The 62,615-nt window shown below is 41.8% G+C and overlaps 5 protein-coding genes across 6 annotated transcripts; 2 read left to right on the top strand and 3 right to left on the bottom strand.

The window, feature by feature from the left end:
• The first annotated feature begins 14,082 nt into the window (after window positions 1-14,082).
• Window positions 14,083-22,263, top strand: LOC116362878 (aquaporin-8-like). The gene is made up of 5 exons (XM_031816874.1): window positions 14,083-14,423; window positions 14,984-15,110; window positions 18,490-18,704; window positions 19,961-20,095; window positions 20,797-22,263. The coding sequence occupies exons 1-5, from the start codon at window positions 14,131-14,133 to the stop codon at window positions 20,837-20,839; spliced, it is 813 nt and encodes a 270-aa protein (XP_031672734.1). The 5' UTR covers window positions 14,083-14,130; the 3' UTR covers window positions 20,840-22,263.
• A 124-nt stretch (window positions 22,264-22,387) lies between these two features.
• LOC116362877 (aquaporin-8) lies at window positions 22,388-27,490 on the top strand. Of its 2 annotated transcripts, XM_031816872.1 has the most exons (6): window positions 22,388-22,405; window positions 22,567-22,819; window positions 23,574-23,700; window positions 23,994-24,208; window positions 25,252-25,386; window positions 27,307-27,490. In XM_031816872.1, exons 2-6 carry the CDS (start codon window positions 22,575-22,577, stop codon window positions 27,347-27,349), a joined length of 765 nt encoding a protein of 254 aa, XP_031672732.1. In that variant the 5' UTR covers window positions 22,388-22,405; window positions 22,567-22,574; the 3' UTR covers window positions 27,350-27,490. The 2 variants fall into 2 exon arrangements, with proteins under 2 accessions (XP_031672732.1, XP_031672733.1); XM_031816873.1 differs by lacking the exon at window positions 22,388-22,405 and having other exon boundaries at window positions 22,412-22,819.
• Window positions 27,491-33,532: 6,042 nt separating this feature from the next.
• On the bottom strand, window positions 33,533-45,760 carry LOC109882834 (meteorin-like protein). The gene is made up of 4 exons (XM_031816869.1): window positions 41,481-45,760; window positions 40,695-41,098; window positions 38,358-38,417; window positions 33,533-36,594 (listed from the first exon to the last, which is right to left on the bottom strand). Exons 1-4 carry the CDS (start codon window positions 41,570-41,572, stop codon window positions 36,257-36,259), a joined length of 894 nt encoding a protein of 297 aa, XP_031672729.1. The 5' UTR covers window positions 41,573-45,760; the 3' UTR covers window positions 33,533-36,256.
• Window positions 45,761-46,022: 262 nt separating this feature from the next.
• LOC109882830 (chromobox protein homolog 8) lies at window positions 46,023-48,685 on the bottom strand. The gene is made up of 5 exons (XM_020474927.2): window positions 48,497-48,685; window positions 48,319-48,362; window positions 47,876-47,941; window positions 47,650-47,716; window positions 46,023-47,095 (listed from the first exon to the last, which is right to left on the bottom strand). The coding sequence occupies exons 1-5, from the start codon at window positions 48,563-48,565 to the stop codon at window positions 46,220-46,222; spliced, it is 1,122 nt and encodes a 373-aa protein (XP_020330516.1). The 5' UTR covers window positions 48,566-48,685; the 3' UTR covers window positions 46,023-46,219.
• Window positions 48,686-58,124: 9,439 nt separating this feature from the next.
• Window positions 58,125-61,073, bottom strand: LOC116362876 (E3 SUMO-protein ligase CBX4-like). The gene is made up of 2 exons (XM_031816871.1): window positions 60,953-61,073; window positions 58,125-59,459 (listed from the first exon to the last, which is right to left on the bottom strand). Exons 1-2 carry the CDS (start codon window positions 60,998-61,000, stop codon window positions 58,125-58,127), a joined length of 1,383 nt encoding a protein of 460 aa, XP_031672731.1. The 5' UTR covers window positions 61,001-61,073.
• Window positions 61,074-62,615: the final 1,542 nt, after the last annotated feature.

The following is a 62,615-nucleotide window of genomic DNA, read 5'->3' as shown; positions in this document are numbered from 1 at the left end:
ACTCTTTACACTGTGGTCTACATATTCAACAACTTTACACTGTGTCTACTATTCAAACTTTACATCTCTACAAACAACTTTACACTGTGGTCTACATATTCAACAAACTTTTACACTGTGGTCTACATATCAACAACTTTACACTTGGTGGTCTACATATTCAACAACTTTACACTGTGGTCTACATATTCACAACAAAACTTTACACTGTGGTCTACATATTCAACAACTTTACACTGTGGTCTACATATTCAACAACCCTTTACACTGTGGTGCTACATATTCAACAACTTTACACTGTGGTCTACACTATTCAACAACTTTACACTGTGGTTCCATATTCAACAACTTTACACTGTGGTTCCATATTCAACAACTTTTACACTGTGGTCTACATATTCAACAACTTTACACTGTGGTCTACATATTCAACAACTTTACACTCTGTGGTCTACATTCAACAACTTTACACTGTGGTCTACATATTCAACACACTTTACATTTGTGGTCTACATATTCAACAACTTTACACTGTGGTCTACATATTCAACAACTTTACACTGTTGTCTACATATTTGGTGATGCAGTACTGTATCTCAGAGCTGCTATGTCCTCAGAGATAATACATAGCAACAGTGTATTATTGCAGTATACTACACATACTTTAAGCTTGGTAACAGAAATGAAGATATGGGAGGAAAGGAATGCAAAACAGACTGACCACATTAGCCAGTAACATACTGCTGCAGTTTGACAAGTGTAGGAAATAACTGCTGATGCTCTTATCACTATGCTAACCTGTAACACATATAGGCTCACCACATACACAGATACATATAAACAGACATGCACTGGTGTACACACACACACACAAACATAGGTACTCACACACATACACAAGTACCAACCCCCCCCCCCCTCCACACACACAACACACACGTGTAGGCCAATCCCCACGCATACACACAAATATATATAAATATAAACACATACACGAGTGTGCTCAAATACACATACAAAAACACATGTAGACTACTCACACGCACACACAAAACACATACAACCCCTTCACGCAAGCACACACACACAGTGACCTCCCATTGACTCAGGTCTGCAACTACATTACAATCTCTGATTTAGTGTATCACAGACATGATGAGTATTCCAGCAGTCTTTCACCAGACCATAGGCACAGTGAGGGAGGTGTTCTACAGCTTCACCACTCTGGTGAAATACAAAAGACCCTAAATCATTCACTGGAAACGACAGAGGGACACTTTAAAAGTCTTTGTTCAGTGTTATGTGAACATATCTACAGTAAAACTAATCAAGCCTAAATTAATACTGGTATACTCATCTATGGGCCGATTCTTTTAACAATCATTTCATACCTTGAATTACATTGAGACCCAATCACATACAGTGGGGAGAACAAGTATTTGATACACAGACGATTTTGCAGGTTTTCCTACTTACAAAGCATGTAGAGGTCTGTCATTTTATCATAGGTACACTTCAACTGTGAGAGACGGAATCTAAAACAAAAAATCCAGAAAATCACATTGTATGATATTTAAGTAATTAATTTGCATTTGGTTTTCCACAGCGGAGATTTGTATAACCTTGCTGTCTTGCTGTTGGACCTAGATTAGCTCATTGTTATGGATGTATCCAAATAAATGTCACTAGAAAACAGTGTAAACAAATGCAAATGCAGCTAATTTGCAATTATTCTGGTTTGCACTGTTTGCCGTGACTGTAAATTAGCCGTAGTTGGTTAGCTAGCAATCAAGGGATAAGAACGTTTGCATTTGGAACATTTAGAATGAATGAATGACTGGGTCGCGTACATAGATACAGTACTAAAAGACTTAGCGACTGGGTCGTGTCTCTGGCAACCAAACCGATAGAACGAACAGACTTAGGTTTGTGTCGGGACTATATCTCGTAGAAGGATGAAATAGTATGAATAAATTCATTAAAAATATTTTGGGGGATGAAAATATGTCCATAATTATTTGAATATGTTCGGTTTGGCACGGTTTGCTAACGTGCCAATATATCCCCCAAACACCGGCTTCGAGGGTATTATCACTTCAATAAACACACTACTATTGAACCTACTAAATCAAATAGACAAGCATTGACTACCAAAAGAGTATTACTGGTACAAACTTTAGCCTTGCTTGGCAGGGTTATGGAGTTACTATGAAGACACAGGGCTGGGAACGAGACGACAGTATGACTAAACCCAAACAGTGGTTCCTTCCTCCTTTTTTATTTACGACAGTGTAGCTCAGTGACGTCCACAGCACCATGCTGTCTCCTGGCTGACCAAGCATGGAAACGCTTACTCGATAAAACCTCCCCGTGCCCCAGCCTGGCCCGCCTGTCCTTTCCGGAGACAGACAGAGAGGCCCTCATCACCAGGGTGGTGACATACAGAGGGAAGATTGATATGAATCATTACACCATTAGAACACCACCCTCCACATTGTCCCCATCGACTCCGGAAAAAGCTTTTTTGTTTTGTGCAAAAAGTTAGGAGTAAAAGTTAGAGGTAAAAGTTAGAGGTAAAAGTTAGAGGTAAAAGTTAGGGGTAAAAGTTAGAGGTAAAAGTTAGGAGTAAAAGTTAGGGGTAAAAGTTAGGAGTAAAAGTTAGGAGTAAAAGTTAGGGGTAAAAGTTAGGGGTAAAAGTTAGGAGTAAAAGTTAGGGGTAAAAGTTAGGGGTAAAAGTTAGGACTAAAAGTTAGGGGTAAAAGTTAGGACTAAAAGTTAGAGGTAAAAGTTAGGAGTAAAAGTTAGGGGTAAAAGTTAGAGGTAAAAGTTAGGAGTAAAAGTTAGGGGTAAAAGTTAGGAGTAAAAGTTAGGGGTAAAAGTTAGGACTAAAAGTTAGAGGTAAAAGTTAGGAGTAAAAGTTAGGAGTAAAAGTTAGGGGTAAAAGTTAGGGGTAAAAGTTAGAGGTAAAAGTTAGAGGTAAAATGTATTCGTATTATTTTGAGTTGTGTTTCCCTGGTCACTATATTACATGTAGGTATGCGTAATACATACTTTTTTGCATTGATCAAACGGTTTCTCTTCACCACTCTCATCAAAACTACTTTTAGCTTGAGATGTTCATTCATATTAGTTTGTGATATTCATAGATTCGCAACAAACCTCTGCATAAATCACACCTCATGCAACTCCTGTGTTCAGCCAACTGTTTGTGTGAAAAGTATTTTGTTTGGTAGGCCTACCAGGCAGTCCCACTGGCAGCAGGCCCACAGGAATGTGAGAGTATAGTAGTTCTGCCAAAAGTGGGTGGCAGCATGCAGGTCAGTCTACACTGTGTGTATCCCAAATTACAGCCTATTCACTTTATGTCTTTTCCAACAGTCTTGAAGGAGTTCCGACATATGCTGAGCACTTGTTGGCTGTTTTTCCTTCACACAGTGGTCCGACTCATCCAAAACCATCTCAATTGGGTTGAGGTCGGGGGATTGTGGATGCCAGGTCATCTGATGCAGCACTCCATCACTCTCCTTCTTGGTCAAATAGATCTTACACAGCCTGAAGGTGTGTTGGGTCATTGTCCTGTTGAAAAACAAATGATAGTCCCACTAAGTGCAAACCAGATGGGATGGCGTATCGCTGCAGAATGCTGTGGTAGCCATGCTGGTTAAGTGTGGCTTGAATTCTAAATAAATCACTGATATTGTCACCAGCAAAGCACCCCCACACCATCACACCTCCTCCTCCATGCTTTACGGTGGGAAATGCACATGCAGAGATCATCCGTTCACCCACACAGTGTCTCACAAAGACACGGAGGTTGGAACAAAAAATCTCAAATCTGGACTCCAGACTAAAGGACAAATTTCCACCTGTCTAATGCCCATTGCTTGTGTTTCTTGGCCCAACCAAGTCTCTTCTTATTATTGGTGTACTAATAGTACTGGTTTCTTTGCAGCAATTTGACCATGGAGGCCTGATTCACACAGTCTCCTCTGAACAGTTGATGTTGAGATGTGTCTGTTAAACTCTGTGAAGCATTTATTTGGGCTGCAATTTCTGAGGCTGGTAACTCTAATGAACTTATCCTCTGCAGCAGAGATAACTCTGGGTCTTCCTTTCCTGTGGTGGTCCTCATGAGAGACTGTTTCATCATAGCGCTTGATGGTTTTTGTGACTGCATTTGAAGAAACTTTCAAAGTTCTTGAAATGTTCCTCTTCCTCTGTTGTTTCTCTTTGCTTATTTGAGCTGTTCTTGCCATAATATGGACTTGGTCTTTTACCAAATAGGGTTATCTTCTGTATACCACAACACAACAAAACTGATTGGCTCAAATGCATTAAGGAAAGAATCTCAAATATGAAATATATTTTTATTTGTTTAACACTTTTTTTGGTTACTACATGATTCCATATGTGTTAATTCATAGTTTTGATGTCTTCACTATTATTATACAATGTAGAAAATAGTACAAATAAAGAAAAATCATTGAATGAGTAGGTGTTCTAAAACTTTTGACCAGTAGTGTGTGTATATGTATGAATGTATATACCTGTGTATGTATGTATGTATGTGTGAATGTATATATGTATATACCTGTGAATGTATGCGTCTCTTTCGGAGGGGTTGGGTTAAAGGCGGAGGTCAAGTTTCGGTTGGACCATGTGGTTAATTGACCAATGAGAGCCCTATAGGGCCTGGTCAAACAGACACTATAAATGGAATAGGATGCCATTTGGAACACATCCTCTCTAGCTGTCAGCCTGCCCAGCTGTGTTTACAGCTATGTCCCAATATATGGAAAAGACTGGATAGGCAATCAAGGCCTCTTACTTAAACTCTAATAACTATTACAGACAGGATAAAGTTATTCTATTCCTAATGATAATAAACAGACTTAATGATAATGGATTGTATTTATATAACACTTTACATTATGAGGGGGAATGTAAACCCCATCATCCACTATAGCAGGGGTGTCAAACTCATTCCATGGAGGGCCTAGTCTCTGCTGGTTGTTGTTTTTCCTTTCAATTAAGCCCTAGATAATCAGGTCAGGCGATTGTCTTACTAACCAGGACCTTAATTCTTCAATCCAGACACTCGGCCCTTCGTAGAATGAGTTTTACACATGTACACTGTAGGCTACCAGTGAGAAGTACTCATCCATTAGAGCTTCAATAGTTATTCCAGAGGATCTACTACTGGAGGATATAGTGTGTAGTACTTATGGTCCATAGAATATCCTAATGTGATAATACTGTTGCTCAGTGGACATCAGCAGAGACTGAGGGACAACAGTGGTGTTAGCTCAGTGGACATCAACAGAGACTGAGGGACAACAGTGGTGTTAGCTCAGTGGACATCAACAAAGACTGAGAGACAACAGTGTTAGCTCAGTGGACATCAGCAGCGACTGAGGGAGAACAGTGGTGTTGAGCGCCTGAGGGCAACCCCTGTAGGGTCAGAGGGAGAACAGTGGTGTTGAGCGCCTGAGGGCAACCCCTGTAGGGTCAGAGGGAGAACAGTGGTGTTGAGCGCCTGAGGGCAACCCCTGTAGGGTCAGAGGGAGAACAGTGGTGTTGAGCGCCTGAGGGCAACCCCTGTAGGGTCAGAGGGAGAACAGTGGTGTTGAGTGTAGGGTCAGAGGGAGAGGGGGCACCATGCGGAAGCAGTGTGGGATGGGGGCTGCACAGTGCCTGGGTGGATGGATGGGGATTCCCCCTTTACATGGGAGTTGGCTATAAACATAACAGTCAGTGTTTTAACATCATAGCACACAAGCTATATACAAATCAAATCAAAATGTATTGATCACATACACATGGTTAGCAGATGTTAATGAGTGTAGCGAAATGCTTGTGCTTCTAGTTCCGACAGTGCAGTAATATCTAACAATTCCACAACAACTACCCAATACACACAAATCCCAGTAAAGGAATGGAATAAGAATATGTACATTTTAATATTTGGATGAACAATGACAGAGCCGCATAGGCAAGATACAATAGATGGTATAACATACAGTATATACATTTGAGATGAGTAATGCAAGATAAGTAAACATTATTAAAGTGGCATTATTAAAGTGAATAGTGATCCATTTATTAAAGTGGCCACTGATTTCAAATCTGTATGTAGGCAGTTAGTGATGGCTGTTTAACAATCTGATGGTCTTGAGATAGAAGCTGTTTTTCAGTCTCTCGGTCCCAGCTTTGATGTACCTGTACTGACCTCGCCTTCTGGATGGTAGCGGGGTGAACAGGCAGTGGCTCGGGTGGTTGTTGTCTTTAATGATCTTTTTGGCCTTCCTGTGACATCAGGTGCTGTATGTGTCCTGGAGAACAGGTAGTTCGCCCCTGGTGGAGCGTTGTGCAGACCACACCACCTTCTGGAGAGCCTTGCGGTTGTGGGCGGTGCAGTTGCTGTACCAGGCGGTGATACAGCCCGACAGGATGCTCTCAATTGTGCATCTGTAAAAGTGTGTGAGGGTTTAGGTGACAAGCCACATGTCTTTAGCCTCCTGAGGTTGAAGAGGCGCTGTTGCGGCTAATCAATCCCACTCCTGTTGTGTCGTCTGCAAACTTGATGATTGAGTTGTAGGCGTGCATGGCCACACAGTCATTGGTGAGCAGCGAGTACAGGAGAGGGCTGAGCACGCACCCTTGTGGGGCCCCAGTGTTGAGGTTCAGCGAAATGGAGATGTTGTTTCCTACCTTTACCACCTGGGGGGCGGCCCGTCAGGAAGTCCAGAACCCAATTGCACAGGGCGGGGTTGTCCACAATACACTAATTACATCATGGTTAGACCAGCATTTGGTTAGACCACTAGTTAGACCACCATGTTTACTTTCTTCCCACACCACGTGTAGGCCTAACAAATCAATCCATATAGGACGCATGTAGCCTACCATTTAGAAGTTAACATTTGTCAGGCAAACTATTCCGACATCATATCCACATCAGGTTGTGACTATAAGCTTTTTAATTACACGTTCATGTATTCATTATAAAAGTTATTCATTGTAAAAGTTATTATGTTAGGCATATCTTTCTTATATTATCACATTTAATTGGTATCAATCCATTCTTGAGCACTCATATGTGGCCCAACACTTCTGACACAGCCCACTGAGATGAGATAAAACTCACAGAGGCTGGCTATGGTCAGGAGAACGATTTGTGATAGAGAGATATGTATCATAACACGGTTAGTGACAGTTTGGTCATGCCATCACAATTACAACTGCCAACCTGTCTCAGCGGCTACACTGTAACTACAAAGTTACAATGTAACTACAATGTAGCCTAACAACAATGCAACATTACTGACAAAATAAATGACAGCAATGACTGCAACACTGCAAAAGAAAATGCCGCCGGAGCCCACTAAATAATAGTAGGCTACACTTGTATTTATCCAAAATACTTTGCCTACCTTCCAACTGTTTGGTTGGCGAGCTGTTTCATGCGATTAAACTGTTTCTTCATGTTTGCGTCCTTGCTCCACCGTATCCAACAAGTTTCAAAAAGTTGCAAGGCCCCCTCTATGATCCTTTTAGAAAGCAAGTCCAGAAGTTGATCTAGGTCGCTGCCATTGTATTTCTGAAAACGTTACGTTGACTCTGCTGCTCGTCGCTGAATAGGTGTTGTTGGAGCGTTCTAATAAGAATCGATTGTCATTCCCCGCAATGTTTTTTCCTCTTACAAAGTGAATAGGCAATTACAGGACACAGCCCCGTTCAGTTTTCGCTCTTTCCATTTTCACTTTGTAGGCTACTCCTATAACCCAAATGCTGTGCTGAACAGTGGTGTGTAAAAGGAGGAAGTGCAATTCACTTCCCTACTGTAGGCTAGCCTGCATGGCCCGCTAGTGAGTGACATGTGATACCTTGGTAAAACAACCCTGTCGAAGTGACACACTTATAATGGACAATTATGAGTACGAAAAAAACGGACAAAACAATGTGTAAAGCGAATGGTTTGAGATGCATTAACGGCTTTCTAACTGTCACGCGGTTTACTATAGGGTTAAAAGGGCTTATCCACCTATGTGATTCAACAGCAGCACACAATAGGCTTTACAATACCTTAGCTACAGTAGAGGTCAGTGAAACTATTTCTCTATGGACATTTTTGCTTTTTGAAATTGGTAATGCCATTATGTCCACCCAGGGATGTGCTCAACATGATGTAAACAATGTTTCTAATCAGTGACTAGGAAGTCAGGCTTACAAAATCGTACTCTCCAGTCATTAAATCAAGAGCACTATGGCCATACAATATGTTATTACAATGTTCTTATAATATAAAATGTTATGTTACAACAAATGTATTATTACAGTTCAGTGATATGAATGCCACATGGTGACTGAACTTTAATTACTGTTAATAGTATGTATGTATAAGTCTAACAGATCTCTTGATGTGAACTTCATGAGGTGTTTCATATGGCCATGGATGGAATCAAAGGAAATTGCCACCCTGTCATTCATCAGTTGTATGGATTGAGGTAGGTATGGTGAGCTGATACTAGATCTATGCTTGGGGGGTAATACCTGGAGCCTTCAATGTCTGCGGTCATTTCCAGTGTTCTGCTGCTCCCTTGTGGCTATTTGCATGACATGCATAACAGGCCTTCTCACAGAATGAGTGTTCAATGTGCATATGTCTTCATTGACTTTGACAAGAAACATAGCATGCCCATATGCATACATGTGTATTTTAAAAGCATTGCTATAGACATAAAATGATATGAATCATGTATTTTCACATTGTGGGGGACGTAGCCCCTTAGGACACTGTCACTAGCCAGCCACCACCAGGTACTCAACCCTACACCTTAGAGCTGCCCTATACTCATAGAGTCATTGAACACTGGTCACTTTAATAATGTTTACATACTATTTTGCCCTTTTATATATATATATATATATATATATTCTGTATTCTAGTCAAGGCTCATCCTATATAACTACTGCTGCACATACCTTTTCTATTCATATACTGTCCATACTGTCTATTCACACCAACTATTTATATTCCGGACTCTCATTGCTCGCTCTGATCTTTCTAAATGTCTTGTTTTCCTCCTTCTTTTTCCTTTTTACATTTGCTTGGCACCAGTGATGTACTGGGCCGTACGCACTACCCTATGTAGCGCCTTACAGTCAGATGCCGAGCAATTGCCATACCAGGCGGTGATGCAACTGGCCAGGATGCTCTTGATGGTGCAGCTGTAGAACGTTTTGGGGATCTGGGGACCCATGCCAAATCTTTTCAGTCTCCTGAGGGGGAAAGATGTTGTGCCCTCTTAACGACTGTCTTGGTGTGTTTGGACTATGATAGTTTGTTGGTAATATGGACACCAAGGAACTTGAAACTCTCGACCCGCTCCACATCGGCCCCGTTGATGTTAATGGGGGCCTGTTCGGCCCGCCTTTTCCTATAGTCCACGATCAGCGCCTTTGTCTTGCTCACAATGAGGGATAGGTTGTTGTCCTGGCACCACACTACCAGGTCTCTGACTTCCTCCCTATAGGCTGTCTCATCGTTGTCGGTGATCAGGCCTACCACTGTTGTGTTGTCAGCAAACTTAATGATGGTGTGGGAGTCGTGTTTGGCCACACTGTCGTGGGTGAACAGGGAGTACAGGAGGGAACTAAGTACACAGCCCTGAGTGGCCCCAGTGTTGAGGATCAGCGTGGCAGACGTGTTGTTGCCTACCATTACCACCTGGGTGCGGCCCTTCAGGAAGTCCAGGATCCAGTTGCAGAGGGAGATGTTTAGTCCCAGGGTCCTTAACTAATGGTAACAGCCATCATTCTATTGATATACCAACATCTTTTAACACTTACATTTGTATTACATGATCTATTAAATACTTTAATTGACTTATTAAATTGACTTAAATTCTGTTAGTTGTCGGTAATCTGCCACTGTGGTCGTGGTCACTGAGTTCAGGTCCATTCTGACATTCAAGGTATTTATTATAACTGACCCTATGTGGTCCTCCCCCCACTCCTCTCTTCATGATGTGGTGTGGGCGTGTGGCGTATCTCATCCTGACCCTATGTGGTCCTCCCCCCACTCCTCTCTTCATGATGTGGTGTGGGCGTGTGGCGTATCTCATCCACAACCTTATCTAGTGAAACAACCTACAGATTGAAACAGCTAGCACGGATAATCCACTGACAGTCCATCATCTATTTGATTTGCATTCCCTTTCAAGATTGTTTGAACAAAATCAGATGTGTAATTGTCTGGTTTAGTCTGACACATGATTGCTGTTTTTGCCTCAGCTCTATAATTAGATGGTCATTTGATGTGTAAGCCTGGGCCTACTTGGCTGATAAAAACCCATCTAGAAAACAGAAACAGTAGTTTAGGTTGATGCATAAAAACAATGAACAGTTCAGTCAATGAAGAGGGTGGTTCGCACATAAGACAAACTCGGAAATATGATGTGGTACTTGGCTCTAATAAAGAGGGTATAGCCTACTAAAAGCTCTAGTCTAAGACTACAGAACAGAGCGTCACCCTTTGGTGGTGTTGAAGGACAGCTAGTGGTACAGTTGGCTTCTTGGTCTTCTAGGCAACCGTCTGTCTACTTCAGATTGGCAAAAAATACCTAGAAATGTCCAGAGAAATACAAAACATCACTCTTCTTTTACTGTTTGGATATGGGTTTTCATTCGCTCAATTACGCCATAATAACAGAGCTAGACTATTCATTTCCAATGGAGCCCAAAGTGCCAGTTTAACTATCAACGTTCCCCTGTCAGACAGGCTCGTGGTGTTTCTGAGCAGGGGTCATGTCCAAGTGGTGGGGCTCTTCAGCCTTATAGTAGTCGATAAGTACTGTTACTATACAAGAGGCACACTCCACAGGTGCTGCTCAGGTAAAGCTATGACAACCACATTTTTATCAATCAACTTACCTGTCAACTTTATTAAAGATTAACTGTCAGATAAATCAATGAAACTGGTAATTTAAGTATGAATCAGAAAATTCAACTCTGGTTCCAAAAGTGAAGAGTTTGAAGGTATTTACTTATTTGTAATTGAATGTCTTCCTTCAATGGGATGGTTTATTTTAAAAGGGAAAGTTCAGCGATGTTACATAATGATATTTGTTTACATACCTTTGTTTTTTGAGTTGTTGAAATGGATCTTTGAAGACGTGCCCACAGTTTCATAGAAATTTGTTTGAATAATGTGACTTTAAATTAAATGCTATTTTTTTTAAATTAAAGCTGTTTCCATTCTTACAGTCTTATTGGAGGACAAAATATACTTCAGGAATTAAAAGACTCCTCAGACTCAAGTCACATTCTTGATGTTTGGTGGAAAACGTTCATCCTATCACGTGAAATTCTCCCTTCTAGGAAGTGAAATATTTGTGCCTAAGATAACATATTTCGTCATTACATTCAATACACTATAACTCCCCCACCAAGACGGAAAGACAAACAAGTATCAGGAAAGATCAACAAGTTATGAGCTTAATATCAATGTCAAATGATTAGACCATTTAACATTGAGCCAACACTACATCCATTGTTTTGGTCCTTGCTGTTTCCCAGAAAATTATGTTTCTCACCTGACCTTTATTTTATTAAGGCATAATATTATAATTTATGGTATGTGGTGGTATAATTTAGAGGTTTATATTTTCTGACCTTGTATTCAAAAGTAGGATGAACATTATTTGATGGCATATGAACAGGGCCAGGAGTTTTTCCTAACCCGGTGACATGACCAGGAAAACCTCCAGATTCTATTTATACATAAGGTGGTCAGGAAAACTCATAGCTCTATATGAAACCTATAACCTTAAGGTATAGTGGCTTATGAAAGTATTCACCCCTCTTGGCATTTTTATTATTTTGTTGCCTTACAACCTGGAATTAAAATAGATTTTTGGGGGGTTTGTATCATTTGATTTACACAACAACTATCACTTTCTTGTGAAACAAGTCAATACTTTGTAGAGTCACCTTTTGCAGCAATTACAGCTGCAAGTCTCTTGGGGTATGTCTCTAGAGGCTTGGCATATCTAGCCACTGGGATGTTTGCCCATTCTTCAAGGCAAACCTGCTCCAGCTCCTTCAAGTTAGATGGGTTCCACTGGTGTACAGCAATGTTTAAGTCATACCACAGATTCTCAATTGGATTGAGGTCTGGACTTTGACTAGGCCTTTCCAAGACATTTAAAACTTTCCCTGTAAACCACTTGAGTGTTGCTTTAGCAGTATGCTTAGTGTCATTGACCTGCTGGAAGGTGAACCTCCATCCCAGTCTCAAATCTCTGGAAGACTGAAACAGGTTTTCCTCAAGAATTTCCCTGTATTTAGTACCATCCATCATTCATTCATTTCAGACCAGTTTCCCAGTCTCTGCCAATGAAAAACATCCCACAGCATGATGCTGCCACCACCATGCTTCACTGTGGGGATGGTGTTCTTGGGGTGATGCGAGGTGTTGGGTTTGTGCCAGACTGTCACGACTTCCACCGAAGTCGGCTCCTCTCCTTGTTCGGGCAGCGTCGGCGATCGACGTCACCGGCTTTCTAGCCACTGCCGCTCCATTTTTCATCTTTACGTTTGTTTTGTCTTGTTCCTTACACACCTGGTTTTCATTCCCTAATCATACTGAATGTATTTAGTCCTCTGTTCCCCTACTTGTCTTTGTGTGTAATTGTTAATTGTTAGATGGTGTTTTGTCTGGCGCTATACTTTATTATTGTTTCCGTGTTATTTTGGCACATTGATTTTTCATGTATGTCATTTGTGGAACTGAATTAAAATGCGACTATTTATTTCACTCTGCCTCCCTTATACACACCTTACCCAGACATAGCATTTTCCTTGATGGCCAAAAAGCTACATTTTAGTCTCATTTTCATTTCACTTCACCAATTTGAACTGTTTTGTGTATGTCCATTACATGAAATCCAAATAAAAATAGATTTTTAACAACAAAATACGAAAAACGCCAAGGGGGATGAATGCTTTTGCAAGGCACTGTATATGTAAAAGATTGTTATCGTAATATGTTATTCTGATTATTATGTAGATATGTTTCAGTCACATTACATATACAACACAGGAGGTTGGTGGTACCTTAACAGGGGAGGATGGGCTCGTGGTAATGGATGGAGTGGAATAAGTGGAATTGTATGAAACACATTGAACACATGGTTTCCATGTGTTTGATGCCATTCCATTTGCGCCGTTCCAACCATTATTATGAGCCGTCCTCCCCTCAGCAGCCTACACTGATATACAAGTGGATTGATGGTAATTCAGTAGTTATGTAGAATGGCAACTTATATAGACAGTCATATAATGAGGCCGCTTGTCCATATGTTCTACAACACACTCATCATTTTGGTATTTTACTAGGATCCCCATTAGCTGTTGCGATAGCAGCAGCTACACTTCCTGGGGTCCACACAAAACATGAAACATGACATAATACAGAACATGAATAGACAAGAACAGCACAAGGACAGAACTACATACATTTAAGACGTGACACAGAGCCTCTATGCTGTACTTCTATTGTATTTTAGGCAATAGCTCTATCTGCAGAAGCAGGGTTTCTGTCCCTGTATTCTAACTGCATAATGTATATTGAAATGTAAGCTATTAATTTCACAACTAGTATTCATAATACTATTCATAATAACAGTCATGGGGAAATCATTTTGATTGATTAATTGCATTTCTTTATCCATACAAAGTCCTGACAAGTATGTTTGAAGTTAAACCAAAAGTATTGCATTTAACGGTAATTACTTAAGCGAATAACATCTGAACATTTCTTGCATTTTGTCTCATTGTTTGATGATCTGGTAGCATTTTTCTGCCTAGCTATCTGGACCATTCCAAGAAAATTACTTATCAACTTCCCCCTCCGCTATCTTCACCCCACCTCCGCCCCTCACCTCCACTTCCCTCCTGGTCTTCGGTCCTCCACCTCCTCCCATTCCTCCACCTCCCTCCTCCTCATCCACCTCACCCCTCCTCCTCCCTTCTTATTCCTTATCAGCACTCTTGCGTAACCTCTAGACTTAAGAGCACTAACGACCCATGGGCTGTTTCCAGTCTTACACAGTCTAACCCAACACCATGGCTCTCTATGAGTCTAAGACCGAGCTCTGGGACCTGGACATCAATGTGATCCAGCCAGAGGGGAAAGGTCCAGATCCAGCCACAGATGGAAACAGCAGTACCGAGCCGTTCAGGGATGCGTTCCAACGTTATATCCAGCCCTGTCTGGCAGAGCTGCTGGGTTCATCTCTGTTTATCTTTGTGGGGTGTCTGTCTGTGATCGAGAACACAGAGGGCACCGGAAGGCTGCAGCCGGCCCTGGCACACGGCCTGGCCCTGGGCATCGTTATCGCCGTGCTGGGGGAGATCAGGTAAGGCTGGGGGCCCCTCTGGGGGTGGGTGGTGAGAGGCTGGAAGGTGATAACCTGGTCCTAGATCTGTTTGTGCTGTATAGACAACTTTTCTGGCCATGACATGGTATAGGTTTTGGGACTAGGCTGGGAAGTTGATGCTCAGGTTTTCAAATGTTAGCAGAGCAACAGAAGAGTCTGTTCCTAGGCTTTCAACATGCAGCATGTTGATGCATAACAGATTGTATAAAAGCATTGCAAAAATGAAGACTTGTAATGTATCTGTTGATCAGCATTGACTTGAAGTTTTATGACTGTGCTTTCAAAGTAGCCTACAATAGATCATTAAAATGCACAACAGGATTTTAAAATCACACTTCATCATTTTGATGAGGCAATCTACATTAGCATTTTTTCTTAATATGGTTTTATTGTTGCTACTTGCCTCTATATTTAAAAGAGTTTGTTTTGTTTTCTAAAGGATGTGCCTCATATAAAAAACTATTGTGAACTGTTTAAAATAAAATAACTTAATTAAAATGTATTAGGGTAATTCAATTGTTCCATGTCTCTCTCTGCAGTGGGGGCCACTTCAACCCAGCAGTGTCTGTGTCTGTGTTTCTGATCGGGGGTCTCAACATCATACTGCTGGTCCCCTACATACTGGCTCAGATGTGTGGAGGGATGATAGGGGCAGGACTAGCCAAGGTGGGTACTCTGTAGCCAACTAAAAGGTGGGTTGCACTTCTACTAGTACTAACTTGGTATTTAATAGGATTTTAATTATAATTGTTCTTATTTATTGACATTGAAGACATGTACATATATTTAACTTAATTATTTGGTAACAATATGTACTTTCTAGTACGAACATTCAAGAATTCAATATACAGCATTTGGTAACTACCTGGCACCAAATGGGTAGGCCTACTGTCACTAAAGACTATGTAAACATCAGGAAAATTTCAGCTAGATCTTTCACACTTTCAGAGGTTTGATCGTCCCATAATACTCAACACTTGTACAATCTGCACTTATCCTAACAGTATGATCATCCTCATCCTGTCAACACTTCAGATATGGATCATGACAATAATCTCTTTCAACACCTACCCTGCTCTTCTCTTGGCTGCTATCAGGACAGTAAAACGATAAAGCAATTGACGTCCATGAGGGTTGAGTGACCAGGCAGTCACCCACTCTACTCTATTGGCAGTCATTTACATGTACAGTACAGTGTCCTTGGAGCTGAACAAGATTAGTTGAGTCTGTGTTTCACCACCTTGTAAAGTCAAGAGCTCATTGGCCATTACCCTGCAAGCACGTTTCGTTCCTTGGAAGTTGTGGGAACATAGGTTTTTAGTTTCCCATTGGTTCTGGGAACGAAGCCATATGTTTCCTGACCGGTAAAATTGTATGTTTTTTAAACGTTCTGAGAACATACGTTTTTTTAAACTGCTTTGTTGGTTAAGGGCTTGTAAGTAAGCATTTCACTGTACGATCTACATCTGTTGTATTCGGTGCATGTGACAAATACAATTAGATTTAATTTCATTTGTTCTGGGAATGTTAATTTTTAGGTTTCAGGGAGGTACTGAGGATGCTTTACTATGGTTCCCAAAAATATTTTCAGACGCCTCACAAGTCCTCAACTGGCAGCTTCATTAAATAACCAGTCTCAACATCAACAGTGAAGAGGTGACTCCAGGATGCTGTCCTTCCAGGCAGAGTTCCTCTGTCCAGTGTCTGTGTTCTTTTGCCCATCTTAATATTTTATTTTTATTGGCCAGTCTGAGATATGTCTTTTTCTTTGCAACTCTGCCTAGAAGGCCAACATCCTGGAGTTGCCTCTTCACTGTTGACGTTGAGACTGGTGTTTTGCAGGTACTATTTAATGAAGCTGCCAATTGAGGACTTGCGAGGAATCTGTTTCTCAAACTAGATACTCTAATGTACTTGTCCTCTTGCTCCTTTGTGCACTGGAGCCTCACACTCCTCTTCCTATTCAGGTTAGAGCCAGTTTGTGCTGTTCTTTGAAGGGATAACACAGTGTTGTGCGAGATCTTCAGTTTCTTGGCAATTTCTCACCTGGAAGAGCCTTCATTTCTCAGAACAAGAATAGACTGACGAGTTTCAGACGAAAATGCTTTGTTTTTGGCCATTTTGAGCCTGTAATCGAACCCACAAATGCTGATGCTCAAGATACTCAACTAGTCTAAAGAAGGCCAGTTTTATTGCTTTTTAATCAGAACAACAGTTTTCAGCTGTGCTAACATAATTGCAAAAGGTTTTTCTAATGATCAATTAGCCTTTTAAAATTATAAACTTGAATTAGCTAACACAACGTGTCATTGGAACACAGGAGTGATGGTTGCTGATAATGGGCCTCTGCACACCTATGTACTGTAGATATTCCATAAAAAATCTGCCGTTTCCAGCTACAGTAGTCATTGACAACATGAACAATGTCTACACTGTATTTCTGATCAATTTGATGTTGTTTTAATGGACAAAAAATGTGATTTTCTTTCTTTTTTGACCCAAAACTTTTGAACGGTAGTGTATATGTTCAAATCAAAATATATTTAACATTTTATATTTTTCAAAGTAGCCACCCTTTGCCTTGATGACAGCTTTGAAAACTAGGGATTCTCTCAACCAGCTTCATGAGGTAGTCACCTGGAATGCATTTCAGGTAACTTGTGTGCCTTGTTTAAAGTTAACTTGTGGAATTCCTTTCCTTCTTAATGCGTTTGAGCCAATCAGTTCTGTTGTGACATGATAGGGTTGGTATACAGAAGATATCCCTATTTGGTAAGTACCAAGTTGATATTATGGCAAGAACAGCTCAAATAAGCAAAGAGAAATGACAATCCATCATTACTTTAAGACATGGAGGTCAGTCAATCCAAAACAGTTCAAGAACTTTAACAGTTTCTTCAAGTGCTGTCGCAAAAACCATTGAGGGCTTAGATGAAACTGGCTCCCATGAGGACCGCTACAGGAAAGGAAGACCCAGTGTTAACTCTGCTGCAGAGGATAAGTTCATTAGAGTTACCAGCCTCAGATTTCAGCCCAAATAAATGCTTCACAGAGTTCAAGTAACACATCTCCACATCAACTGTTCAGAGGAAATGGGGTGAATCAGGCCTTCATGGTCAAATTGCTGCAAAGAAACCACTACTAAAGGACACTTATAAGAAGAAGAGACTTGCTTGGACCAAGAAACACAAGCAATGGACATTAGACTGGTGGAAATCTGTCCTTTGGTCTGATGAGTCCAAATTTGAGATTTTTGGTTCCAACCGCTGTGTCCTTGTGAGACGCAGAGTAGGTGAACGGATGACCTGCATGTGTGGTACCCACTGTGAAGCATGGAGGAGGAGGTGTGATGGTGTGGGGCCACGTTTCTGGTGGTTTGCGCTTAGTGGGACTATCATTTGTTTTTCAACAGGACAATGACTCAACACACCTCCAGGCTGTGTAAGGGCTATTTGACCAAGAAGGAGAGTGATGGAGTGCTGCATCAGATGACCTGGCCTCCACAATCACACGACCTCAACCCAATTGAGATGGTTTGGGATGAGTTGGACCGCTGAGTGAAGGAAAAGCAGCCAGCAAGTGCTCAGCATATGTGGGAACTCCTTCAAGACTGTTGGAAAAGCATTCCAGGTGAAGCTGTTTGAGAGAATGCCAAGAGTGTGCATAGCTGTCATCAAGGCAAAGGGTGGCTACTTAGAAGAAGATAAAATATCAAATGTATTTTGATTTGTTTAACACTTTTTTTATTAGTACACAATACCATGTGTTATTTCATAGTTTGATTGTCTTCACTATTATTTTACAACGTAGAAAATAGTACAAATAAAGACAAACCCTTGAATGAGTAGGTGTGTCCAAAATGTTGTCTCGTACTGTATATTATTTTTTATCACACTTGAAAAGACAAACTCTGAACAGATGTAGAATATGACCAGTGGAAAGTAGCAGTCGATAAGCAAATGTTAAATAATGTTCTTCTGTATCTGGACCTATACTTTTCTCCCTACATATCCTATATTCATATCAGTAATATCTCCTTCTCCAGGTGATTTCCCCATCCATGAACTATGGCAAAGTTTCAGGGGCAGCATTCGACACAGTGCAGGCCGACACCCAGATAGTACCAGCCACGGTGGCAGAGGTGATCATGACTCTGTTCCTGACGATGGTGGTGTGTATGGGGGCCGTGAATGGACGCACGCGCAGCCTGTTGGCACCTCTCTGCATCGGGCTGACCGTGACCGCAGACATCCTGGCTGGGTGAGGACCCATGGGTTAGAAGGTGTGGTGTAAGAGCGGTGGGTGGGGTGGTCGTGGAGTGGATTGATGTAAGGTGTGTGGGTAAGGGATAGGATGGGAGGAGGGCTGGAAAGGTTTGAGAAATTAGCCTGGAGAAAGACTGTACTGTACATTCTGCAGAACAACTTTTCAGATACAAACAAATCAAATCAAATGTTATTAGTCACATCCGCCGAAAACACCAGTGAACCTTACACCTTACACCTTACAGTGAAATGCTTACTTACGAGCCCCTAACCAACAATGAAGTTTTTAAAAAATCATAAGAATAAGAGATAAAAGTAACAAGCAATTAAAGAGCAGCAGTAAAATAACAATAGCGAGACTATATACAGGGGGGTACTGATACAGAGTCAGTGTGCCGGGGAATTTGAGGTAGTATGTACATGTAGGTAGAGTTATTAAAGTGACTATGCATAGATGACAACAGAGAATAGCAGTGGTGTAAAGAGGGCGGGGGGCACTGCAAATAGTCTGGGTAGCCATTTAACTAGATGTTTAGGAGTCTTATGGCTTGAGGGTAAAGCTGTTTAGAAGCCTCTTGGAACAAGAACAAGAGCGCACAAGCCGTGTGGTAGCAGAGAGAACAGTCTATGACTAGATGACTAGGGTGGCTGGAGTCTTTGACCATTTTTAGGGCCTTCCTCTGACACCGCCTGGTATAGAGGTCCTGGATGGCAGGAAGCTTGGTCCCAGTGATGCACTGGGATGTTCGCACTACCCTCTGTAGTGCCGGAGGCCGATCAGTTGCCATACCAGGCAGTGATGCAACAAGTCAGGATGCTCTCGATGGTGCAGCTGTAGAACCTTTTGAGGATCTAAGGACCCACGACAAATCTTTTCAGTCTCCTAAGGGGGAATAGGTTTTGTTGTGACCTCTTCACGACTGTCTTGGTGTGCTTGGACAATGTTAGTTTGTTGGTGAAGTGGACACCAAGGAACTTGAAGCTCTCAACCTGCTCCACTGCAGCCCCGTCGATGAGAATGGGGGCGTGCTCGGTCCTCTTTTTTCTGTTGTCCACAATCATCTCCTTTGTCTTGATGTTTGATGTAATGGCCTACCTTTGTACAGTATAGTTAACTACTACTGAGATAAATACCTGTACACTACCAATAAAACACAATGTACACCACAATACACTCCTTACTGTGTACCGTAAGACACCACATGCTCTATCATTCATTCATGCATCGCTTTTATATCACGTCCTCTACAGGGGAGCAGTGTCTGGGGCATGTATGAACCCAGCTCGTGCCTTTGGCCCGGCCGTGGTGGCCGACTACTGGAGCTATCACTGGATCTACTGGGTGGGACCCATGTCTGGAGCCCTGCTAACCGCCAGCTTCATACGGTACTGTACAGCTCTGATCTTCTGGGGCCTGGATACCTGGCTGTTTACATCATTGTCCTGTTTGGTTTTAAACAGAAACAGACTGGAGCCCAAGCTACTATTGAAACACTTTGGTTGGGAAAGCAACCTTAATCTTTGTCCTTGAAATGACCATTAATACTAAAATAATGACCCAACTGGAGCTCCATAGATTAGAATGGAATATATTTACTATTGAATGGAAGTTGCCTCCACTAGCTGCAAGTGTGGGGTTAGAAGCCTTGTCTGCCCATAAATTCTTGCAAATCAGCAAGAGAATCTACCACCTCCATATCGGGATGTGTTGTCTTGTGCGATAAAGCACTGTATCGTAACATGGCTGTTAGACAGGGCTGTTTGTTCTCAACTTGATAAACATGAACTGTCCCTCTAAAATCAATGGCTAGCTATGTGATGGAAAGTTACTCCTACAATGGGTGCTTTTATACAATTCTTAAGTTTGGGAGAGTCATTAACCTAGTTTTAACAATGTGTGGATTTAACACCTTTTTATCTTGATTTCCCTTGTTAAAGTCTTGTGTTGTAGAGACATATTTTGGGGAATTATTTACATTTATGTTAAAAATAACTAAAGAAACAATGTGTGGAAGCAACAACTTGTCGAGTGATGTTACATTCAACAATTCTGTACTATTTTGATGGTGTGTTTTTTCTATTTTCAGATTACTGCTTGGGGATGAGAAAACCAGAGTTCTCTTGATATGATACAGATGTAGGTTTCCAGTTCAAGTCCATAAAAAAGTCAATTTCCAAAATCCACATAAATTCTAACAGTATTTTCGTGTTACTATTTCCATGTCTCTTAGTTTAAAATAATCTTACCAATGTAACTTTATTCTATGCCGGTATATATAGATTATCTATTGTCCATAAATGCAATCAATTTTATTCAATGCCATTTGTATAAACAAATTTTTGTGCATTAAATATTGCATTGTATATTTCTTTCTATGATTGATCCCTTTTGACATAGTAGAAGTGACTTCTGGCCCAGTCTGTGTTTTATACCGCCACCTTTTGGTTATGTGGTGAACTACAGCCTTGCATTGGTCTGACTCTCACTGTCCTGTGATACAACCTTCCATATGCGTCATGCCTTTTCACTGATTATCTGCACACAGACATCCAAAAACTAGCCACATTAGATAACATTGAATTTGACACTGTAATTGCTATCTTGACTGAAAGTCTCAGCCATAGAAATATAATTACTAGAAAGGCCATAGCCCCTCAGACAACCGGTTCTCCCATTATGGACTCATTGACTTGAACGGGGACCTCTCTTCTAGTAATTATATTTCTATGGCAGACACTCATTTGAGACAGTGGTATGTGAATGTTTAAAAAATGTTGCAGTGAAGATTCAAGAAATTAAGTATAAATGTGTACAGCAGAGGAGTTGTCGTCATGTCCATTTATTGATTTGTACGTTGGAAATATAGAAGATACTGTTTCTTTCATATGCAATTAATACAAATGAATTATTAAATGAATTCATGAATTCCATTAGTGCCCCCTCAAGAATAAGTACATACTGTACATGATGCCTGTATGCACAGTAACAGTCTGATTTTGCCACATTCTACACATTTACAATGTCAATGTATTTATCACCTGTTATTTGCTGATGGATGTGTCTACCATTTAGGACACATAATAAGATATTACAAAGTGTAAAAAGCCAGTTTCATGTTTCACTGGGTTGTCTTTTACTCCCTTCAGAGAATAACAGGAACAGACTTTGCACAGGTGCAGAGACTTCGTCAAACTGTCTAGTTTTAATGCTTTATCTTATCTAGCTGGGACTGGCTAACATCAATGATCTATGCATGATTAATACAAGCAGGTTAACCAAGATTAAACTTGTTTGTTTGGCCTGGAAATCTAGAACATTATGTCTAGTAGTAGGCTGCTGTATTAACAAACTAACAAAACATTTAGTTGATTTAAATAGTAAAAACATATCATAGTCATATTGACATATGCTCTACCCTGAAAATGTTGTTTTCAAATCAGTGCCAACAAAATATCTGTCTGCTGGACAATTACTATACTTTAAAACTGTAAACTGGTTGTCTGTTGTACTGTGTTCACTAGAGTAAACTGACTTGGATTAATCATAACATGGATATCAGTGTCAAAGAGTCCATCGTTGGTCAATGGAGCAATTCAATTTTATGCTCTCTCTCTCGCTCTCTTTCTCTCTCTCCACTCTCTATCTTGCCCTTTCGTTCTTTGAACTTACCAAAGTTCAAGTGATTAGCAACGCAGGTAGATATTTGGACACACACCTGCGGACATTATCGCCAGTGCTGCACTGTATCTCTATATACAAAGACTCCTCTCTCTCATCTATTTTCCCTCCAAACTCCTCCATTCTCTCTCTCCTCTATTCTCACTCTATCTCTCCAAACTCCTTTCCACTATGACAGAAGGGACAATGGAACTGGGTGACATTGGGACATCCCTGATGGCATCAGACTCTAAGAAAGCACCGGTCCAGCCTCCCAACAAGTTTGAGCGCCTGGTCCAGCCGTGTCTGGCTGAGCTGGTGGGGACCATGTTCTTTGTGTTCATCGGCTGTGTGTCGGTCATAGAGAACGTGGAGGCAGCAGGGAGGCTGCAGCCAGCTCTGGTCCATGGTCTGGCTGTGGCAGTCATGGTGGCTTGCATGGCAGAGATCAGGTCTGTGTGTTTATATACAGTGTGTTGATAAACTGTCTCACTGTACTGTGCTGTTTTGGATAAGTGTCTGTAAAATGTCTCCTATTACATCATTACAGTGTTGTACTTTGGTCTCCTTTTGAGATTAACGTTAGTCATTTGTTTTCAATAGAGCATTTATATTTTGCATGAACAGTATGTTGTGTGCTTTAATATGAGTGGAATGAAGGCATTTGAGTGTAATGCATATGGCCCATTATTCCATTATATTTGGAATGTTCTATGTTGCTACAACATTCTATATTGCTACAATTTTGGGGTCAAAATACTGAACACACACGGAGTGGAAACCCAAAAGTCCCTTATTCTTTTTGTGGTGATTATGTGTTTCTTCGTCATGTGCAGAGTTCAAAAACAGTCTTTCACAGATAAAGGTAACAGACCTAAGGTTGTAAAACTATTCTCATTCCAGTGAGTGCCATTCAACTTATAAACAGTGGCCATTATGGTGTAATGTGTTATGATCTCACAGATGCACCTGACACATACATATCCCAAGTTTATAAAGCAACTGTGACCCCATTCATATTGTTATACCTAATAATTGAGTGAACATATTAACAATGTCTAATCAATATCTAAAGCCAATCTCCTTGAACTGATACAAAAGGTACAAGTGTGAAGGTGAGTAATGTTAAACTGTGAAATATACTGTGTAAAACCCAACACTCCTGGGCTATCTGACCATTCTCCTATTTCTCTCTGACCTCCACAGCGGCTCCCATTTTAACCCACCGTTTACCATTGCTATCTACCTGTGTGGAGGCATGAAGCTGAATATGGTGGGGCCCTACCTCGTCAGTCAGCTCATAGGGGGTGTGCTAGGTGCTTCCATGTCAAAGGTGAGGGTTAAACCTGATATCAGTGGTCATTCAATGCACATCTATGACTAACAGTATCTGTGGAGGTAGAATTTTGTCTTGCACCTTGAAATGATTTGAAATGCAGAAAAAAAATATCAGTTGGATTGAATCAAATCAAATCAAAACTATAAAATGAATATTCACAACTACAGTGATTAGATATGCAGACAACTGTCATGACCCCAGTTTAGCTCGTCAGACAATGCATTGGGTTTTGTAGTAGTATAATGACATCACTGCCAGTAAATGAACCTGAATCCATTGTTCCTCAGCTGATGACCACAACAGAGAACTACTCCAAGGCCCAGGGGGCAGCGTTTGCCCTGCTGCAATCACAAGATCAGCTGTGGGGGGCTCTGTTTGGAGAGATAGCCATGACCTGCCTGGTCACCATGGTGGTGCTGCTGGGGGCGGTCAACGCCAAGAGTAGCAGCCCCATGGTTCCCTTCATGGTGGGCTGTACTGTCATCATCAACATCCTGGCTGGGTGAGATACTGAGAGGGCCAAGAGTGGAATGTATCACTTGTACTGTAACTAGGCCCAACATCTTTCCTGGCTACTTGACCTGGTCAGTTCCTGCTATAGGGTTATTAGGGCCTCGAGGTTTTCCTGGCTACTTGACCTGGTCAGTTCTTGCTATAGGGTTATTAGGGCCTCGAGGTTTTCCTGGCTACTTGACCTGGTCAGTTCCTGCTATAGGGTTATTAGTCCCTCAAGGTTTTTCCTGGCTACTTGACCTGGTCAGTTCCTGCTATAGGGTTATTAGGGCCTCGAGGTTTTCCTGGCTACTTGACCTGGTCAGTTCTTGCTATAGGGTTATTAGGGCCTCGAGGTTTTCCTGGCTACTTGACCTGGTCAGTTCTTGCTATAGGGTTACTAGGGCCTAGAGGTTTTCCTGGGCCTGGTACAAGTAATTCTCCAAAAAGACTTTGTTCTCTTAATAATTAGCCTGGATAGATAAGGTTTGGGGAAAGTTTGTTTGAAGGTTTGTTTATGAACTATTTATAAACCACTATTATATCATTTGTTACCTATTAAATAGAGTTTGTTATAAATGATTTACATGGATATAACATTATTATACACTGTTTAAACAAATGATATACTGATTTATGAAATGTTAACTAATAATGAACCAAGAAATAATGGAAGATAAACAAACGTTCAAGTAGAGTTGTCATCAACGATTACATCCACAACTGAAGATATGGAACAGCCATTGCTAAAATGTGCATTATTGTGACATAAAGATTAGATAAACATCTTAGATAGGTAGTTCAGATAACACGCTCATTACATTGCAATTAGGACCTTCTGGGCATTTCTAAGTAACGTATTTACTGTTCCCACACGACACCATGATCATGGCAAAACATGAAATACTTATCTCAACATTTAGTTTCATAGCATCATGGGTAGAGATACAGCACATGGTTGTTTTGATGGACATGATTCTGTTGCATACCTGGAGATAATCATGTTTAATACTATCATAGTTCTGAAACTCTTTGTCGTTATTATTTCTTCAGTGGAGATGTGTCTGGAACCTGTCTGAACCCGGCCAGAGCCCTGGGTCCTGCTATAGTGGCCAACTACTGGACCTACCACTGGGTTTACTGGGTAGGACCCATCACTGGTGGACTGGTGGCTGCTGCACTGGTTAGGTGAGGATAGACTACACACAGAGATCCTACTAAATTACTTCTAATGTATAATTCTATGAGGCTACGTCCCAGACAGAATAGTCTGGTTCAGCAGCTACAGTGCCTTGCGAAAGTATTCGGCTCCCTTGAACTTTGCGACCTTTTGCCACATTTCAGGCTTCAAACATAAAGATATAAAACTGTATTTTTTTGTGAAGAATCAACAACAAGTGGGACACAATCATGAAGTGGAACGACATTTATTGGATATTTCAAACTTTTTTAACAAATCAAAAACTGAAAAATTGGGCGTGCAAAATTATTCAGCCCCCTTAAGTTAATACTTTGTAGCGCTACCTTTTGCTGCGATTACAGCTGTAAGTCGCTTGGGGTATGTCTCTATCAGTTTTGCACACCGAGAGGCAGAATTTTTTTCCCATTCCTCCTTGCAAAACAGCTCGAGCTCAGTGAGGTTGGATGGAGAGCATTTGTGAACAGCAGTTTTCAGTTCTTTCCACAGATTCTCGATTGGATTTAGGTCTGGACTTTGACTTGGCCATTCTAACACCTGGATATGTTTATTTTTGAACCATTCCATTGTAGATTTTGCTTTATGTTTTGGATCATTGTCTTGTTGGAAGACAAATCTCCGTCCCAGTCTCAGGTCTTTTGCAGACTCCATCAGGTTTTCTTCCAGAATGGTCCTGTATTTGGCTCCATCCATCTTCCCATCAATTTTAACCATCTTCCCTGTCCCTGCTGAAGAAAAGCAGGCCCAAACCATGATGCTGCCACCACCATGTTTGACAGTGGGGATGGTGTGTTCAGGGTGATGAGCTGTGTTGCTTTTACGCCAAACATAGCGTTTGGCATTGTTGCCAAAAAGTTCAATTTTGGTTTCATCTGACCAGAGCACCTTCTTCCACATGTTTGGTGTGTCTCCCAGGTGGCTTGTGGCAAACTTTAAACGACACTTTTTATGGATATCTTTAAGAAATGGCTTTCTTCTTGCCACTCTTCCATAAAGGCCAGATTTGTGCAATATACGACTGATTGTTGTCCTATGGACAGAGTCTCCCACCTCAGCTGTAGATCTCTGCAGTTCATCCAGAGTGATCATGGGCCTCTTGGCTGCATCTCTGATCAGTCTTCTCCTGGTATGAGCTGAAAGTTTAGAGGGACGGCCAGGTCTTGGTAGATTTGCAGTGGTCTGATACTCCTTCCATTTCAATATTATCGCTTGCACAGTGCTCCTTGGGATGTTTAAAGCTTGGGAAATCTTTTTGTATCCAAATCCGGCTTTAAACTTCTTCACAACAGTATCTCGGACCTGCCTGGTGTGTTCCTTGTTCTTCATGATGCTCTCTGCGCTTTTAACGGACCTCTGAGACTATCACAGTGCAGGTGCATTTATACGGAGACTTGATTACACACAGGTGGATTGTATTTATCATCATTAGATCAACATTGATCAACATTGGATCATTCAGAGATCCTCACTGAACTTCTGGAGAGAGTTTGCTGCACTGAAAGTAAAGGGGCTGAATAATTTTGCACGCCCAATTTTTCAGTTTTTGATTTGTTAAAAAAGTTAGAAATATCCAATAAATGTCGTTCCACTTCATGATTGTGTCCCACTTGTTGTTGATTCTTCACAAAAAAATACAGTTTTATATCTTTATGTTTGAAGCCTGAAATGTGGCAAAAGGTCGCAAAGTTCATGGGGGGCGAATACTTTCGCAAGGCACTGTATACTGTAAGAATGTGTTTGAGATTGTACAGGACGATGCACGGACACCATTTCACTGTATGTGTTTTCTCATGTTCCTCAATGTGTAGTCTTATTATTACTGATGTGAATGCGAGCATACTGAATGAAGATTTATAATGTCACAATAAAGCATCATCTTCAGAACCTCTTATGCTATCTGTTTTTTTCAGACTACTGCTTGGAGACCGGAAGACACGTATTCTCATGAAGTAATACCACATATCGAGTTGACAGGTCTGAGATTACCATTGTTGTTACATACAGTACCAGTCAAAAGTTTGGACACACCTACTCATTCAAGGGTTTGTCTTTATTTTTACTATTTTCTACTTTGTAGAATAATATTGAAGACATCTAAACTATGAAATAACACATATGGAATCATGTCATAGCCAAAAAAGTGTTAAACAAATCAAAATATATTTTAGATTTTAGATTCTTCAAAATAGCCACCCTTTCCACACTCTTGGTATTCTCCCAACCAGCTTCACCTGGAATGCTTTTCCCACATATGCTGAGCACTTGTTGGCTGTTTTTCCTTCACTCTGCGGTCCAACTCTTCCCAAACCATCTCAATTGGGTTGAGGTCGGAGGACTGTGGATGCCAGGTCATCTGATGCAGCACTCCATCACTCTCCTTCTTGGTCCTGTTGAAAAACAAATGATAGTCCCACTAAGCACAAACCAGATGGGATGGTGAATAACTGCAGAATGCTGTGGTAGGTATGCTGGTTAAGTGTGCCTTGAAATCTAAATAAATCATCGACAGTGTCACCAGCAAAGCACCCCCACACCATCAAACCTCCTACGTGATTTACGGTGGCAGCCACACATGCAGAGATCATTCATTCACCTACTCTGTGTCTCACAAAGACATAGCAGTTGGAACCAAAAATCTCACATTTGGACTCATCAGACCAAAGGACAGATTTCAACCGGTCTTATGTCCATTGCTCATATTTCTTGGCCCATGAAAGTTTCTTATTATTATTGGTGTCCATTAGTAGTGGTTTCTTTACAGAAATTTGACCATGAAGGCCTGATTCACACTGTCTCCTCTGAACAGTTGATGTTGAGATGTGTCTGTTACTTGAACTCTGTGAAGCATTTATTTGGGCTGCAATCTGAGGCTGGTAACTCTAATGAATTCATCCTCTGCAGCAGAGGTAACTCTGGGTCTTCCTTTCCTGTAGCGGTCCTCATGAGAGCCAGTTTCATCTTAGCGCTTGATGGTTTTTTCATCCTGCACTTGAAGAAACTTTCACAGTTTAAATTTACGGATTGACTGACCTTCATGTCTTAAAGTAATGATAGACGGTCCTTTCTCTTTGCTTATTTGAGCTGTTCTTGCCATAATATGGACTTGGTCTTTTACCAAATAGGGCTATCTTCTGTATACCAACCCTATCATGTCACAACACAACTGATTGGCTCAAACGCATTAAGAAGGAAAGAAATTCCACAAATGAATGTTTAACAAGACACACCTGTTAATTGAAATGCATTCCAGGTGACTACCTCATGAAGCTGGTTTAGAGAATGCCAAGAGTGTGCAAAGCTGTCATCAAGGCAAACGGTGGCTACTAATCTCAAATATAAAATATATTTTGATTTGTTTAACACGTTTTTGGTTACTACATGATTCCATATGTGTTATTTCATAGTTTTGATGTCTTCACTATTATTATACAATGTAGAAAATAGTACAAATAAAGAGAAATTCTTAAATGAGTAGGTGTGTCTAAACGTTTTACTGGTACTGTATATTATCACCATTATTGTTATATTATCACCATTGTTGTTATTATATCATCATTATTGCTATATTATCACCATTGTTGTTGAATATATTATCACCATAATTGTTATATTATCACCATTGTTGTTGTTATATTATCACCATTACTGTTATATTATCACCATTACTGTTATATTATCACCATTGTTGTTGAATATATTGTCACCATTATTGTTATATTTTCACCTTTTTTGTTTTCCCAGTATATTTTGGGGACACTATTTTCCTGTGACTATTTGAGATTAAAAGCTTTTTATAAACAAAGTGACAAGCTATTGTCAACCATGTATTTTTAACATACACTTAGTGTACAAAATATTTAAAAGACACTGCTATTTCCATGACCAGGTGAATCCAGGTGAAAGATATGATCCCTTATTGATGTCTTCAATCAATGTAGATGAAGGGGATAAGATGGGTTAAAGAAGGATTTTAAATCCTTGAGACAATTGAGACAAAGGATTTAAGTGCCTTTGAACGGGGTATGGTAGTAGGTGCCAGGCGAACCAGTTTGTGTCAAGAACTGCAATGCTGCTGAGTTTTTCATGCTCAACAGTTTCCCGTGTATCAAGAACGGTCCACTACCCAAAGGACATCCAGACAACTTGACACAACTGTGGGAAGCATTGGAGTCAACATGGGCCAGCATCCCTGTGGAACGCTTTCAACACCTTGTAGAGTCCATGACCTGACAAATTGAGGCAGGTTTTGTACACTCATCGTATATCAGTCAAGTTATTATCAGCACGGAACAGTTTGTGTCTAGGACTGACTATTGCAAACACCCAGGAATAGTAGAAATGTGTTCAACACTCTGTCAGATACTGATACTCAATTTCAGCATTCCCTTTTAGAAGACCAACAAAAGAATGCCCAAATGCAGAACATTATGTAGAAAAGAATGTGGAAAAGCCTATTTCCAACCAGGTGTTTTGTGTATGGAGGGCTTCACCAATTTGTAAATCTTTGGCCCAACTCTCCATCTCATTACCTTATAAATCAGTGGGGATATAAAAAAACTAAAACAAATTAACTTTCCCCATAAGTCAATTACCAAAACACTCAGTTCAAACGCAAACAACAGACGGCAAAATAATGAAGGACCTTTTCAAAACCACAGGGTCCATCTCTGGCATGAGCGTTGTGCTCCCATGCTCCTGGTCCTATAGCCTGTAAAGGAGACCCAGTCAAAGGCTGGCCTGGAGGGTCTCATGCTGTTTCCACATTGTACCCCGGGCCTCCCCACAGCAGTGGCCCACATGGGAAAGCTGGCCAGGCGGCGGGATAAACCAATTACCCCCCAGATGGAGGGGACTCCTGCCGGCACACCATCCGAGGGGCTCCTGGCCTCCCGCTTCCAGGCGCTCCTGGAAACCCCCGGGACGTCGTTCCCTCAGATTCTGTCTGGAGAATTCCCAAAGATGGGAATTGTGTGACCTCAAAAGCCTCGGAGAGTAGACAATATTCAGCTCGGAAATGTGGTATGGTACGCCCCTCAGGAGGACAATGGTGACTTGGTGAGGGAGATCTGGATTTGAAAATATACTTTTTTGGAGTCTTTAGGAGATATGAGTTAGAGTTGAAAGGGGTTCATCATTTTTTCACACCTCAGTTTTGTATTGAATAGTATTTAAAATGTTGGTTAAAATGCTATGCCATTTAGGGGTTTTCAACGGTGCTTTTCTAAGAAAAATGTCCTGCCTGAGTTGGCGAACAGCAAACATAGTGGATTGTAGCAGTTTGATCTTATAGGTTTAACCTTAACCTCATCAAGTGGGAGGAGAAGAAAGAGGAAAGTGAGAGAAACAAAAAATAGTGAAGAGATGAAGCCTAGTGGATATTAGCATCAGGAGTTATTAGGATCAGAACCTCACCAGTTTGACAATAACCGGACGAACCGAAAGGATAAGAGAAGAGACAGAAAGAAATAGAAGAGAGATAGAAAGAGAAGATGGATAGAAAGAAAGAAAGAAAGAGGAGAGATAGAAAGAGAAGAGAAGAAAGATAGAAAGAGAAGAGGGAGAAAGAGGAGATAGAAAGAGACGAGAAAGCGAACAGAGATCGAAAGAGATAGAAAGAGAAGAGAAAGAGAACAGAGATAGAAAGAGAAAGAGAAGAGAGATAGAAAGAGAACAGAGATGGAAAGAGAAGAGAAAGAGAACAGAGATGGAAAGAGAAGAGAAAGAGAACAGCGATAGAAAGAGAAAAGAGATAGAAAGAGGAGAGAGATAGAAAGAGAAGAGAAAGAGAACAGAGATAGAAAGAGGAGAGATAGAAAGAGAAGATAGAAAGAGGAGAGAGATAGAAAGAGAAAATAGAAAGAGGAGAGAGATAGAAAGAGAAAATAGAAAGAGGAGAGAAATAGAAAGAGGAGAGAGATAGAAAGAGGAGAGATAGAAAGAGGAGAGAGATAGAAAGAGAAGATAGAAAGAGAAAAGAGATAGAAAGAGAGAGATAGATAGATAGAAAGAGAAGATAGAAAGAGGAGAGAGATTGAAAGAGGAGAGCGATAGAAAGAGAAGATAGAAAGAGGAGAGAGATAGAAAGAGGAGATAGATAGAAACAGAAGATAGAAAGAGAAAAGAGATAGAAAGAGGAGAGAGATAGAAAGAGGAGAGAGAACAGAGATAGAAAGAGAACAGAGATAGAAAGAGGAGAGAGATAGAAAGAGAACAGAGATATTAAGAGGAGATAGAAAGAGAAGAGAAAGAGTACAGAGATAGAAAGAGAACAGAGATAGAAAGAGGAGAGAGGTAGAAAGAGGAGAGATAGAAAGAGAAGATAGAAAGAGGAGATAGAAAGAGAAGAGAAAGAGAACAGAGATAGAAAGAGAACAGAGATAGAAAGAGGAGAGAGATAGAAAGAGGAGAGATAGAAAGAGAAGATAGAAAGAGAAGAGAAAGAGAACAGAGATAGAAAGAGAACAGAGATAGAAAGAGGAGAGAGATAGAAAGAGAACAGAGATATTAAGAGGAGATAGAAAGAGAACAGAGATATTAAGAGGAGATAGAAGAGAACAGAGAAAGAAAGGGTTAAAAGATAGAGTTGATCTTGGTGGATAAAGTGACCGGTCTAATGGCTTGAAATTGCCCCCTTGGATTCATGAGGCCCAGTGGTTCCTGGCTAACAGCGTCTGTGACAATGATCATTATGTCTGTCGGGGCCTTGTCACCATGGGCCCATTGTGGGGGCCCCATTCAGCCCACGGTCATTTACACTTTCATTGGCAGCTATTTAGTCCCAATAAAACCTTCAACACAGCAATTTGTGAATCCTGCTCAGCCAAGTAGACGTGTGGAATAGGCATTAAAAGGAGTCGCTTTAAAAGTCAATGAATTGTTCCATCTTTTTGGGGGAGGGGCCTTAGATTTTTGGGGGCCGAAATGTCCCCCTCCCACCTCTGCTCACTCTGTTTCCCAGGCTGTGATCGGGGAGCAACAGCCCCAAAAGAATAGACTGATTCAGCCAACTCATTTTCTGTCCCCCATCTTAGCCATTTGTATATCATTTTACGCTGAGTTATTCCATTAACATTAGCACTGCTTATAATGAGGCCAGCATAGGATGCAGTGGAAAAGGGCCAAAGTAGAAACGTGTTGGACAGTTGGGTCTAAACTCCCATTCCCCTATAAAACAGAGATGATGCACTGTGTTGCATATGGATGGGGGTATAACATCCCATTTAAGCCTATTCCATACCAGGTATATCTAAAGACACAACAGCCGTGTGCTTTTACATGCTGGTCTTTAGGAGGGGCTCATGTCTCTGGACTTTACTGTTCATGTCTCTGTTGTGAAACAGACCACAGATAGATGGACTGGATAGACTAAATACAAATCTATATTAATCATTTGCATTCAGACGCAGGTTGTAATACTTTTAAAATTCAGATTTTAGAAAAATCTCATTATTGGTTAGAGCAACCACTCCACCTGTGAGCAGTGAGATTTTAAATGGACCGTTTTCTATCACGAGGGTTATTTGAGGCCATATTAATAATTTCCTTGAACATTAGCCATTAACTATCTATTAAGTATTTATTAACTCTTATCTAAAAAAATTCCACCGTCAACACTGCTGAGATTGCTAAGAGAAAGAGCCCAAACGATCTACCTCTGCAGTCTAATAAAGACTCCCACATTCATCACCTCAGTTTTCTCTCTGTCCGTCTGGTCCACAGTTTGCTGAGCTAGCAAGACTGGCAATACTAATGGGATACAATATTTTATAGTGCCTTGAGTTTTGGCTCCAGCCTCTTCTGAGACGTGAGTTTAAATCCCACTGCTTCCAGCCCAGGGCTGTTGAATGTGGCTGATGAAGGACAGAAGGTCTGAGACATATAATCAATCTTAAAGCTGAAGAAAAATGGTCTTCTTCATTCACGATCCCAGCAGCTCTGTAAAACCCCACTCTGTCTGCGTCACTCAGTCCACTGACTACCCACAATAGAGCAGGAGGGGCTGCCACGCCCAGGCTAACACTGAGGGGAGGCCTGGTGATTGGGGGGCAGAGGTGAGGGGGTTTGGGGTTGACATCCCCCTCATCTTTCAAACTCTCCCTCTAATGCTCAATGAGTGAAATGAAAATACATCTGTACCACATTTAACAGTATTATTTTAATAGACAATAGATACAATAGTGCAATAGATGTTTTTGTCATTTAAATGTGTTGCAGAAAATTGTAATGCAAACATTCATGATCATTATTTCCTACAGGAGGAGCTATTTTTAACAAATATTTTCCCATAATGCTCAAGAACCATAATAAAGAATGTTATGTTTAAGTAATTGCTTGAAAGTGCATTGCAAGTCAATCAAAAAAGTACACAAGAAATCCCCACAAGCATTGCTTATATATTTTGGCAATAAATGGTAATCAAACGGAAGGTTTGCACCTACACTGTAGCATCATCCATACCCTGTAATAAAACCAAAATGATACAATCAATATGTAAATAAGCAAATCCTTGTGAATTTACAAAACACTTCATTTACATTACAATAAAATATTTCAAAACCTATTGTACAAAGGAATAAACAAGACCACATAAAACCTAACAATCAGACATTAAATTCATATGATTTCCTGCCACAGTAGTTCAGAGGACACCTCTCGCACTGAGACCCTGAAGAGAGCAGCAGTTTGTGTGGGGAGAGACAAAGAGTGAAGCAGCAGTTGGTGTGGGGAGAGACAAAGAGTGAAGCAGCAGTTGGTGTGGGGAGAGACAAAGAGTAAAGCAGCAGTTGGTGTGGGGAGAGACAAAGAGTGAAGCAGCAGTTGGTGTGGGGAGAGACAAAGCGTGAAGCAGCAGTTGGTGTGGGGAGAGACAAAGAGTGAAGCAGCAGTTGGTGTGGGGAGAGACAAAGCGTGAAGCAGCAGTTGGTGTGGGGAGAGACAAAGCGTGAAGCAGCAGTTGGTGTGGGGAGAGACAAAGAGTGAAGCAGCAGTTGGTGTGGGGAGAGACAAAGCGTGAAGCAGCAGTTGGTGTGGGGAGAGACAAAGAGTGAAGCAGCAGTTGGTGTGGGGAGAGACAAAGAGTGAAGCAGCAGTTGGTGTGGGGAGAGACAAAGAGTGAAGCAGCAGTTGGTGTGGGGAGAGACAAAGAGTGAAGCAGCAGTTGGTGTGGGGAGAGACAAAGAGTGAAGCAGCAGTTGGTGTTGGGAGAGACAAAGCGTGAAGCAGCAGTTGGTGTGGGAGAGACAAAGAGTGAAGCAGCAGTTGGTGTGGGGAGAGACAAAGAGTGAAGCAGCAGTTGGTGTTGGGAAAGACAAAGAGTGAAGCAGCAGTTGGTGTGGGGAGAGACAAAGCGTGAAGCAGCAGTTGGTGTGGGGAGAGACAAAGAGTGAAGCAGCAGTTGGTGTGGGGAGAGACAAAGAGTGAAGCAGCAGTTGGTGTGGGGAGAGACAAAGAGTGAAGCAGCAGTTGGTGTGGGGAGAGACAAAGAGTGAAGCAGCAGTTGGTGTTGGGAGAGACAAAGCGTGAAGCAGCAGTTGGTGTGGGGAGAGACAAAGAGTAAAGCAGCAGTTGGTGTGGGGAGAGACAAAGAGTGAAGCAGCAGTTGGTGTGGGGAGAGACAAAGCGTGAAGCAGCAGTTGGTGTGGGGAGAGACAAAGAGTGAAGCAGCAGTTGGTGTGGGGAGAGACAAAGAGTGAAGCAGCAGTTGGTGTTGGGAGAGACAAAGAGTGAAGCAGCAGTTGGTGTGGGGAGAGACAAAGAGTGAAGCAGCAGTTGGTGTGGGGAGAGACAAAGAGTGAAGCAGCAGTTGGTGTGGGGAGAGACAAAGCGTGAAGCAGCAGTTGGTGTTGGGAGAGACAAAGCGTGAAGCAGCAGTTGGTGTGGGGAGAGACAAAGAGTGAAGAAGCAGTTGGTGTGGGGAGAGACAAAGAGTGAAGCAGCAGTTGGTGAGGGGAGAGACAAAGAGTGAAGCAGCAGTTGGTGTGGGGAGAGACAAAGCGTGAAGCAGCAGTTGGTGTGGGGAGAGACAAAGCGTGAAGCAGCAGTTGGTGTGGGGAGAGACAAAGAGTGAAGCAGCAGTTGGTGTGGGGAGAGACAAAGAGTGAAGCAGCAGTTGGTGTGGGGAGAGACAAAGAGTAAAGCAGCAGTTGGTGTGGGGAGAGACAAAGCGTGAAGCAGCAGTTGGTGTGGGGAGAGACAAAGCGTGAAGCAGCAGTTGGTGTGGGGAGAGACAGAGTGAAGCAGCAGTTGGTGTGGGGAGAGACAGAGTGAAGCAGCAGTTGGTGTGGGGAGAGACAGAGTGAAGCAGCAGTTGGTGTGGGGAGAGACAGAGTGAAGCAGCAGTTGGTGTGGGGAGAGACAGAGTGAAGCAGCAGTTGGTGTGGGGAGAGACAGAGTGAAGCAGCAGTTGGTGTGGGGAGAGACAAAGCGTGAAGCAGCAGTCAAACCATTTTTAGTTTCTGGGAGCTGTGGGCGTTGAGAAGAGAGACAGACAAAGGGCCAGGCTCTCTAAGTCTTTCCCTGCTGGGGCCGGCAGGGGCTGGGGTGGCCCCTCTAGTGCTGGCTGGATGGGTCCCCTGTGGGCCCCTGCCCTGGGCCTTGTACTCATTGTGCTCTACAAGTGCTCCAACAGATTTGTCCCTGCTGGTGTTGTGAGCGGTATAGATTTATGAGGAGTAGAAGGGACAACATCTCTCAAACCGCTGTGGTCGTGAGGAACTCATCTCGCTTGCTGCCACGGCAACATAATCTCTACCATGCCAACTGGGGTAGAAAGAAGAGACTCAATGTGTTCCATTTAAGAAAATAAACCCTACATATAGGTCACAGGGCTCATGGATCGCCACTAGGAACTGGGACACACCCTCAGTCCAGCGGGAACTCACAGGGGTTCTGACGAGCCGCCCAAGCTGATTGGTAGAGGGACATGAAGTCTTTATAGCGGGGGGCACAACCCAGCCAGGCCTCCCCAAAGTGTTCTGTCCCTGTGAATAGGAACTCTCCGCCCCCAGGCTTTACGTGACACTGTAACAGTGTGTGGATGTGACCGTGCCATGAGGAACTGGAACCGGGAACCCCTATGGTGCCAGTGTGACGCTCGAACACCCCGCTACGCTGCCGGTACACCCTCCCGTCTGAGACCTCCACCAACGATGTCTGCCGCTCAGCATTGTGGGATACGTTCCTGATGGAGCCGCGAACCACTGGAGGGGCAGAGGAGGGGACTAACATTAGAGACTGTTTTCAGTCATCCCAATCATTTATGGTTATGTTTTATTGTAATGAAAACCAATTAATATGAACAGAAAGATGAGAAATGTATCAATTAAACAGCCACCAATACAGTATGATTCAGCTGATCTAAATTGTTATGTGCATTTCAATAATGTGTTTTTTTAAAGCGGCCAAGAGGGAAATTAAAAAGTTAACAGGATCTTGCTGTGTGAGTATGAGTGGAAAAAGGATTCAAATCTTCCCTCCAGAAACTTCACTCTCAGTCTCCACATCCCCCACTCACTCACCCTCTCTCTGTCTCCACATCCCCCACTCACGCTCCTTCCTCTCAGTCTCCACATCCCCCACTCACGCTCCTTCCTCTCAGTCTCCACATCCCCCACTCACTCTCCCTCCTCTCAGTCTCCACATCCCCCACTCACGCTCCTTCCTCTCAGTCTCCACATCCCCCACTCACGCTCCTTCCTCTCGGTCTCCACATCCCCCACTCACGCTCCTTCCTCTCAGTCGCCACATCCCCCACTCACTCACACTCTCTCTGTCTCCACATCCCCCACTCACGCTCCTTCCTCTCAGTCTCCACATCCCCCACTCACGCTCCTTCCTCTCAGTCTCCACATCCCCCACTCACGCTCCTTCCTCTCAGTCTCCACATCCCCCACTCACGCTCCTTCCTCTCAGTCTCCACATCCCCCACTCACGCTCCTTCCTCTCAGTCTCCACATCCCCCACTCACGCTCCTTCCTCTCAGTCTCCACATCCCCCACTCACTCTCCTTCCTCTCAGTCGCCACATACCCCACTCACTCACCCTCTCTCTGTCTCCACATCCCCCACTCACTCACACTCTCTCTGTCTCCACATCCTCCACTCACGCTCCTTCCTCTCAGTCTCCACATCCCCCACTCACGCTCCTTCCTCTCAGTCTCCACATCCCCCACTCACTCTTCCTCCTCTCTGTCTCCACATCCCCCACTCACTCTCCCTCCTCTCAGTCTCCACATCCCCCACTCACTCTCCCTCCTTTCAGTCTCCACATCCCCCACTCACTCTCCCTCCTTTCAGTCTCCACATCCCCCACTCAGTCTCCCTCCTCTCAGTCTCCACATCCCCCACTCACTCTCCCTCCTCTCAGTCTCCACATCCCCCACTCACTCTCCCTCCTCTCAGTCTCCACATCCCCCACTCACTCCACAGAAATCCCTCCATTCCCTCCTTTCACTCTCTGTGGCCATTTACACTTTCATTAGCCAGCTATTTTCTCTCATCAAAAAGTCGATGATGGCGACTTGTGAGATCAGGGCACGGGAGTCAGCCTATAAATGAAGTGGACTCAATGGTACTATTGCTTCTGCTCTGTTGCAGCCTTAAGCCAATGGGTCTCCCATTGTGCAGCCTCAGCCCTCACATCTGTCAGGCCCCTCTGCCCAGCTACAGAAGCTGTTCGCTGGGAACAGATCAGGCCCACTACCCCCCCCCCCCCAACACATCCACACAGACACAAAATCTCCTTTCCAACACCCACTCACTCACTCACTCCACCCCAGGCCTTTGTAGAATAAATTAGTGGTGATACCCAGCTGATGAGGGGACAGATTGGGCTACATGGATCTATGGAGAACTAAGGAGATAGGACACAACGAGTCAAAAGCAATAGTTGTTTACCGTTTTTATAAATGTTTGATATAGGATCTAGATTTGTAATGAATTATTTATGTTCTATTGATACATACCAAAGTCACTGCTGCAGATGGCCAGGAGGAGCTCTGTGTCATTGCAGGGACGGCAGCTAGCTGTGGGAGGAGAGAGAGAAGTTTATAGTGTTGGTCTATGCAGAGGAAATAGGACACACATCACCCTGTGGAGCACCAATGCACATCCTTTCACTTCACTTGTCTTCTCACAACTCTCTCTCTCTAATCACTCTCTCTCTCTCGCTTCACAATCTCTCTCTCACTCTGCCCACTCCATACTCTGCATCACCACCCATTTCTCTCTTTCTCTCATATTAACCATCATCATCTACACTTCTTATAGTGATCATCTTACTGGACACTATCACCCTACTGTGAGGGTCCACTTTCAACACTTCAGACCACAACTATCACCCTACTGTGAGGGTCCACTTTCAACACTTCAGACCACAACTAACACCTTACTGTGAGGGTCCACTTTCAACACTTCAGACCACACCCAACGCCCTACTGTGAGGGTCCACTTTCAACACTTCAGACCACAACTAACACCTTACTGTGAGGGTCCACTTTCAACACTTCAGACCACACCCAACGCCCTACTGTGAGGGTCCACTTTCAACACTTCAGACCACACCCAACACCCTACTGTGATGGTCCACTTTCAACACTTCAGCCCACACCCATCACCCTACTGTGATGGCTGGGCTTGAGATAACTGATTGATGGATGACGATTACAGACAGCTTGCCACTCCATTGACACACACATACTAGCAGCTCCATCCCTCCATTCATCCATCCCTCCTCAGTTCATCCAGACAACAAGCCAAGGGGTCAGATGGAGGAATGTCTGGCATGCGTCTCTACTCCATTCACATCTCCTCCACCATACTAGCACTACCCACACAGATCAAAAGCCTTGATGAGTCTCAACCTCCATGTTTGATTGTTCTATTGTTTAGCGGTCTAATTGAATGAATGAACTGGTGACCCCAATCACTGGTATCCTCCACTGAACTCCTCCACTCTGTCAATATTGGGAGAGAAGGACTCAGACAGACAGACATCACCAGGACAGGAGAATGACGTCACAGAGATGCCCACACAGAGATGAGGCATCTGTAGAATCCAACAAGTATTTGCTGTCTCCTTTGAGATACCCAGGGGGCCAATGGCCCTCCGCCACCCTGGCCCCTGCTCCCTAGCTTTGTCCCTCCGGTAGAAATGAGGCCACCAGACAAAACAACAGACCGGTCAGCAGCTGCTTCCTAGACCAGGCAAGAATGGATTTGGTTTTTAATTGGATAATTGACTGATTCCTTTGGGCCCCAAACTGTCCCTCGGTCTCCCTAGCACACCCCTCCACCCACACAGTGAATGGGCCCACCTCTTGTGCCGTGTGCTGTGATGCTAGGAGTTTATTGTCTTCTATGATTAAGTTAGAATGTATCAGTGTTTTATTATTCATGCACTTGCTTGGAAAATGGTTAAATGATGGTCAAGAAGATGAGTCTAAAGTAAAAACACTTAAAACTAACTGAAGGCATGATGATTTGCATTAAGGATACTTGTTGATCACTTTCATTCTTCACTGCAATGTTCTTTTTTGACACCAATACAACTGACAAAACATACATTATTTTTGTTATATCAATAAATGATTAGGTCTATTTACAATTGGGATTGTAACTCCAACAAAAGTGTCAAATTAACATCTTATGACCATGTCATACAAATAGAGAATTCGTATCGTCTCCAAATTTCAGTGGTCCAAAGTTCTTAAATTTGAATAATTTAACGTAGCCTACATAGGTCGTTTTTTGTGGTATCTGTACTTCACTTTATATTTTTGACAACTTTTACTTTTACTTCACTACATTCCTAATTAAAATAATGTACTTTTTACTCCATACATTTTCCCTGACACCCAAAAGTATACGTTACATTTTGAATTGTTAGCAGGACAGTAAAATGGTCCAATTGACGCACTTATCAAGATAACATCCCTGTTCATCCCTACTGCCTCTGATCTGGCAAACTAACTAAACACAAATGCTTCGTTTGTAAATTATGTCTGCGTGTTAGTGTGCTCCTGGCTATCGATAAATAAGATTGTGCCGTCTGGTTTGCTTAACATAAGCAATTTTTTATTATTTATACTGTTACTTTACTTTTTATGCTTAAGTATAGTTTTGCAATTACATTTACTTTTGATATTTAAGTACATTTAAAGCCAAATACTTTTAGACTTTTACTCAAGTAGTATTTTACTGGGTGACTTCCTCTTTTACTTAAGTAATTTTATATTAAGGAATCTTTACTTTTACTCAACTATGACAATTGGGTAATTTTTCCACAACTGTCAAATACTCACCCTGCAACACACTTCGGCCGAGGTTGGGAGCAGTGGTCTGATTGCCCAGCAACTCATATCTGAAGCCTACTGCGCGTTGGCTGATATCCCTCTGCGGGTTCGCCAGGAGGAAGATGGCTGGCTTCTGAGGTCCGTCCGCCGGAAAACAGAACACCTGCTCCGGCCGCCCTCCATCCGTCATCAACAGGTCAAGTTCCCCAGCCCGCTCGATGTAGACGCTGGCACCGTTGAAGCTGCGGAACGGTTTGATGCAGACCGTTGTGTGGCGCGCAGAGGACAGGTTGGGTTCCAGGACGACCCGAAGCGCCTGGCCCGGGTAGACCCACTCCACCGAACCCTCTGTGCAACGCAGCCGCACCTGCTGCACAGTCCGCGAGTTAGCCTCAGCCTCACGCGCCAAACCACTGCAATCCATGAACAAGGAAGGAGAAGGGTTCAAATGGGCACACTCACTCAGAAAACAACGCAGGTCAGAAAATATTATACGACGAGAGATTAGCCTATACTCACAGAGAATATGTATATTATCCCCCCCTCCCTCGCCCCCTCGGCAAAACCCATTTTGATAGGATAACTGCAAGTAGTGCTATTGCATATTATTTCTTGTTGTTGCAATAATATGCAACAATAAGAATACACAATTACCTGAAAACGATGAGGATATTGGTATAAACAGATAATAACCATACATATTTAGACAACAAAGTTTTTAGAACGGCAAACGCAATCTCAAAGTCAATTACCAGTTTGGAATTCTGGCTACTAAAAAAAAGCATAATCCCTCACCTTCCACTCCAGTTGCATAGGTCTGCCGCGCTGGGAGACAACCAGCAGAGGAACAGTACATACATGAAAATCAGCCTTGGAGTTGGCGACATTGCACCAAATATAGGAATAAAAATAGAATCCAAAATCAACTTGGTGAGAAAACATCACCAATGTTCCGCTCCAATCCTTCTGCTAGCTCACTGAGATGCTCTCTTAGCAACATCTGTGGACGCCTGTGACTGACGCTGCGGCTGCGTTGTATGATTAGCCACGTGCACCCTAGCCCCCTGACAGCGTTGGTAGAAAATGGATGTCCTCGCTATTGTGTGTGTGTGTATGTGTGAGGATGATGAAGGTTGATACAACCGGGAATGGATTTCGTCATCATTACCGTTGGACCACAATGGAAATAAGCTAATAAGCTTAATTGTGTTATCCTTGATGATTTTCTTAAATTGTATGTGGAGGCGTCACTGGCTGGAGCGCGTTTATGTATGTATTTTACAACTTGTCAAATAAATTCAATCAATCAATCAATGGCGTAATTACCAAGCCCAAAGATTGGTAAGTCGAAACAGTTTCAAAGGCGGTAATTTTTATTTGTCGTGACATCATTTAATGATAGAAGTTGTGTAAAATGGAAAAAACAACATGTAGGCTATTTGTGGCAAATTGTAGGTATAGGCTATCAATCGGAATAGCCTGTGGGTCCAATAATCGAAAAAGGTTGACCAAAACGTAATTACATTTTTTAAATCGCATTATTTAGGCCTACGTTCCCACACGACTTAATACGCGTTCAATCTGTTTTAGCTTTTGTTTTAGGTTAGTTCAGTGAAAAGACGATCCGCAGTACAGGCTCCAGCCATCTGTTACCTCCAAGTGCACTGCGCGACTCACAGATTTTCCACACCTGGATAATTGGAGCCTTAGTGAAACTTTGGGAAATAAATGGCGGAAAAATGCCAATTACTTCTTATTTAGAAGCCTTTTATTTATGTAGGTTAGTATTGATACGTATTTTCCGAACACTTTATATTTGCACATTCAACCCCTAAACATTGGCCTATAAAAGTAAATAACTCATAAAATAAATGAACAAAATAATACGATGTTGTTTGTATATATATGCAGATAATTTAAATCGCATTTTGTAATGATAGGCTTGGTTCTATAAAAACGAATGGTAGGCCTAACGGCCACAGATAGTATAGTTTGGGTGGTGAGTGGGGGTGAAGGAGATGGGGAGGGCGAATAACGGTAATGATGACGAAATCCATCCAACTAGGAACAGGCCCAGGCCAAGAACTGAAAAAAGGTATAACGTATTTTTGATACTTGGGCTCTATCTAGTGGCCGTGTACATGTAATGCACATCTGGAAAATGCAGGTCATGCGCGTCTCGGTTTAACGTTAATGAGGGTTAAAACCTGTGAACAAAATAGCAATCCTTCTGGGCCCAAGCAACAAAAGGTGCAAGTCAAGACCATGGCGACATCTTGCGGGTTTTCCAGCAACCACATGTGTATAATACTGTTGGTTGTTCACAGGACTTGGTTGGCCCCCTCCGGTGGTGCGAGATCAAAGGCTTATGCGTTTTGATGGGAATGTGGTTTGGTAAATTGCACTCATATGGAGAACTTAGGCAGATGTTTTCTCAGCTGCGGGGAAAGTCCTCTGCTAGGGTATAGGCTACGAAAAGGATATGTCCTTTCCTCAACCAGGTGGAAATTTAACAGACATAGGCCTACTGTGTAGTAATAACAGTCTATAGGCTAGATTTTTTAAATTGCAAAGAGCTAAAATAGGGCACCTTTCATTCATTTTAAACATGAATAATGTATGTATTTCTTAACCTACACTATTTTAATTTAGTCTATAAAAAGTATTCCGAACTATACCCAGGAATAGCTATTATTTTCAATCGTCTATCAGAATTCAGCTGTAAGGGAAGGCCTTGTAAATGTCAATGGCAGTTGAGTGGCTCGCGCTGTTGTCACAGCCAGGTTCATTTTCACACGCGCTCTCAGGTTGGTCTGTTTGAGTCACGTGTTCGGAGGCCAGAGCCCAGTTCCCTGGGGAGAGCAACATGAATGGACACTTTGTTATTCTACAAAAAGAGAGAGAATAACCCTCTAGTCCGAGTGGCATTCAGCCCCCAGACTGACTGAATTCTAGGCTAGTGGTTCAGTGTCCCATAGGGGCAGACTAGCCATCTGGCATTTCGGGCAAATGCCAGAAGGGCTGGTCCAGTTTTTGCCTGCATAACTTGTTTTTTTCTTCGCAAGAGTATCATTATCTGGCTAATAATGGTGGCCTCAAGCAATAAAATGGGCTCGTTTGGGGTCCTCAATTAAAATAATGGGCCAGAGTGTTAGACATGCCAGAGCTGGTTTAAGGTCACGGTCAGCCTCTAGCTCAGCTCCAGCACTGTAATATTTCTGTCTCCCTGCAGGCATGTCATTTACATTTTGTTACATCATCTGTCCATAAGACGCATTATGCTAATTGGCCAAAGTAATATTTTTCTTTAATGTGGTATTATAACTCCTATTGAATAATATATATTAAAATCGTGAATAATAAAATAAAAGGCTTATGGCAACATAGAGTTGAGTCTGTGACACTCCACCCGGGTCTTGAGGGTTACTGCCGTACCTGCAAGGGCAAGCACCCCATCCCATATCGAGGCACGACCACATCATATGAAAATAGTCAAAAATGCCACACAGACATCCCATCATCACACACATCCAGCAGCATCCGCGTTTCATCTGCACCTTTTGAACGATCATGGCCCTCCTGCCCAGGACCAACCCATGGCTGGCTAAAACGGTCCCCGACGGCAACCACCTGCAATGAGACTCCCGTGCCCTCTGGTCCCTGCATAGTAATATAGCTTACCCCACTGCCGTGCGTCTGGCACCGTCTATACATTGCTTGTCGCACAAGACATATGCTTAGGCCTAAAACAATTAGGAGACATAACGTTGCACATACACATGGGTTGGCCTATAGTCCCGGGCGTGCGAGAGTAATTGATTGCAGTAGATAAATGGTGTGTGGCCTACTGTATTAATATTGAACCTTTATTTAACTAGGCGAGTCATATAGCTCAGTTTATAAAAGGAGGCGTGGGTCATCAGGGTGTGTGATGATGAGTCATATTTCGTACTTTCCAAAAGATAGAAACGTCAATTGTTAGGCTGACATGAATGTAAAAACCTGTATTATATTAGGCTATAGATAATTAAGCAAATCTACAACGCAGAAGCCATTAGATATTGGCATTATCAAAAGTAGGAATACTTCTAAGATGCAGTTGGACATGATATTTTGAATTGTTTTTAATGAGCGTTCGACTAATTTAATTAAAAGGTTGTGGTCCAATTCAAGATCCAAAAGATGAAGCAGTCTGTGGCCCCATGTGTGCCATTTCTTTCGGCAGTCTGTCAATAGAACTAAGAATAATAAGTCAAGTGATCAAATATTGACTACATACATGCACGTCATTGTCTACTAATCAAGACCCCATGCGAATATCCATCTAGATTGTGAACAAATAATTAGAAAGGACAAAATTGGTCTAACGAGCAATAGATCATCAAAACTCATTAGCTCGCACCATGACCAATGCTTCAGAGCTAAACGGTAATTAATTGTTATCTACCCTAACTGAAGTAAACCTACCATTTAGACACTGTCAAAAAGTTCAACTCTGACCAGTCCGGTCCTTAAACACCGACTTTTCTTGACACAACTAATTGTTTGCCTGAAGAAACCCCAAACCTCCGTTAATCATTGTCCCATTTAATTATCTTGTTCGAAGGTTTCTTCAAGCAAACAATTAGTCGTGTCATGAAAATCCACAGACGGGTTATTTTGAAACAATTCCCAAATGGCTATTTGAATAAGCCAACAAAATACATTTTTACAAATGATTACCTCAAATCCCAAAACAAATTAACTCAGCATCGGAAACTGATGTGTTTTGCTCCTGCATTTTTCTAAAGCAGTTCAGTGGAAGTCATAACTAAAATATCGCCAGCCCCAGCTGTGCTGAACTGATTTGACACACATCAGGGTGTCCAGGGAACATTTCAACCGCCGAGCTCCAACTATTAGGGTAATTGTTAACTATAGGTCAAGTTCGTCCATTGAACCTTACCTGACATACATTTTCACACGAATATTATCGGTTTATTGCATAGAATATGCTATGGATAATGGAAGGTATTTTCCAAATATTTTTAAACATTAGGCCTACTTTACACTAGGTAGGTCTACATGCATGTCTATCCTTGCAATTATGTTAATACAAAATGTGAAAATATTTTTAAAATATCTTTTTTAAATGTGTACAGAAAATGGTATGAAACATTAGGGAAAGTCCTTATTGCTATATTAAATAACAGCTATTACATACCTCTATAGCATACCACATTTAAACCAGGCTGAATTGAAAGCCCCATTAGAAGGTGAGGAAATGTAAGACTCTTAATTAATGTATAAAAGTTTAAATGAAAATATGAAATAGTTATCCAAAAAATTATATTCAAATAAACTATATAGACATGTTTAATTTGGTCATTATTACATTAAATACTTTGACATAATACATATTAAACATACACTCTGGATATAGTTAGGCCTATAGAAAATGGATCTCAAATGATCATGATTAAGCTATTACTAAGTTCTTACAAATAGCTGTTGCATTGTTAGTCATGTTATGTGAAGCAGATACTGACTTCATTTCATCTATTATCTTTGAAAAATCCTTTGTCTGTGCTGCTCTCTTTGATGGTGACTGTCAAAAAGTTTGTTGTCACATCGGTTACCACCACCTTCTCAACATTATCCAGACAAGGCCTCCAAGACACTGCTGACTGCTCTCCAGAACTCCTCGATGCAGGTGATTTGGCGACAACAATGGGCCTAGACTGTTGCATGGATGAAGAAGAGTCACTGGCTCTGTAGAAATGGTTTTTGGACACATGCTTCAGTTTGGGGTGTGGGACAGACATGCCCCCAGGGCATTCTAAAGTCCTGCGGCTCTGTTGATCGAGTCTAGCCTTATGGACGAGTCTACCGTCATGGCTATGGGTGCCAGGATGGGACACAGTCCCCAGCAGTCTTTGAGCTTTGTTTGATTTTGGCACAATGCTCGTTCCCTCTTGAAACCTGCGTGTCAACTGGATGACACTTCTCTTAGATGTTTCGCCTTCATGATGACAATGTCTGGACATTTTAGACAGACCGTATGGGACCTGCTGCTCCTCTAACCGACTCCTCTTCGCGGGCTCCTCTGTTGGACAGCTGTCTGGCTCCATGTTGAATCGTAAACGCAACTTGGGTTTAGGTCCCCTTTTTTTAGGGATGTTGACAAATTCCTCAGCCATGAATGGGAGCGGAGGCGCCGGTCGCAGCCTTCTCTCTGTCTCTGGCAGTCTGACCCTCACGCTCTCTCCTCGGTTGACCGTGCTAGGGGGAAAGATTGTGGGCACGACAGCCCGTAGTCCCTCTCGAGCTCTCGGTGTAATCATAGGCATCGGAACAGGGTATGAAACACGAATCCCCCTTGGCATTTCTCTTCTGCATTCATAAGTCTTTGCTGTGGCTTTCGCCTTTGCCTGTATAAAGGTGGTCAAGTTAGATAAGTATGGGGGTTCATAAACATGTACTTGGAAGGCTAAATCCTGTTATTAATAAGCTGTATCATTGCAGATATTTTCCAACAATGAAATAGGCCTATAGCCTATTTGACATTGTTCATCCACATGCCATTTCCCTACACCAAAATCCTTATTACAATGATGCCAATTTGGTTGGTAATGACAATGTTTGAACAAAAAGTAAGCCCCATGCATTCACTCTTTTGCGATACATTTATTTCCCACTGTAACTTGGAAACGTGTGTTACTTTATTCAACTAGGAGCTTGAACAATAACATCAAAACGGAAATTAAAGCAGAGGTAAAAAATTAAATTAAAGAGCAAGATAACAGACAATGTTGCACGTTCATCTATTTATTAGCTGAATATCAGACATTTTGTAGTCTGACATTCTATCAGACCACAACACTCATGATTCAATTGTCGGAAAACATAGGTGATAAGTAAGAAAATAAATATGACTGAAACATGGACTAACTAACTCATGACAGTCACTGTTAAATTCCCCCACCTTCAGCAGAAATGTCTCCGGCTTCGGTCCCCTCTTCTTAGGCCCAAATAACTCCCTTTCACGCTCCCTGTGAAATAAATACATACAATTTTCGTATGAAACGTAACTCGCTCGAAATAATTTAGTCATATTTGAGTTGTTAAATGCGTGTCGTCTGTTGGGGATAGCCCAAGATGACATATTCGCACTCTGCCAGAAGAGGCCTGCTGTGCTGTCAAAACCTTACCTTTCTTCGAACGCAGCGAAGAGGCGCGCATCTAGTATGTTTTCCTCTGGTTCCCAGGTGCTATATCTATCCAAAAGAACGATACGGTAGCGTAAGAAGAGTATCACATTTGTGGCGAAAGCGTTCACCAAATGAAACCATGTCGGCTGAGAATCTCGTTGCTTTCATTATGGTATTGCCTTTGCGGACAGCGACGTATGTGGAGGTAGCAATCTGCTAATGTTAGCAACACTCTTATCGTGTGCTTTTGCGTTAAAATAGCCTAAGCAAAGTACGCGAATGTTACCAAAACCATGCCCTGTACGCAATCAACAAGCCTCGGTTACATGGCCTTAACATGTCATGAGCACACGTTGGTGCACATAAAAACAAGCATTCGAGAGATAACACGACAGGCTGGAAGCTCTGCTGTCAGCTTCCAAACCAGAGTGTAGCCTACTCACTTTTTAGACCAGCCCTTCCATTTCACAAGATATTCCATTCGACCCTGCAATATAACAAATATGGAGAGAATTAGGCCTACTTATTGTCGATAGAATGTCATTGCGATGGTGCACAAACACACGATTAGCATACATTATTGTTAGAAACGCGGAGGTGTAACGAAAATAAACTGCGTACTCTTCTTATGCGTTGTTTGATGATGGACTCGGCAGCGAAGACACGCTCTCCAACAGCCGATAGCTCCATGTTTACTTCAACCTCGTTTATAAGCTATATATTTTTTCTTCTATCTACTGCCTTCGCTGTTTAATTCCACACATCCCATAATACGCTCAGTGAGGCAGACGTCATCACGTTTTATACGGGTTGCCAAGCACCGCTGTCGGTGGGACCGTATCTGGTAGAGCGCATTGGCTCAGCTGTTGCTACGTGCTCTGGGTTGCTAAGTGAAGGGGAGGAGTTAATTCCTATTGAGTCTAAGGAAATGACGCTGATTTGGTGGTTGTCTGGTTTGTGCGCAGGAATGTCTTTGGCATAAGCGAATAAATAACCATCTGACTATGGCACACCAAAGTATTATCCATTTGAAAATAATTAGTTAATTTAAATTCATTGTATAGTCTACCCAACCTCTTACCTTGCATTGTGACTATTTCCTTGAACATATCTTTAAATAGCCAGTCATCGGCATTTAGAAATATAAAAAAGAGCATTCATTAATTTGATATGAAAATATCAAAGTGAGAATCAATAAGAACATGACCTTGGAGCTCGATTGTATTTCCACCGAATCTAACTGATAAGCTAGTTGCCAGGAATCCCATGCACCAACCTAAATACAAATGCATAGGATAGCTATGTGTAGCCTAGAGATGGGAAAGTATGTTATTTTATAATCTTGCGCTATTGTTCATTAATGTCCAACTACGTGAGGCTAAACTCTACAAAGGTCAATTAAAATTGACCTTTCAAGTTGTATCATTTTCATGAAGATATTGTTTGTTTTTCATGGGTAATTTACTCAATTGTGGGGTTCTGAATCTCTGGTCTCTCTGGTCTTCCGATAGTTTTAAAAAAACTAATTCGGTTGAAGATTTATGAATTTATGAAAACAATTAAAGGTCAAATTAAGAAGAGTTGAATTTTAAGTTTTACTGTCTGAAGATGAATAGGTAAACACAACTGAAAACGATCAAATATTTCAAACACAACTTAGCCATAGAAATGTGAACATATGATAACATAGCCATAACACGAATAAACAGGTCTCTGGAAAAAAGAATGACATGATAATGACATATAACATAATCTAGCACAAGGTAATAACAAAAATGATGTTTATACTTACTAATAATAATCGTAACAATATTAATACATTGCTAAATAACCAAATTACTTCAAATAAATTATGTTGGTTTGTTAAAAATGTATACCAGTTTTTGTATTTACTATAACGAATGTTATTGTTTATTATTATTATCAAGACGCTATGGTTGCTTTAATTGCCTCATGAACTTATACATTTTTTAATAATTAGGCTTACTTACGAAAGTTTTTAGGCTTTGTGTTTTTCATAACGATTTTGTTTTTATACGGAATTTTTATACATGAGCAAAGAATAATATGATTTACGCCTCCTATAATAAAGAGATAACTCTGAGATCTGAAACATATCCTACAGAAACCTACATTCATTTGAAACCTATAGTATTTGGGTAACTTATTAAACAAATTAATAAAAATATAAACCCCTTGAGTTCTGTCCCTTGATCCATGCAAACTACAACCTTTCTTTAGTGAAACATAAAGGGTAATGAAGGCAGAGCTATGAATTACATGAAGATCAAACTGCGAAAACCCATGTTTGTTATCTTCTGTATGTATTTAAGAGTAGGCCTAAGTCATTAGAGTACAGTGTTATACAAGTCCAAATCAAAGGTTAAACTTTTTCAGAAAAGGAAATTGGGAAAAATCAAGTAATCAACTGTAGCCTGCATTTTTTGTACACAACTACGTTGTACAAGTAAGAGAATAATCTATCGAAAAGGGGCATAGTTACCAAAAGGAATCATACGAGTTATGAAAATATAATGAGACAACGAGATATGTATGAATTTGATTTAGATAGAGAGAGAGAGAGGGGGGGGGGGGGGGAGAGGGAGAAGGAGAGAGAGAACGCGAGAGAGACTTACATATCATACTAAACATTACATTATAGCTATTTTACAACTTTGTATGATAACGGAATTATGGAGCGTTTCTGTCAACAATGTGATTTGATATATGACTAAATTACTCAGGCGTTTCCACAATATCAAAAGAAACAGGGAAAGCCTGCTGTTACACAATTACAGTATATTACTGAATAGCATACAAAGCATGACTAGTGTGCACAATGTGTGATAATATAGTGTTTATAACGCCTTAGCGGTTCATCAAACCGACAATATGCTTCGGGTTTGGAAAGAAAACGCTCGTTCGTTTGGTGGAATGGCTCTAGAGCCTATGCGAAGGGGAGAGCAGAATGTACATCGGATTTGTTCCGTATTTGACCTTCAGATGCCAGATTATTTCGCCCTACAATGTTACCCAACAACACATGTTCAACATAACACGTAGATATGGCCACTGTAGCCTTATTACGGACGAGGAGACAAAGGACAGCGGACAAAAGATGCATGGGATGCATTGGAAATCATATGCCACCACCATTTTGATACGCTCAAATCATGATACCGACATTTCAGCGCAATGTGGGTATTAAAACGACTATATTTTATTAAGGGAACGCGTTAAGCCTAGGTAACACCTAACTGCAGGACTCCATATTTTGTGGTCTCGATGATTGGTCTCAGCTTTACTGCAGTGCAGCAATGGCGACAGCCATACATGGATACACAGTGCGAGTTGGTAAAATATTATTGGCTCGCTCGTTTCTGGGCAACCGCGGTTACTCAGCTCAGTACTCGCAAGTGCTGATCGCTGTCCTACTTTCATGGAGGACATTATCTGTTGTGCAAAACGCGTAGCCTGAGTAAGAGGAAAACCACAGACACACATAAAATACATGTATGTTTTCAGCTCGAGAAGAAGAACCACAGCCTCGAAGCAAACTGAATTTACTGTGCCTCTCTCTCTCTCTCTCTCATGTTTATTCAACAACGATGCTGCAAATACATCTTGGCGGATTATATTAGTGTTTGGCCATGATTTAACACAAAATAAATGTAATCTTCACAAATTACATTTAATTGACTTATTTGTGAATCCTTTATAATTAGACTGCTATATAGGCGTATGCTACTGGCCCCCATCAGAAGTGCTTAAAAAATCTCATAAAAAATACACAAAACAGTCATTCGAATTGATTGGTGTTATTAGTTGTTGTTTGCCCTAGGCTTCATGGCAAATACGCCTTGCAGTAGGCTACGTCTGTAAATGTAAGATGATACAGCAATGGCTGGCTGCACTGGAAGGTTGTGGTGTGGTGATAAAGGGGGAATGTGAAACATCGCACTTGTTCTATTTATATGCTCCAACGTGTACAACGAGGTTTCTGTTTGACTACAGAAAGCTGAGTCATCTCAGAGTCATGCGATCTCTTATGCGATCTTGAGGTTGGCTATTTCTTTAATGTCCTTCACATGTAAAGATAGTCCTGTGTGTGTTTTCTTGTTCCAGATCAATGGCCCGTCTTGTAGCCTAATTATATATTCTTCAAATTGACCGCCAAGTGGCCTCGCCTTATATGACTGTGTGTATGGGGCAAAAATGGGCTACATTGAATCATAAAGGGTTATTCGGCTCTCCCAAATATAGAACCCCTTTAAGTTACAGAACATTTTCACCAAAATGGTTCTTAAAGTATTCATTGAGGGTTCATTTGTTGGGTGAATGGGGTCTACCTGGAACCACAAAGTGTTCTGCCTGGAACTACATTCGGTTATCCTTTAGACAGCAGAAGAACAATTTATGGGCCAATTTTTACAAGAGTATGTCCCAACTCCAGATATATTTAAACCTATTTTCCGATATGTAGTATGTGCACCTTTGGCGATTTGCTAGCCACACCTAACACCTTGATTGAAAATAGAGTTGTTGATGAATTTCGATGAAGCATTTCTGTTGTTTACTATCCAAGTGCATATGTCCAAAACTAAGGTTGTACGTTCCCCTTACTAGTGATTCTGTCTTTCGTTAAGATCAAATACAATTTCTCGAAATGCCTACGTCAACGTTGCATTTGCCTATGTTACACTGTGTAATAAACTAAAATGGCGTGCTTCTTCGGTCAGTAAGCAAATTCAGAATCTGATTATGTATTGAAACTGACATGGAACGCCCATTGCACAACTCAAATCTGTAGTTTATTAGGCTACACCTCCAACTCTCAGCGCGTTATGCCGAGCGACCATTTCATACACCGCAAAGCCCCTGCGAACATTCGATCCGCTGCTTGAAGCGGTTATAGACGAGAGAAAATGGCTGTCTCATTTTAAGCAAGTCACACACGCTGTGTATGAATAATGGAACCTTTGACTATAGGGCCAAGATATTATCCTAAAAAAGGAAGACTTATTAACGTAGATGCAATATAGCTATCCTCTAACCCTTGCGTCTACAACGGAATCCAGAGCAAATCAAATGGAGACTGATACAAGCTGGCTATGTGCCGAATTGTTTAATGATAAACATTTGTTAAGTTACTTCAGCTGTAAACATCTAAACATTTAACGCTGAAAACGGAAAACAAACACATAGGCTACTTGGGGGACAGTTGGAAAGTAGATGCCTCAACAAACGAAATGTAGCCTTCATTCACCTTCATTCACACATCGATAAAGTCCTCATTCCTGAAATGCATGATGAAACCACGCAAACCAATTAATTTTAACTTTTCTATATGGTTCACCAAACAAAGAACCGCCATTCTAGGTAAAATAGACCCATTCTCTATTGCTCTTAGCCTAATGATATCCGATTAAGAACCATTGACGATTGTAAAATTATATAGGCTATATTAACACGATTATAATACAGTTATACACTTTAACCTACCAAATAAAATGTCTAAAATATGTGGCCATGAACATGGACAGTGCAAACTTGAGAGCTTTGAATTCTTAAAGTTGTGATTATTAAGCCCAAAGTGATTAAGCCCAAAGTGAAATTTCAAACTTGCAACAAATGTAAAGGGATGTCAGTGAGCCTATATATGACACCGATATAGTCTACCTGATCAGACTCAAATCTATGGCGAAACGGTTTTCCATTCTATGGACAATTTCAACATTTATTGGCATGATATAGCCCAGAGAGCAATTCAGACGTACCGCGCTGCGCTTCTAGAAATGTGCAGGACTTGTCAAAAACTCCGCTTGGTTTTGTGTATGAGAGCTATCTGCAAAAATATGAAACAACATTTGATAAGCTACAAAAAAGTTGAATGTGTAATTTGACTTTTGTGCATGGATCAAATAAAGGAAATTCTATTTAGAAGCGAACGCATTCCAAAAGAGAATTGCTGAAATGATTTTATTTGTCCCTGCTTTTAGGATGAATAGAACCAGCTATTTCCTGAAAAATGCTTTCAAATAAGGACATCACGGGACACTCCCCATGTGCGTGCATCGCACAATTTACATTTAATACAGGAGCAACATTTACTGCCTTGCTCAAGGGCACATGGACAGATTTTTTTCACCTAGTTTGCTCTAGGATTAGAAGCAACAACCTTTCAATTACTGGCCCAACACTCTTAACCGCTAGGCTACCAGCCGATTAAAACTTTTCTCAAAATGTGTTAAATTGGCCATCAATCTTGACATATCTATCTGTTCCAAAATTGAATGGCACACTCCCAGTGCCACTCCCATTATTTGATAAGCAACTCCCAGTGCCGAAAAACATTATTTGATAAGCAACTCCCAATGAAAGACCTCGGCATGTTTTCCAGTCCAGTCCAAGGTCTTTCACAATGTAATGGTTACACTGGTTTTAGATTAGGTCTATAGACAAGGTCATGGCCCATATTATGAAGTCTAAACAAGCCATTCAACATGTTCTGATGTTCATGTAACGTTTATGTATATGCATACTCCCTCCCAATATAGATAGTTCTACTTTCCTTGTTACACTTGACTGGTCTGGGCCCGAGTCATTGAGAAGCGCCCGCCTGTAAACTCGACAAAATTCCAGGTATGTGCGCTTTTTTTGCAACTGCATTCGAATCCATAATTTGGGTTGTCAATCAATTGGGCTTTGGGAGTTACTGTAGGCTACCATGCACATCTAAATAGAGTTAAGCATACATCTCAATTGGTCATTATGGAAACCCTAGATACAGTTGACAAATGTATAACTCTCACAGCACGTCTCCCACCAAAAGACAAGGCAACCTGACGCATCTCACGGCCCAAATAGGCCGAATTATGAATAGATCGACTGCATGCTCATTAGACGAGCCTACTGGATAGGCCAAGGTTATGCGTGTGTGGGGAAAAGAACAACCGAAGACGAGGCCTACCACCCATGACAGAACTTACCTGAAGGACAAATATTGTATGTAGTCAGACCAAGACACATTGCTGAAACGGCACGTGAGTTTGTAAAAGCCTCAGTTGTGTTCTTACAAAAATGGAGTGAGTGTGAGAATACGTCAGTTGTAGCCTACATCAAACAGCCTACAAATGTGCAGCTGTGCGTCTTATTCAAAGTTAATGTAAAAGACGTGAGACTTGGTTGATAGAAGTGAAAGTCTAATAGAGGTCTTCCCTCCCATTCTACAAAGCCTTTCACATTGTGATACAAGAGGTATCAATCACAATGTGATATTGCATAAGACCCTCACCCCCCCCTCTATGTGGTAGTTCTGATTACATTCCTGCCAAGGGTCAAGCTGTCTCGCTCCAACAGAAGAATAACCCATCAGTAAGGTAGTAATAACACAAGTGCCCAGTAGTTATTTGACAGTTATTTAACAGTTATTTAAGACAGAAGGCCCTTTGTTCTGGGTTGTATATGTGCTTATGCAACTTCATATGTGGTTCTATTCAGAGGTCACATTATTAACATTAATGTTTTTAAAGGAAAGTTAGCCATTTTTGTCAAGTTGAAAACAAAAAACATGGTCGGTAGCCAAGGCCTAAATATTAACTTTAGTGTCCAAATAAAGGAACATCGCATGGCATATAAGTAGAATAAGGTGAATCATTATTTAAAAAATATATATATATATAATATTTTTAGGGGTAGTTGAAGGCAATTATAATGCCTGTTACAATGTGCCAGTCTAAAAATAAAATATTTTTCCCATACTGACTGAAATAATACTTCAATTCATTTGCCTTAAGAACTGAATGTCATGCACAGCATGTCCCATAGCAGGCCAAAGTCAGACAATGTCAGAAAAGGTCAGTTCTCTTGCTTTATTGTAAAACATACCATAGCTGTGCCAACAGTACTAATTCCAGCCCCTCCCCATCGGAACACACCTTAAAACAATTATTTTGCCTTTGAACCAACAAGTGCAGGGAAATGTAACCTGGCTCCAACAAATCAATGGTAACCAAAAGGATTCAAAATGTTACAAAGTTGTGCTAAATGTTGTACAGACAGGTATAAGATGTTCCACCTCTAATGCAGAGGGCATCTAAGTGAGCTTAGTTTTGGACAGCAAAATAATAATGATAATAAATAATATCTATTTAATCATTATCATCATAACAATCATATGTAAATCCATAATCTGTCATTTCCTTTCTTGCTTTGCATTCAGTGTGCATCGAAGGCAATTTAGACTGTAATGTAGGTTACATCCAACAAGGTTTCAACGACAGAAGAAACAACTCTAACTACACTTTAGCAGCAATATCAAAAGAGCTTGTGCTCATTGGGATCATGTGTGTTAGGATCAAATATCAGCCTCTAAACATAAGCGACTCACAATTAGCTTTTATATTTTGCACAGAGATGGGTGTTAGAAACACTGAAATACACATCTATGACTTGTAACCCAGGTAGCTTCGATAAGCTAAAGACAAAGAAGTTATACATGTCAATCTATCAGGCCTTTGTAAGCAAGCGTCAATTTCAAGTTAAGATGAATGCCCCTACTGTATGTGTGAAATGCAGAGGAGGCTGGTGGGAGGAGCTATAGGAGGACAGTCATTATAAGGATGAGATGGAATTAATGGAACGGAGTCAAACATGTGGTTTCCATATGTTTGATATGTTTGACTCCAATCCATTTATTCCACTCCAGCCATTACGATAAGCCTTTCCTACCAGCCTCCTCTGAGAAAAATGTCACAATCACCTGTCATAAGGTCAAACTTAAATGCAAAAATAGTCCTACATAGACCTGCCACAAATAGTTCTGCATAGACCTGCCACAAATAGTCCTACATAGACCTGCTGTATGGGCTTAGTAGACCATCTGTGGGGTCTTCACCAATGCAATGCATCACCTAATTAGGGTCACAAGTCAATTCAGAATTTATCTTAAAGGAAAAATGACTCAGCTCTGAGAGCTAATTTCTTAAATGGTTTGCCTTCCTGCCACCGTGCAAGTTCTATACATACCTTTTTTTCCAAAAAAGAAACATGCAATGTAGCAGCTCATGGCTAAGATTGACAGGGTTTGCTGAAACCGGTGTTCAGTTAGTTGAAATATATGTGTGTAACTCTAGTTTTCAAACGAGAGCATTGGAGGATTTGTCGGAAGTTCGCTTCAATCTCATGTCAGAGTACACCCCTCGGTGAAACGGGGTCTGTATGATGTTGCTGTGGGTGCCCGGCACACCCAACATTGATATTTGCATTTCTTCTTCCATTCATTTCTCCTGCACTCACAAACAATAACAAAAGTCACCAATGTGAAATATGACACAGTAGCCTCAGACTGAGCACACCTGGCCGGAGGGGATTGTAAAGCAATGGAAATACGTATAAATCATATGGAGAATACATATACAGTACATAGTACAAATGAATATACACACATAGGTGAATGCAATGAAGTGCTTTTAAACGGATCTTTGATCACCATAGTTACTCAACATCATCTACTTATGGACCAAAATAACCGCCATTATTAAGTAGAATATACTGTATGTATAAAACGGCTTACATCTCAGGCTAAACTCTTAGAAAAAAAGGTGCTATCTAGAACCTAAAAGGGTCATTCGCTGTCTACATAGGAGAACCCTTTGTAGGACTCTTTTCGGTACTAGGTAGAACCCTTTGGTTCCAGTAGAACCCTTTTGTGTTCAATGTAGAACCCTTTCCACAGAGGGTTCTACAGGAACACAAAAGGGTTCTACTTGGAACCAGAAAGGGTTCTCATATGGGGACAGACAAAAAAACTTTTCAAACCTTTTTTCTAAGATTGTATATGTTTGGTATATACCATCAGCCACAACAGCAAAAGCTATTCTATATGACTTGATATTTCATAATGGACATTTCACTAGTAATTAACATCCACCTGAATGCAGTCACTGAAATCCATGAGGGCACTTTCTTGGCAACCACATTACCGAAGAGTTTGAAGTATAAAACATCATAAGAAATGTATGATTTTGAATTATAAATTATAAATCTCCATATGTACAAATCTTCACGTTTCTTTTTACATATACACATATTGATAAGGCCGTCAAATCAGTAGTCCTCTGTTTCGATTGGTCCAGGGACTGTTAAACAGAAACGTATTCCTTAAAAGTGACCGTGAGACAGTTCGTGGTGATGTCAGTGATGACAATGTGTGCCCATAAAAGGAGATAACATTAAGACAGACTCTTCTTTAGTCTCCTCTCTGTGTTGTTGTTGCTGTTGTTGTTGTCGTTGTTGTTGTCTCTGACTCCTGTACCACTGCAGTTGGATCCTTATGCTCCGGTTCTGGCTCTGGCACTGGCTCAGGTTCAGGTTGCTTTCTGGTTCTAGAACAGCTAAGATCCATAGGTTCTTCCTGACTGGTGCTGGTGTCCGTAATCTCATACCCATACCCGCTACTGCTGCTCCGGCGGGGGACAATGAGGTGGAGGTCCATGGGCTTGTCCTGGGGCGGAGTGGGCACAGCACTGGGGACACTGATGCTCCTGGAGCTCAGAAACTTTTTACACGCGCCCCTGTCCTCCTCGGGGTGGGAGAGCTTGCGTTTGCGGTCGTTATTTGTGGTGGGGAGTGTCCGGATCTGGTCCATAGGGCTAGGGGTGGGGAGGCTAGTATCCATCGCCCAGGGGGAAGGGGTTGGGTTGGTGGTTAGCTGTAGGGGGTGATCATCCGGTAAGTCCGCCTGGCCCCTCGCAACCTCTGTGTTGTATTCCTCAGCCGTGCTGGGCGATGGTTTGGAGAAATGTCCGTCTTCTGGAGAGTGTTTCTTGGGATGCTCAGCGGCCGGCATGGAACTGGCATTACAGATCTCTTTAGGGACATTGGTGGTTCCCTGTACCTTGGACATGTCTGACTGCTCAGCGTGTTGAGGTTTCTCTTCTCCAGTCAAGTCTGAAGAGTGTTTACCCTTGGCCGCCCCAGCCTTGTTGCCGTCCATGTACTTGCTCATGACGATGACAATGCGTCCATTCTTGTTCTTGTTCTTGATGATCTTCATCTTGCTGCTGACAGCACTGGGAAGGGCTGCCTCCTTTGGGCTGGGCTTCAGGGCGCATTCGCTCTCAGCCTCGTTGACACGCACCACTGCTTTCTTCATCTCCACCACCGTCACGTCTTTGACTTTGCTCAGGCAGCCCGTGTTTTTGTCGCGAACCCATTTCTGCTGCAGTGCCGGCGGCAGGTTCCACCCAGGGTTGGGATTGGTGGGCGGACTGGGTTCCTGACCTTTGACCATGTCTTTGGGCCTGGTGGACTGGGTGTTGTACATATTAGGGTCAGGCTGGTAGTGGTGGTGTTTCTTGCTGTTGAGCTGATAGAATAACTTCTTCTTCCCGTTGCCTAGCTGGTCCGCTGAGACTTCCTGTTTGCTGGGCTGGTACTGGTGGTGCTTCTTGCTGTTCAGCTGGTACTGTTGGGGCTGGGAGCGGTGCATCTGGATCGGGTCTGACCTGAGGTGGTTCTCGGCCTCCGGAGACGTCTCCTCAAATCCAGCAGGGATGCTGGATCTCCGTGCAAACGAGGGAAGCTGAAAAGGTCGGAAGACAATGGAAGGTTATTATTCTGAAAAATGAAGGCACTCCTTTCATCTTTATTGTTTGGGTTTAACTGATGAGGGAGATAGAAAAGGCAAAAGATAACCAACAGAAATCTATCCTAAGTCTACATTTATGCTATGTTGCTTCTCATAACTAGTCCTTAGCCATAGCCAGCAATCCAATCCAATTCAAAAGGACATTATAAATCCCCTCAAGGGTAATTCAAGACATTGTCGGAGCACAAGAATACAATATCATTGCATAAATTATCCACATACTGTAAGCCTAAATGCAACACACAGGCCTTGGCTAATGGCTACATTTGTACATTGGGATTCAGATGTTATCGGAACATTACATTCTAGTTCTTGGCTAACCTGGCATAAAGGACACAGACAACCGATCTATAACTTTGTGTGAGGAGAGCATCCAGTCAGTGCTCTCCTCCTGGGATTCCTTCCTCCATCTTCTCAGATCCCTCCCCCCTCTTTCCCTCTCCACTTCCCATGCATGACCCACCCCCCAGGCCATGAGAATGCTATTTCAGAAAGGGGAGGAAGACGCTATGTCTATGACCTCAGGGTCACTGAGGTGCCACTAGACATGTCACGCTTGATCCTTGATGTCAAACCACGTGTGGTTGTAGCAATGTGGTGTCTCTTAAAGGCCCACTTTGTACAGACATTTTTGAGGATTGTCTATCCTTGCATCCATATCTATGAACTTGAGAGTGGTTACATTTCTCCAGCCTTATCCGTCAGCTTTGTAGCAAACTAAGTGGCAGGGCTGCCATTTTGTTGTTTTTCAAATGATGTGGGTTTTCAGGGCTTGACTACTCGTAGTAATAAACACAGTGGCACTAAATCACTAGCCGTTTGTAATTAAATCTGGCTCCAAGTGTGTTCTTACAAAATACTCAACCTCAGGGAACTGTGAACTATGTTCTGTTATTCTTTCACTTCTGCTTTGAATAATTCTAGAAAAGGCACATTTTAGAGCTAACAAATTGCTCGCGTGAAAATGGAATGGCATACCAAATTTCCCATAGGCAACATAGTTATTCATTTGGGGAGGAGAAAATAACACTTGTAAAATCTTAAAGGGAAACAGCCATTTGCACATGTGGCTATTAGCATAAAATAAAATGAATGCGCTCAAGCAATACTTCCAGAGCCTGAGGCAACAACTGGGTTTCATGATGAGTGTGTAGGTCAGACCAGCTGGAGGGCCCCATACCTCTCTCTCTCTTTCCTAATGCAAATCTACACAAATAACCACAGATATAATGACAGGGATCTCCAAAACACCTGACACTGGTGTGTTACAGGAACTTCTGCTCTCTCTCTCTCTCTCTCTCTCTCTCTCTCTCTCTCTCTCTGCTGTTCAGTGGCATGGCAACAGAATGGCTGACTGAAAATCCTGTTATTTTAAACAAATGTAACTATTAAACATAAAAACAATAGGCGGGGATGATGATCGTTACCTGGACTAAGAGATGTTTTGGTTTTGGTCCACGTTTACGATATCCCATCAACTGTTCCTGTCTCTCTCTGTAAAAGATGATGAAAAAAACATATATTTACCATGAGGGTGGAGGTTGGCAGGAAACATCATCTTGTGTCATCAAAAGATGTTTGACGTATTGACATACTGGTAGCTTTACAACATATTAATTAACTGTACATATTGACAGATGTGCACAAACAAAACTAAGTTTGCAAATATATCCCTCTATTGGTCTTATTAATAATTCCGTAGCATCTCTAGACCAATTTATTTTTGACATAATCTCTTCAAGGTCGAAAGCGGAATTCTGATTTGAAGACTAATGAAGACCCGTGTGTGACATGCTGCAAAGCATTCTGGTCTGTCTGTATTTGCATAACTCTCTCCATAGTAATATGCCCATCATTCCATATTCTCATTATAATGAAGGAATTCAATTAGTTCTACAGCAGGGGGAGAATCTCCCCCTCTCTTCCACATCCTCTCCCACCGCCAGTCCTTACACCTCCCTATGGTTCTGTCACAGTCCAAATCCTAATTAGGGTCACATGGTGTGTATGAAATTGAATAAATACAAGGTTGAAGTAGGGTTTACTGAAAATGAAATAACTGCAGCACAACAGCATCTACACTGCATAAAGATTAGGTGACAAGGTGTGTATGAAATTGAATAAATACAAGGTTGAAGTAAGGTTTACTGAAATGAAATAACTGCTGCACAACAGCATCTACCCTGCATAAGGATTAGGTGAACACAATGGTCTATTATTAACTATGCATTTGAATATATTGGGTTGTATTCCCGAGTAAATTACACTCACTGAATAAATGAATTTATAACTAGATTCCAGAGAACTATAGCCTACCAAGAATAACATTATATTTGTTTGGGTTACAAAACTCTTCCCACAAAAAGAAGAGAGAGAGCTGTGCAGGACGTTATTATTCTGTTGTGATCATATGCACAGTCATGTCCATATGAAATAATTGCTCCCTGGTTGAGGCCTTAAGTCATAACATTCTCGTAAATATGACCCACTAGCCCATGGCAGCTGGACTCGACGCACCCGCAACCGCTGTGCATTAGCGAATGTGGCTAACACACAGCATTAATGTAGTAGGTATTCTATGCTACGGTATGAATGTTTAAGCAAAACACTGAGCAAAACCCGTGATGACACGGCAGTCCCCGTGAACTTTCGGCATCATAAAGCAATAACGTGGTGTGATTTTACACCGGAGACGTCCAGCGGGGCAACCTCCCTTTATAGAAGATTTGGCAATTACAACCTCCCATGTCGATTCCCCTCCCCCATCCCCCGGGACCAGAGCAGAGCGAGCCGAACACACAGGCCTGCTCCTTCCCTCCCCACACAGCGCAGAGGCAGCGCTCTGAGACCGACCGTCCAGCCGACACAGACAGGCCGCCGGGGGACTGGAGAATATGAGGTCGCCAACTGAAATGCCGAAGAGCAGTGCATGTCATTACGGTTTCCATAAATGTGATACCCATCCCCCGTACTTTAGGCTTTCAGCCGTCTATGCATCTCCCTGTCCCCACACCGTGAAGCACGGAGTGGTGTGTGGTGCCTTTGGGCGGGTAGCCTAGGTTATCCCGTGGGTGAGAGAGAGACCAGCCG

The sequence above is a fragment of the Oncorhynchus kisutch genome, unplaced genomic scaffold (genome assembly GCF_002021735.2).
Source record: "Oncorhynchus kisutch isolate 150728-3 unplaced genomic scaffold, Okis_V2 scaffold887, whole genome shotgun sequence".
Taxonomy (NCBI): domain Eukaryota; kingdom Metazoa; phylum Chordata; class Actinopteri; order Salmoniformes; family Salmonidae; genus Oncorhynchus; species Oncorhynchus kisutch.
This window is presented reverse-complemented; position numbering and strand designations above follow the sequence as displayed.

Bases quoted from the DNA above. Each gene is read 5' to 3' on its own strand.
- LOC109882830 (XM_020474927.2), bottom strand. From the start codon at position 48,565: ATGGAGCTATCGGCTGTTGGAGAGCGTGTCTTCGCTGCCGAGTCCATC. The intron at 47,717-47,875 runs GTAAGGTTTTGA...TTTATTTCACAG, and splicing joins TTCGCTGCGTTCGAAGAAAG to GGAGCGTGAAAGGGAGTTAT. The intron at 47,096-47,649 runs GTGGGGGAATTT...ACCTTTATACAG, and splicing joins CGGAGACATTTCTGCTGAAG to GCAAAGGCGAAAGCCACAGC.
- LOC116362876 (XM_031816871.1), bottom strand. From the start codon at position 61,000: ATGGGATATCGTAAACGTGGACCAAAACCAAAACATCTCTTAGTCCAG. The intron at 59,460-60,952 runs GTAACGATCATC...CGACCTTTTCAG, and splicing joins CAAAACATCTCTTAGTCCAG to CTTCCCTCGTTTGCACGGAG.
- LOC116362877 (XM_031816873.1), top strand. From the start codon at position 22,560: ATGACAGAAGGGACAATGGAACTGGGTGACATTGGGACATCCCTGATG. The intron at 22,820-23,573 runs GTCTGTGTGTTT...TGACCTCCACAG, and splicing joins GCTTGCATGGCAGAGATCAG to CGGCTCCCATTTTAACCCAC. The intron at 23,701-23,993 runs GTGAGGGTTAAA...ATTGTTCCTCAG, and splicing joins TAGGTGCTTCCATGTCAAAG to CTGATGACCACAACAGAGAA.
- LOC116362878 (XM_031816874.1), top strand. From the start codon at position 14,131: ATGGCTCTCTATGAGTCTAAGACCGAGCTCTGGGACCTGGACATCAAT. The intron at 15,111-18,489 runs GTGGGTACTCTG...CTCCTTCTCCAG, and splicing joins TAGGGGCAGGACTAGCCAAG to GTGATTTCCCCATCCATGAA. The intron at 20,096-20,796 runs GTACTGTACAGC...TTCTATTTTCAG, and splicing joins CTAACCGCCAGCTTCATACG to ATTACTGCTTGGGGATGAGA.
- LOC109882834 (XM_031816869.1), bottom strand. From the start codon at position 41,572: ATGTCGCCAACTCCAAGGCTGATTTTCATGTATGTACTGTTCCTCTGC. The intron at 41,099-41,480 runs GTGAGGGATTAT...CATGGATTGCAG, and splicing joins CTATGCAACTGGAGTGGAAG to TGGTTTGGCGCGTGAGGCTG. The intron at 36,595-38,357 runs GTATGTATCAAT...CTGCCCCTCCAG, and splicing joins CATCTGCAGCAGTGACTTTG to TGGTTCGCGGCTCCATCAGG.